Source organism: Phaenicophaeus curvirostris, chromosome 10, assembly GCF_032191515.1.
Source record: "Phaenicophaeus curvirostris isolate KB17595 chromosome 10, BPBGC_Pcur_1.0, whole genome shotgun sequence".
Lineage (NCBI taxonomy): Eukaryota > Metazoa > Chordata > Aves > Cuculiformes > Cuculidae > Phaenicophaeus > Phaenicophaeus curvirostris.
This window is the reverse complement of record NC_091401.1, coordinates 12,582,245-12,654,333: the sequence shown is the minus strand read 5'-3', so window position 1 is coordinate 12,654,333 and position 72,089 is coordinate 12,582,245. Positions and strand designations below refer to the sequence as shown.

At 41.7% G+C, this 72,089-nt stretch overlaps 1 protein-coding gene across 2 annotated transcripts; it reads right to left on the bottom strand.

Annotated features, from left to right (window-relative positions):
• Positions 1–49,369: 49,369 nt before the first annotated feature.
• On the bottom strand, positions 49,370–54,687 carry SCG2 (secretogranin II). 2 transcript variants are annotated; one of them, XM_069864707.1, is made up of 2 exons: positions 54,588–54,647; positions 49,370–51,721 (listed from the first exon to the last, which is right to left on the bottom strand). In XM_069864707.1, exon 2 carries the CDS (start codon positions 51,706–51,708, stop codon positions 49,825–49,827), a length of 1,884 nt encoding a protein of 627 aa, XP_069720808.1. In that variant the 5' UTR covers positions 51,709–51,721; positions 54,588–54,647; the 3' UTR covers positions 49,370–49,824. The 2 variants fall into 2 exon arrangements, with proteins under 2 accessions (XP_069720808.1, XP_069720807.1); XM_069864706.1 differs by having other exon boundaries at positions 49,371–51,721; positions 54,581–54,687.
• Positions 54,688–72,089: the final 17,402 nt, after the last annotated feature.

The window sequence follows — 72,089 nt, the reverse complement described above, 5'->3', positions numbered from 1 at the left end:
TCACTTCCCTGGGCAGCCTTTTCCAATGTTTGACAACCTTTACAGTGAGGAAATGTTTCTTAATATCCAGTTTAAACCCCTCTTGGCACACTTTAGGCCATTTTCTCTTCTTCCATCACTTGTTACTTGGGAGAAGAGACCAGAACCTGCCCTGCGACCACCTCCTTTCAGGTAGTTGTAGAGACAGATGAAGTCTCCCCTCAGCTTCTTTTTCTCCAGACTGAACAACTCCAGTTCCCTCAGCTGCTTCTGGTAAGGCTTGTTCTCCAGACCCTTAATCTTTCAAAATAGTACAGCTTTAGCACTTAATGTTTGGGATCTTCCTTGTCCTCCTCCCCTGACTTATATTTTGTTTAAAATTCTTTATTAAATTAGATGAGATGGAAGCTTTCAGCTCCAATATTCTAGATGCAAATCTTATTAAATTCAAAATATCAAACCAAGCAACACCGAATACTGGGAGTAAAACTGAAAAGATGATGATCAATAACTCTCAAGTCAGTTTAGCAGCCCATACAGACACATTCTCTGTTGTATCATCACATTCATATTGATTTGCCTCTTGTGTTATATTCCATACATTACAGTGTCTAACTAGAAGCCAATTAGAAGCAGTAGGCAGCAGCATGCCAATATTTGTGGCGTTCAGAAATCATTCAGGGCTTCAGTATTTGAGGAAAAATCTGTTTATTTCAGAGAGGTACTTCCAACTGCATCTGCAAAATACATGCTTTGGAGCCTCCTTCTGCCAGACATCTAGGTTCTGGGAAGCTGAACTACTTGCAGGTCCGATCCTTTAGGTTTACATTTGTAATTAAATTAAAAGAAATTCCTAAGGGTCATAAATCTAACCACAAAGGTGATTGTTAGGCCTGCCACCTGCCACAGGCTAATCTCAACATTAAGCAATGGCAAATGTGTACGCCTGCGGGCTTCTCCAAGCCAAAGCCGTGTGCAGATACAGGGTGCATGCCCAGATCACAGCTTGCATTAAAGTCTTAAAAGTTTGTCTGGGGAAGCTGCATATGGCATTTTCAAAAAGTAAGAAGTTAATTCCTTCATCACAGGAGTAAGCATTCACAAGCACAGCCGATGGAGAATGTTTGCCCTGCATTTAAACCCACAGGAAGCCATTCCCAGCTAGCTGTGCCCTCAGTTATGTTCACTACTTTGTAGGCTTTTGAGTAGCAAGGATTCCCTGTGTAAAGAAAAACCTCATCCTAAAACAGAAATCTATTCTCTCCAGGCGTGGCCTGTTTTATTTTCTTGGCTGCAATAGTGAGACAGAGACACTGTCTACAGAGCTTGGAGCACTTTGGTGGGATTTTGTGGGGTAGAGCATTTGGAAATTCAGTCACTTGTCTGTAAATACCTGCTGGTGCAGAGCTGCTCAGTCCAGGACCAGGTAAAGCTCACTCAGACACTATAACTTTTTAGCTCATTCTCAACTTGGCACGCTTTTCATGGTCTTATCCCCTTGTTCTCTGGATATATCTGTACATATTGTTGCCAAAGGCTTTATGGCTGCGTGTTCTTGCTTCGACTGACTGCTAATCACCTGTGGTGGTCCCTCACTTCTTATTTGCTCTTTTATTGTTTTCAATTCTCATAGGAGTCACTAAAGCACTGTATAGAGGAGAATAAATTATGAAGTCTTCTAGCTGCATATTTTTTCCTGAATGGTTTCTCGTGTTAAAAGGTATGCTTTTGTTTTAATTTATTGAAGTTTTTGTAAAAATAAGCTGTCTGAATATTTGTGACTGGCAATTGTTACCATGCCAGCAATAGGCCTGCCAAATTCAACCTTCTTGTCTGAATAAGAGTTTCTTTCCATCAGCCAGGTTCCAAACAGCCAGGTTCATGACAATGGAGAAAGATCTAGAGAAAACTACACATTCTAGCCCATAAACAAACCTACCTCTATTAAATCTAAACCCTGGAGAAATAGAAGAAGGAAAAAGGAGATACTCACTTAGAACTCTTCCAAACATAGTCAGACTTGTCCTTTTTACTTTTTAGCCATTGGGTTATATTCATTGGCTTAATAAACTTTAAACATTGGAGACAACGGAAGCCTAGACTTTTTGTCATGAGGTCAGTAATTCAAATAGACTGATTTCTCTCCTGTCATCTGAGTCTTAATTTTCTCCCTGCTTATGGCCAACTAAGAAAAACTGCCAAAGTTATTGGCCAGATTGTCTTATTTAACCATAAGTGAATATCTCACCCATGCACTATAGCACTGGGGATTTCCTCTAATGCAGTAGATGTCAGCTATAACAAGTCCCTATTAATAATTAACTGTGTACCTGTTGGGACTGCCTGAATAATTTCCTTTTCTTCTTGTCAAGCATCATAACTGTGCAGTAGCCTCATTTAGTCTAATTGGCTGTGTCATGGGCAACTGCATCTATCCTTTAGGACTTCGCCACCCTCTCACCCTTTTCTCTATGGCATGACTTGAAGCCTTTAAAGAAATGTCTGTCAGTGCAGACTTGTCATCTTGAGCTGACATAATGACGGCTTAACAACTGGGGTGGCATGGCAAGCATAGTCTGTTGTATGTTCTGGTTAATGCAAGGTGTTTTAATATTTCTGATCACTGTGCTCTGACAGCACGCCTTTTTTCAGCCGAGTGCGTTACAGCCCTTGTATTTTCTCTAGGGCTCAAGGTGATGGATTGTACTGGGGAGTAAATCAGGGAGCGTAGGCTGCATGGTGTCTCTTCTATCTCTGCTCCATGAATGCTCAGGCCAAGATTAGTGGTATTTCATTGCTGTGTTGTATACCCAGTGCACCATGCTCATCTCTCAGCACTGCTCGGGGCTAACAATTACAGCAATTACGCAAGTGCCTTTGTCACGGGCTCTGTCTAGCAAGGGTGCACTTTCTGGGCTTGTTTGTGGTGAAAGACAGCAAGAGGAGGCACCTGTTGCAGCCTTGACTCTGGAAACTGAAGCCCTCTGTGGCTTCCTGTGTATATTGATGTGAACTTGACATGGCATATTTAGAGCAAATGGACCCCTGCTCTCTGACTGACTTCTGACTCTCCAGATTGCTCCAGGATACCGTTTACGGCTGTTGTCTAAGCTGGTGACCAGGCATGCTTAGGCTGACAGCACTACTGGCAAGAACCAAGAAATTCCAAGTCTTAGCTGGAGGAGTTTTATCAATATGAGCATGGCAAATCCTCATAGAGTCCAGCACTTGTTCCTGTCAGCCCTGTTAAAAATAACAATGTGCTAGACTGGTTGAGTCAGTGGGCTACTCACAGTCAATCAGTAAGAAAATATTAATATGACTCATTTCGTACACTTGCTCTTAGTCACAGCTGTTCACAAGTGAATCTCAGAGCTGTTCAAAAAAGATCTAAGTTGTTTTTTAAAGGAGCAGAGGAGGAAAGCATTTCATTCTCAGATCGACCCTCTGTTTGCCCATCACTATTTTCTTTTGTACAGAGATATGCTGGAAATAATATTCTGTAAAAAATAAAAATTAGAGAGTCATTATTATTATTTATTTGTTATATGTCACTAATGTGAAACAGGATTTATTTTTCTGTTTGGGTTCCAAAGGACAAAGGTCATTTGTTTTGCCTGAAAGATGAAGCTTTAGTCATCAGTGAAGTTATTTTCCTGGTTCCAGCACTGTCCTTTCCAGGATGTGTTTCCTGCTACTTGAATTATCCCGTGAGTTGAATAGTCTTAGTTAAGCTGAGTTCATGTCCTGACCTGCACTCGAAGTCACATGAGATTGTGTTTTACAAAACAAAACCTTGAGGATGGTCTAAAAATGCTGGTCAGGGCAGCAGGCTGGGGCCTACAAGGCTCACACAGAACTACTTTGCTGAGAAAAACTGCTATTTTTTCTGAGGTGCCTTTGAGGTATCTTAAGGTAACCTCCCTGCAGGTGAGATGGAACACCAAACTTAACTACTTTTGCCTCTATTGGACCATAAACCTCTCATGTATATAGTACAAAAGTGGGAGCACAAAAGACTCTGCAGTGTATCCTTTTTTTTTTTTTTGCCATCTCATGTATCTTTGTATTTAGAAATCACTTGTTTCAAATCTTAAAACTTTGTTGTGTAGCTGCATCATGCCAAGGCTTTCCCACAGAGTTTGCGTTCCCTGGGTGAACGAGTTGAATACTTCAATACAACATGCAAGTTCAGAGCTCTGCTTGTATTAGTGTAATGTCTTTGTAGTTTCAGGCTCAATTGGAAATCGCTTTTCAACTTCTGTAATCCTTACTCACATTTTGTGAGGAAGAGAGTCTTGAATGGAGATAAAGGTTTTGAACGTGGGGTTGGATTCCAGTTCTCACCCTGACTTCCAAGGTGAACAGAGACCTATGTTTTAACAACTTTGTATTTTGATGCTTAAACAGCATCACAAATTCTCATATTGAGGTGGGTCAGCAAACAGTGCAACATTTTTAAGAGTGATCACCTGAAGATGATTCCTGTAGTCACGTACCTCATGGTTTGGTTTGAAAAAGAACTGAGCACTTGTAACTTGCCATAATCTGAAGAAAGAAGCTATTCCTGAGTCACAATCAAAAAAATAGCTGCTGCCTTTTAAAGGAACATATGTATAGGTGAGGGATGAAGACTGGCAGTCCCTGCCCATGTCTCTTACTGTGTTCTGAGGATAAAACTTGGGCTTATATTGCTTGCCTGAATGTGTGATAGCTGATGATCATGGGGATGAATAGGACACAGCCCTATAAGGTGTATCAGGGTGCTGTTCTTTTCTCCTTTTGTTATAGCTACTACCGTGGGGATGTTCTTCTCCTTTCACCAGGGTTATTGATGTCCTGAAGTGAGAGTACTACACAGTGAACAGAGTTGAGAGCTCTTCTTCCCAACAGACCTTCTGACAGACCTTGAGCTTCTTTCTGTCCATATCTAGGTAGCCAAGTAGAGCACTGTTTTGTTACTGCTGCTGCATGTGAGGCTGAGTAACCCCCATCAAAAGGCAGTACAAATGTTAACTCTCACATCTAGTGGAAAGGTCTACTGCAGGGCCAGCATAGGTGATTTTCCTTTCCTGGGTAAGAATCACCTGCTTCAGGCATTAATTATTCAAAGCTGATATTTCTGCACCATTTAGGAAGAATCTGGTGGTCCAAAATGGCTCCAAGAATAGCTTCCCTTTGTTATTTTTTAATGTGAACCTCTTAGTTTGCTTCATCATACAAAGATGTGCTTATTAAAACTGTATACATCGCCCTGCTGAAAGCAGATGAACTATTAAATAACTTAGCCCACAGTTTTTACCTCTATTCTGTTTTCAAGGTCGTATTATCTACAGTTGTCTCATGAGAGATAAGTAAAAGATTGTGAGATTCTAATACCATTATCATAAACAAATGGCCCATAAGCTGCCCAATGCACTGCGTTGTTTGCACGCTTGCTGAGTATTAAGCCTTCCTGCTAGACCTGAGATGCTGCAGCTGCTCTCTGCGTATTCCAGAGAGCTACGAACAGCAGCATTATTTGATTCTGTGAACATTGCCTTGAGGTCATTGCAATGACGCTCCTATCAACCAAGTAAGCAAAGCTCTGCAGTGGCATCGCTTGTCTGTGTAACTTTTTGAGGCTGCTGGTATAAGAAAAAAAGCATCAAACTCCTGATTGTTACATCCTCACTATCCCAGGAAGCCTACATGCACAAAGAAATCCTTTTTCAGTGTGTTTGTTTTTTCACAATGGGCTGCAGTCTGAGAAAAATCAGCGACACTTTTCCCTCTGGATAGTTGTTCTACTTATTCATTATTAGTAATATTTTTTATTATGTTGATGGCCCAGCTGGAGCCCAGCCTTAGGCATGCAAACAAACATATAGTAGACGAGTACCACTGCTCCACATGCAGTCTCAGTATGATATAGAAAACAGCAGGTGGCTATGATGAGCTGAGCACAAGGTAAGAGAGAGCTGTGATTAGTGTAAAAAGCAGCAGTCAGAGCAGAGCACCTCCCAAGGCATTTGTCAGAAGAAAGGCTGTGAGAAGTTTTAGTTTTACTTTAAGTCTGTTAGCCTTTCACACAACAAAATCAGTAAATGGACTCACAGGTAGATATATGCTAACTGAAATAACATCAAGACATGCTATCATCCTGCCCCTGAATGCCCAAAATTTGGGCCTAAACCTAAACTAATAGATGAAGTATTTCAGATTGTTATAATAAGGCCATGTATTCCTTTCAAATGCATCAGCTTCCAGTCCCATACCCTCTGTGGCCCACCCACCCATAGGAGGGTTTCCACTGAAGATGGTGTTTCCCATGAGGCTAATAGGGGAGTACTGTTACTGCCAGGTGGCTTAGCAGGGAAGATCACAACAGGAGAACCTGGGAGACAGAAGATGTGGCTCTACAGGTCATTGGAGATCCTATGGCAAAGGTGTTGCTCCCTCTCACCCTCTCTCCCATCTATACTTGTCCCACCCCAGCCATATATACCCGCCTCCGTCTCCTTTGGTGCTTACTGGACCTATGTAGGAAATGATAAAATTAACTGAGCGAAAGGCCTCACTAGTTCTATGCTGAGCTAAATTCATTCAGCTGTGGGTGCCTGAATCTGCCTAGCAGATGTCAAGAAGAGGCTGGACTTCATAGCTAAGATCAGGAACAGGAGGAAGGAGTGATGCACAGAAGAGGGAGGGTCTGCTGTCTCAGCTGTGACCAGACGCTCTGCTGCCAGTGAAACCACTGGCAGTCTGAGCAGGTAGGGTGATCCAGTACAGAGCCTCGTATCCTGCAGGGTCTGGTGCTGGTGGAATGCTAGACATCCAAATCCTAGGCTTCACAAAGATAGCATATGCTACGCACTATCACAAATCAACCTCAAATATCTAGGACTGCTCATTTCTCTAGAGACAAATTAAAAATGGAAGGTAGCCTCCTCAAGATGTTTTTAGGATTTGCTTATGAGCTATCAAGTGTTGCTTGGTTACAATTCCACACAGCTGTAGAGCACAAGTTGTATTTACATTTTAAAAGAGTGGAAAACATTTTCCTGTGTAATATTTGATACATTATGGTACACATGATGCTCATTTCATTTGCTTTCCCAGGCAAATAGTTGGCCTGGCTGATTTTGTCTGCCTATAAATAGAGGCCTGGGTGAGTTACATTTAAATGATGCATATTGATTTACTTTATTTTATGTGAACAAAGATGTATTGGAAAATATTTATTGATTTAGGAAAGCGCCTGCCCTACTCCCAGGCTAGACGTGTACTTCTGGTTAGATGGAAAAACTTCTGCTTCAGGTCTTTTGATTTGTGTGAAGCTGTGAAATGTTGAGTTTTGTTAAAATTGTAAGCAAACAGAACTTACGTGTCTAAGTCATATTTTTAAGTGTCATGACTAGGGTTGTATTTCCAATGTGGCTTGCTTTTGAACTGTCTCCAATGGAATGAAATTTGCTCATCAGTGTGCTTTTGTTCCCGATGATCTGAGACTTCAGCCATTCTCTAAGCAGCAGCATTGGTGGCTTCAGTGGGAATTTTGCCTGGTTTAGAGGATCTTTGCATTAGCATCCTGGTACATCTTGTCATTCATACATGGACTGCTGTCTTTCAGAGGCACCACTTTCTGAGATGTCTTTCTCTAAGTCTTCAGTATCTGTAGAGAGAAATGAACAGATCAGAGGGAGGGAGAAGAGGCAGAAAAAAGAAGGAGAACAACAAAAACTTAACCATTGTGGATTTTTCCTCCTTTTTATGCAAATATAGTATAATTGGTGATTCTGATTTATTCCGCCTGCAGTACCCAATGGCTGAAAACCTAGAGCAGGGAGAGACCTGGAGAGGTTTATAAGGCCATCGTTTTCTTTTTATAAAGTACTAAAATCTTAATGGTAAAAGAATGAATTTAATCTTACAGGAACTCAGCAGTCCTTTTGGCGCTGTCTTCCCTGAGGACTTCCAGTTACCAAATAAATCAGTGAAGGCAACAGTAAAAGAGCAAAGTGAAACTTAATCTTTACCTGCTCGTTCGGACTGCTGATTAGTTTCAGCCACGCAGTCACGTCTGCCAGGGCTAAGTGCAGATAACACATGTTTATTTGATAGCTGAACCACATTTTACTCATTAGTTGAGAATGATTCATGAGGTCTGAGAAGTCTTTTGCAACTCTTTTTTTTAAACTTTAGAGTAACTAAACCCATGCCTTAAATATGTGTGAACCCTGGGCTCATCTTAAAAACAATCTTCTTTGTTCTGCCCCCTGTACCTCTTCTTGCTGGATTTGTATCCTTTATTTTTGCTGTCTTTCCCAGCACTGGAAATGGGAACTGTCTCAGCAGGGAGAAGCCATAGGAAAGCATTCAGGGGCTATGGATGACACAGTGCTTCACACTGGGAAGCCACTGGTGTGCCCAGCACAGGACTGGTGGGTCTACTGGTAAGGGAACAGCAGGAGGAGACTTGGCGGACAGGAACATGCCACCAGGGAATAGGCACATCCCCGCCAGGATTCACAGCTCTGGATCCCTTTCTATATCCTGCTTTCTAGACAGTGCTAAGGAAGGACAGTCACAATGGACTAGGGAGTTCAAAACTCCTTCTGTCCCATTCTGATGCCCATCACCTTGGTGTCCCATGAGCTCTGCCTTTCTTTGCACGCAGCAGGCAAGCTTCAGCAGGCAGTGTGGACAACAGTCACTTGTCAAAAGCACATTGTGGGGACGTCTGCTGGGTCAGCTTTTAGTATTCAGGAAGAGCCCAAAAAAAGGCTTTCTAAGCAAATACCCAGTTCCAAAGCATACCTTCAGCTGTACGTTATTTTCTAGAAAACAGCTTGTATTTCTGCTCTGGTCTCTTAAGATTCATATTCCTTTTTTTTTTCTCTAACAAGAATTAACCACAGAATAGTGAATCATAGAACCATAGAATGGCTTGGGTTGGAAGGGACTTTAAAGATCATCCAGTTCCAACCCACTTCCATGGGCAGGGACACCTCCCACTGGATCAGGCTGCTCAAAGCCGCATCCACCCTGGCTTTGAACACCTCCAGGGATGGGACAGCCACAACTTCCCTGGGCAACCTGGGCCGTTATGTCACCACCCTCATCATGAAGAATTTCTTTCTAACATCTAATCTAAATCTTACTCCTTTCAATTTAAAGCCATTCCCCCTCATTCTTTCACTCCATGCCCTTGTAAAATGTCCCTCCCTAGCTTTCCTGAAGCCCTTTTCAGTACTGAAAGCTGCTCTAAGGTCTCCCTGGAGCTTTCTTTTCTCCAGGCTGAACAGCCCCAACTCTCTCAGCCTGTCCTCATAGCAAAGGTGCTCCAGCCCTCCTATCATCTTTGTGGCCTCCTCTGGACTTGTTCCAACAGTTCCATATCCTTCTTATGTTGGGGATTCCAGAACTGGAATAAAGTCGAAAGATAAGCATGTTTTACCAATTGATAGAATAATTTAAAATTTGTAATCACTTTTTAAATAGGTACAGAATATCAAGGCCCTTTATGAAATTGCTAATAATTAACTGTCCTACATTTCCAGGCTCGAAAATTGAATTTCTGAAAAGCAGTGAGAGTTTGCAAGTTATTAAAGCTATAAAGCAGTTTGCAGTGTTTAATACATGCATGTAATTATTCCAGGAAAAAGGGATTACTGTTATAAATAGAACTTGAAATGCTATTAGTATCGTCATAGATCCCAGTTTGCATTCTACAATAAGTCACAACTCTGACAGCAGTTCATCTATAATGCTGACATGCCAATAAGGAGAAAATAGAGCAAGGCTTATAGTAATATTTTCCTTTAGTTTAGAGGTTTTCAGAAGGCATCGATAACTTGAATCTGCTGTTACCTGAACTTTCAATTCATCTTTATCGAGCAAAATCTTTGGAAGGATTTTTCTTTTCTGGAAGTGGCTGGAATATAAAGGTGCAGGCAAAGTTTGTAATGTGTTGTCTTTTGTTAAAACACATGAAATGTTTGATTCCCCACAGTACAGTAATAGACCAAGGACATTCCTTTCCCAGAGGCAGTGAGTGGAGGAAGTGTAAATGAGGCTGAACATTGTTCAAGGCAATACAAGGAGGTAACAAAATTAACTGAGGTGTCAGGGAAATCAGTGTTGATGTAAATGGTGTTGGTCAGAAAGTTAGGAGGATGTTACAATGCATTTCTGAGTTGGAAAAACAGACTGGCCAATTAGGAAGATAATCAACATGCTATGAAAAGCAAACATTCAGTTAGGGGGCAGAAATTATCAAGTTATAGCAGTAAAACTGGGGATATGAAAGATAAATAACTTCATAACGATGTGCAGTTGTGTTAGGCTTTCTAGAAGATGTCTGTTTTGTGGAGGCTGTTGAATGGTTGGAGAGCTGTTTTCCGTTGAATGCATGTGTCTTTTCTACACACTGATTTCCCAGAATCCGAGGTGCTGGATAATCATACAAGGTCCTACAGCAGATAAAAAATGTTACAGGCCTGAACTGGAACAAGTACTGATTGTTGCTTCTGGAAATTGTGGAGAACCTGAAAAATGCAAGAATTGTATTTGGCACTTTTCTATATAAAAGAAGATATGGGAATTCTGGGTTTGTATTTCAGCTTTTAAACAGATCATCAGCCACAACTTAGAAGAGTTGCGGTTCACCTGCCAATGAGCACCATGCACTGCTTTCCTCTTGCTCTCAGCATGGCTGCACCTCCTCAGTTACTGAAGGTTGATCCAGGATAGTTGTAGTCTGGACGACTGCAGCTGTGCGGTCACATAGAATCATAGTATAGTTTGGGTTGGAGGGGACCTTAAAGATCATCTACTTCCAACCCCCCTGCCATGAGCAGGGGCATGTCTCACTAGAACAGGCTGCCCAAAGCCCCATCTACCCTGGCCCTGAACAGCTCCAGGGATGGGGCAGCCACAGCTTCCCTGGGCAACATGTGCCAGAGCCTCACCACTCTCGTCGTGAAGAAATTCCTCCTTATGTCTAGTCTAAATGCCACATGGTTGTACTTGCAGTTTTCCATTGGGAGCTTCACAGCTCTCAGAGGTCAGCAGTGACCTTAGCCCACCTCAGAAACTTATGACCACAAATGCCAGGACTAGGAGCTGCCACAGCCGGGTCCTCCTCCAGAGCTGGAGCTGGGGTGGCTGTGAAGTGTGTGATTGTGTTGACCTCTAGTGGCTGTAGGGAAGCGAGGGCCAGACTTCAAGGTGGGTGAAGCAATAGTGGCTCTGCTGAAGCTGGTAGAGCTTTGCCAGTCAACGTGCCCTGTACATACTAACCTGCTGATGGCACAGCACAGCAACTGGCTCAGTAGGTAACTCGTTACTTTCTGTGGGATAATCAGTGAACGTTTCACTTTTAATCTATTTCTGGGGGCATTTTTACCAGAAAGTATTTGTTCTCCATAGGAATAGTTGCAGCTGTCTGCTCTAGGGCAGCATACTATAAAGCCAGTAACCCATGTTTTGATGTTCTGCTTGCCCTCCACAAGCTTGCTTTCGTGATCTCTCATGATACGTTTTGGTCATTTCATGTCCATGATTAACAGTCTTCTACTTTCAGGAGCACCCTGAGAAAGACGGCTCAGGAAGCTGTCTTCACAGAGGGGAATGAGAGCAGGATGTGCCTGAGCTAAGCTCTAATGATTTGGCAATTGCATGCTTTGCGTGTGCACTTCTCTTCTGGTCAAGGCGTTATTGAAGCAGGAAAGATTTCTGAAGATCTGAAATGCTTCTGTGAAACAGCTCTTTGTGGGGCATTTTCCCTTTTCATGAGAAGCAGGTAGAAATTACTGGTGTGGCTGATAGTATAGGCGAACCGAAAGGATCATTCGTGATACTTTGTAGAAGTGACAATTCCTCTACACATTTAAACAATGTCCTCATCATGGTATTGCTAAACTGAAGGTGGAGGTTGGCCCTGTCTTTATGTCATACAAGCAGATATTCAGCCTCTGTGAAGCCCGTCAGAAGGCGACAATATTTATCCCAACTTTATCTCATAACTTATCTGTAATTGAATCTGGTCCTGAAAGCCTTGGTTTAAAAACTGTGAAAAACGGGCTGTCTCTCGCATCTCTAACCAAAAGTGGGCAGAAATAATTGATAATAGATCAAATTTGCTGAAATATGTAAAGGTTGCCATCTATCTTCTTGCCAGTTACTATGTTCAATAACCAAAAAGTTTTAGTGGAGAGAGATGACTACATTTAACATCAGTTTCTTCATGCGCATTGTTATTATCATTGTCTGTAATTTGAAAATTGTGCTGGGGGCTAAAAGAGATTAGCAATAGTGAAATAAATAGCAGGAAAACCATACAGCTGTCTGAAATGGAAGAAAATGGAATAATGTGTCTTGCACATGTCACCCCAAGGAAGCTTCACAGCTTGTCCTCCAGATGGAAGCCTGCCAGTGCTTGTGCAGGGTCTAGCCCTGGTGTGTGCCTTGGCTGTGTTCTCTTGTGGAGAAACTGTGGTGCTGGCATCATGGCTCTTTTGAAGAGAAGGTATCTCTTTGCTGGCCTCCAGTTGCCTAAGGCTACAAAATAGTTGAACTAGAGATGAAATGTCTGGTAACTTGTATTTTTTCAGTTGTATTTCTTGGCTTTAAAAGATAACTGCTTCTCACACAACTGTTGTCTTATGAAGAAGAGAGTGAGGTGTGGCAGATAATGGCTGTATCTTAAATATGGGTATGAATGTGATGCCAGTTAATGTCAATGAAGCAATTTCCTTTTTCTTTGTCAGCCTTTTCCTCTAATTAGAAGCTATTTTGTAATTTGCTTTCCATGGTTAGTTCAGGTGCTTATGATCTTTAGATGATAGGAATCAGACATTGCACACAAGTGTTACTTGGCTATGTTGAGTCTCAGTTGCAAATTAATAACATACAGTTAGTTTTCCTGATCTTAATCTTACTTAACACATTTTTGAGTAAAAAGCTGCTAGTTTGGGACTTTTGTTTCTGGTGGTTAGCATCACAGCAGGATCTTCTACTTTCATCTTATGATTTAATATATCAGCTCAGTGGGTGAACTCCTTTCTGTTTCGAAAACAATGGCAAGATGCCCTTTTGTGTTAGCTGGTTGGATTTCAGTCTGTGGCTTTAACAGCTGCTGTAACATGTTTCATGATGCATTTAAGCTTCCACGCTACTCCTGTTAGACCTCTGAATTGGAAGAGTTGAGTATGTCTGGCAATTGATAAGCAGATTGCTAAAAGTGCTTGAAAGCCTCTGAGTTTAAAAACAAATACAAGAGGGTGATTGAGAATTCATCCAGCTGAAAAGCGCATCTTAGGGACAGGGCTGGTTTTGTTTAAGCAGAGGCCTGCAACTCTATTTTTCTATCATCAGTGGTTTAACGCTCTTTTTGCCTTCTGCTGTAAACAGTTTTGCTTTAATAAATATCAGAGTTTGTGTTTACACTTAAGAAGAAAAAAAGGGTGATTTTTATTGCTCTTTCTGTGGCCCGCCTTTGGCAGACTGCCTTCCTGGTATGTAATCTGGGTTGAAACTAGAAATCTTGAACAATATAAAGCAGTTATTGACTTCTGCTTCAAGTGCTCTTATTGCTTCTTTAAAAGGTGTGCAGTCAAATGAAAACAATAAAGTTAATTCAAAGCCACAGCTGCTGTTTTCAAGAGGAAGCTTAAAGGTAGTTGTATTTTCTGCTTATTATTAGCAAAGTCACAGCTCTGGAAAGCTTTGTGAAACTTGGGAGAATTTAATCTTGCTCCTGAAGCTATCTTCCTAGACTATGTAAACATTTAAATCCAAGAACTGAAAAGAGGAGGAGGGAATGGAGCAATGCGAAGTAATTTGTGTTTATAGTTGGAGTTACAGTTTTTGAGATGCTCCGATCAGAGAAACAGGGTACAGAAATGTCAAGTCATTTGTAATTCAGAGATGTACAAGTACTGCTGCAACCTCTTATCTCTCCACTGCTGTGTTTCATGACTAAATCTGTGAAGCACAGATTTAACAAGAAGGAAGCAATATTCATCCCTCTGTAAATAGTAATATGATTATCAACCACCTGTATGATGCTATTATGTATTTTAAACTGTCTTTATTAATACATTTTATGCTGAAAATAATTATTTCCTAAGTTAGATTGAAACATGCTTGGTCTTTCCAGTTGTGCCATGTTTTATGGGTGACCTGAAATCTCCTGATATTATGGAAATAATCACTGGGAAAGGTTGATGTCACCATTTCTATTCACCATTCTAATGTCACCATTTCGGGTATGCAAGGAGCTTAAAGTATTATGCAAAAGTTTGTATTTTTTTTACTCTTTATTTTGAAGTAACAATCTTAGCACTCCTACTACTATGTTTTGTGTATAGTAGCAGTCCTTTATGCATTATTACATTCAAATGGAGCTGAGCTTCACTTGTCTGTATAAATTGTTCATATTTATTCAGAGCACCACAAACCGTCTAATACTCTTGAACATCACTGAACTCAGCTCCATATGACTCAGCTTGACTTAGTTTTTCTTCCTTCTTTTTTTTTTTTTTAATTATTCTATAGCCTTTTTCTATCCCAGGCTGCTAAATAATGGTCTAGTAAGGAAAAAGTTGTGCTAAATGATTACTTGATTTGTCAAAAAAACCCAAACCCCTTCTGCCAATTTCTTGCCTGGCCTGTTAGGTTACATTACACTGAAGCATTAGTTTCTACTCTTCATTCTCATTTCTGAATTTGTAGGCAAAGGCTGGAAGGATTCATCTCTCTGAGCATGGTGCAATATGCATCCATAGCAATGTTGCCACTCACTTAAGTGGAAACAGCCAGATGCTTAGATGTCTGCTTGACTGGGGTGGCAACGCTGAGGCTGACTTGTTTTCTTGGAGGGGAAACATTTGGGGAGGGAATCCAAACCTAGATGAGTTAAAGAGTAAATCTCCCATGGAGACGCTGTTGGTGTTTAAATATGGAATCCTGTTGACAGTAACAAAAAATCCTATTTTTTTGTTTGCCTTTTTTTTTTAAACCAAGAAGTTTCAAGTTTAATTGGTTCTTTTTCCAGGTACAGTTCAATTCCAATGAGACATTTTGTTCATGCAGATGTTGCATGTGTTTTGTATATCCATGTCCTTGAAATGTGGTTGTTATAGCAACAGGCTTAACTATTAAATGGGTTTTAGCCTTATATCTGTTTCGCAGCATATAATGTAATTAGGTTTTGCAGTATCTTTAAATATCATGCTAGAAAGTAAAGGGTATGAGTATCACTTACCTCCCTCAGTAAATTAGCTATAGGGTATTATTATTTCCCCAAAGGCATTATCTCTATAATGTGTGCATTATTAGTCTGCCTAATTTCTTTCTGCTTGAGAAGGCATGTGGAAAAAAATATTTAATCTATTGATGCAGTGTTAAAATATGCAAAACCTGCTAGATTTCAAAGGGCTTCCAACACTGATCATCAGAAAAAACAGATTGCAACTGTAGCCTTTTAGCATTACAAAGTCTTGGCCAAACTGCATCTGCAGTTCATAACTGACTGCTCAGTGTTAGCTAGTTTTGTGATCGCATTGCTGCAAGACTGTTCTGTAGCCTGCGCTCCCAGCACAGAATGGAGTGAGGAAAATAGTCTGGTGGAACGAGTGCTTCTGAGATGTCATTTTTTATCTGATTTACCCTTAAAATTTTCTTGAAATGAAACTCTTCTCTGCTGTGTGAATTTCAGCTCAAAATTCAACTTGTAACAGGATTACCTATGTTAGGAGGTGGTGGTGGGAATGATCTCTAAAAAAACTGTTTTCCCTCTTAACCGCTAAGGGAGAGGATAAGGAAGGTGAGGGAGTGAAGGGAGAAAACTTTAGCTTCTGTTTGCCTCAACAGATGTTCCCCAGGGTAGGAATACTTCAGTGGAAAACTTCTTTTTACAAGAGGTACCTTTGTACCCGTGGTGATGTTGAGCTGTGCAGGAGCTCTGATAGTGCTGGGTGCACCTATGGTGATGGGGCACAGGTACCGTTGTGAAAAGGCAAATCCTACCCCTCTGGTTACAGCTACAGGGAGAGCAGCCTAAGGAAAGCTTTCCCAGCACTGAATCCTATGTCCCCAAGTCAGTCCCACACGTGGGTAATGGGGTGCTGGGTCACACAGGTGGGGAGCTGAGCTGTGGTGAATTGCAATGTTCAACCATTAGAAAATGAGGGCTATGAGGTGCTGAAGTCATTTCTGCGAGCAGCAGCTGCTGAGGTACTACAGCTCCTTGGGGTCATGGGGCTCTCTTTCCAACAGATGTCCACCTTTCAGAGCCCTGGGATTCTTGTAGGTTCTGGGGCTTTGGGGGAGGGTTGCTGTTTTTTTTCCTTCAACTTCCTTTGAGACCTTTGAAAAAGGAAAATGCTGTTCAAAGTGAAACAATTACTTGCAGGAGGAACTGAGCTTCTACTGCAGTTTGTACAACAGTTTAACATTTTGTGGGCAGCTTTGCTGTTATTCTTTCTTTGTAAGTGGAGCATTTAACTTCCCTAGCTGCGTGTTGTTGCAGCATCTCTACACCAGCTCTTGTGACTAGGGGTCGTCTCTTGGAGCTTGGACCCCAAGTCTGATGAGTGCAATGAGAGGAGCCCTTTACAGTCCTAGGGAGAGAAGGTGGGGAAGACAGGAAAAGGGACAGGGTCGGGGTGTACCATTTTTTAAATTAAGAAGCCTGAGGTCTAATCATCACAATTACTATTTGCATGATCAAATCAACAAACACAGAAAAAGCAATTGTGCATTATGATCAGATAACTGCCAGTGCAAAAAGAACAGCAAGAGTTTTAGCCATGTGTGCATTTTAGCATCTTATTTGCCTATGGCACTGTGGTAATTGAGCATATAAAAATGATCTGAAATTAAATTTGCATATTTTTCCACAAAGTAAATGTTTTTTTTACTGGAACATATGGTCCAGATCTTCATGAGATCTTGATAGTCTTGCTATGAGGTAGTATTGATGTGCAAGAAAAAGAAACGCACTTGATGAATTTTAATTTATTCTTTCTAAGTGAATTTTATTTCAGCAAACTTCCTGTGTTAAAAGGTATTCTAGCAATAGGGATACTATTAATTTAATGCCTGCAGGACTGTATGTATATTATGGTGCCTGCCTTTCAGTAATAAAATTCCGAAGTTAGCATTTGTGCAGCATTTGGGTGGCAATAACATATTTATTACCATGTGCACCACCCAAACTGTGTAGGGTTAAGTTACTAAACCTGCAGTCCAGCTTTTGATAGTAAGAACACAACCAGTCATTTGAGATAATGTGTTTGGTTTGACTCTGTGATGAAAGAAATAGGGCAGGTTTTGTCTTTCCTTTCACTTCTGTTAAAAATAGATCAGAAACGTCAGTCATGCCTTTAGTGACTGTGAATTGATACCATAAGCTTGTAAATAGTGTTCTGGCCATTCAGAAAGCAGCCATTGCCAGAACTTGTATGATACACTTGCACATTGTGACCTTCTATTTTTTAAAAAAGTAGGTTTCAACTCAGCCTCTGAACTCTGTAATGTCTGGCTTCAGAAATTTGTTTGATTTGTTTTGCAAATCTTTCTGCTGCTCTCTTGGCCCATTCCCTCCCTGTAGCCCAGAAAGGTGTGGTAGCTGAATATTTCTTTTTCTATTCATTAACTGGTCTGTAGAAATCAGGCTGGTGCTCTCCCTGCCAACCATCCCAAGCACACCTACCTGCTGGAGTCAGGAGCCTAGTGGTTGTCCCATGCCACCTCCACCCTTAGCTGGTGGTGGTCTTTTCTGGAGCAGCCTTGAAATCATGTGTGGTAAGCTCACATTTTCTGCTGTCTTGAGAAGCAGCACAGCCGTTAGCACCCAACGTAGAGCTTGCTGTACCCACCTTGAGATATAGGAGCCCACCAACTGGAGCATCTTCCTTGCCCTGCTGCCTGAAGGCACTGCAAAGAGTCCTACCAGTCTCCCATATGCCCTGAGGTAACAAAGAAAGTCTACCACTGTTTGTGACAGATGATTCAGCAGGAGCTTGGGTGACTCATTTAGCTACTGAGGAGATTAAAATCAATTTCTGCTTCAGAGAACAACAAACTGCCATTTTGTGTCACCCATTATTTTACATCAAGAACTGAGTTGGAAAGTAACAGCCCATAATTGATACCATGGCCACGAGAGGGAGCTCATAAATCCCATGAATGTCACAAAGGCATATGGAAATGGACAAATATAGATAATTTAAATCCAGTTATTGGAAAACAGCTGATTGTTTCTTAATTTGAATCAGCAGCTTTTGAACTTTCTTAATTTGGGGGTTTTTTTCCTTAAGTTTTCTGAAGGTGTTAGTAGATTTAACAGACAAACTGAGGCAATCGTATTCACACTTCATTTGTGATTATTCTTTTTATTGCATTTTGGTCAAAATTGAACCAAATTATGCTCTTAGACAAAATAAAATTATAAACTCCTGGAAAACACTGAAACCTCAAACCATGCCAATAATCTGCAAAGAGATCTGAACAGGCTGGACCACTGGGCTGAGACCAATGGCATGAGGTTTAACAAGACCAAATGCCGGGTCCTGCACTTGGGGCACAACAACCCTATGCAGTGCTACAGACTAGGAGAAGCCTGTCTAGAAAGCTGCCTGGAGGAGAAAGACCTGGGGGTGTTGGTTGACAGCCGACTGAATATGAGCCAGCAGTGGCCCAGGTGGCCAAGAAGGCCAATGGCATCTTGGCTTGTATCAGAAACGGCGTGACCAGCAGGTCCAGGGAGGTTATTCTCCCTCTGTACTCGGCACTGGTGAGACCGCTCCTTGAATCCTGTGTTCAGTTCCGGGCCCCTCACCACAAGAAGGATGTTGAGGCTCTGGAGTGAGTCCAGAGAAGAGCAACAAAGCTGGTGAGGGGCTAGACAACAAGTCTTACGAGGAGCAGCTGAGAGAGCTGGGGTTGTTTAGCCTGGAGAAGAGGAGGCTGAGGGGAGACCTCATTGCTCTCTACAGGTACCTGAAAGGAGGTTGTGGAGAGGAGGGTGCTGGCCTCTTCTCCCAAGTGACAGGGGACAGGACGAGAAGTAATGGCCTCAAGTTCCACCAGGGGGAGGTTTAGGCTGGACATTAGGAAAAAAGCTTTCACGGAAAGGGTCATTGGGCACTGGCAGGGGCTGCCCAGGGAGGTGGTTGAGTCACCTTCCCTGGAGGTGTTTAAGGGATGAGTGGATGAGGTGCTAAGGGGCATGGTTTAGTGATTGATAGGAATGGTTGGACTCAATGATCTGGTGGGTCTTTTCCAACCTGGTTATTCTATGATTCTATGAATCTAGTATTGACTCAGTGAGGATATGCATGCAACTTGCCTTTCCCTAGAATTTTACTCTATATCTATATACATGGATAGTGAGGTATATGAAATGCCACTTCCATTCCTTTTTAAATCCATATGGAGCTCCAGAGGAAGGACAAAACTCAAAGGGGCCCCAGTCTTTGTCTTTTGTAACTCATTGCAAAACAATTCTCTGGAGAGCACAGAAGGAGGCTTTTGCCAACAAACCCAGCCACTGATTACTGGACAATAGAGAGAGCTTTTCCCAAGCTAGCAGGTCTTACTGAGCTGCCCATGGGGAGACAATAGACTGTCCTCAGGTCTCTGTGATATTGGAAGTAGAATACAGCCACAGTACAGCATGTATCGCATGTTTCATCACTCTTGGGATCTCTAGGCTAACATATTTTCCATTAATTATAGCCAAAAATTTAATCACACCTTAAGAAATTGAAAACAAACGGTCACAAAACTTTCCAAACAGCAGAGAGAGACTGTGCAGTTCGTATACTGAAAGCAGTAATTTCTGGTAATTTATCAGTGGTTTAAAACTGCTGGCATGAGGGGGTGTTGAGGTTTTTTTGTAGGGATTTTTTTCCTTCCTCTTTTTCACATTCTGGTGGTGTAGGTTAACTGAATGCTTTATCAGCACTGTATACATCTCTTTAGTTAACTTGGAAAGGAAAAATGTTTTTGAGGCAAAAGAGTGCAGTAATCCTCAACTTTTCATGTAGACGTGAAACTGGAGTGATTTCAAAGGCTTTCTTTTTTTTGACTTAACTCACTAAAAGGACTAATTCGCTTCACCCTGAGATTATTCTCATCTACATTTCTGATCTATTTTTGTTCCTGGCATTCCCTGTTTGCTCCTTGTTTGCTCCTTGTTTGCAGTACAACTGAAGAGCTGGCTGGCTTATGTGTGATTCCCAGTGCGATGATGTTACTCAAACATTCTTCTGTAAAGAAACAACCATCATGGTGTTATATGTCTATTTATTGCACATCAGGAAGATACTGTAAAAGCCTTTATTTCTCTGGCTGCAGCCTCCACACAAGTCAGTAGACTCATTGGACAATCACTTGATTGGCCCACACTTCAGGCTGTATTTCCCCATCTCCTGCAATTCCAAAAAGATTCTGTATGTTTTAATTTGATGTTGCTGAAGGTTCCAAAGCAAGAGGAACAAAAAAACAGGGCTCACATCCACCAGCAGTGAAGGAAGAGAGGGTGGATATTCTGAGAGCTCAGCAAAGCTTGAAAAAGCTGCAGCTGAAGTGTGCTGAAGTTCAGGCAGCCTTTGTGTCCCCCAATGCCTAGACTGAAGTGTCTGCTCTTCTGACAACAGGCAGAAACTTTGTTTAGTCTTACAGCATGCAGCCTTTTATAGATGGTTATACTCATTAGACATGTGGTGTCCCAGTGTCCAGGTACCAGAATAGTCCTTCCTTTGCTGAGGTCTGCACAGGTGAACATGCTGGATTTGTCTTCTGATGTATTTATTACCTGCAACTCCCATTTGCATGAATACTCCAGCGAAATTGGGTGACATTCCATAGAGAAGCCAAGTTGTTGTCATTCAGAACTGACATCTGCTGATTTATGCTTGAGAAATTACATGAACTTTTTCGAAGAAAAATGCACCGTGTTGATGAAATTTTCAATCTCGTTCAAATGTCAGGCAATCTGCTTGCAGAAATTAGCATTCTCGTCTCCTGACTGGTCAGCATTAATAACATTTTAAAGTGGAGATTAGTCATTTAAATCCAATTGGAAATGATGGTGATGGTAAGGACACAAATGTCAAGGAATTGAAGTATATTTGTCACACACTTCAGGTTTTTAAATCTGGCCATTCCCTGTCAATTACAAACTTGGAGCTGCTTGGAGAGATTGGTTGTGTCGGCCTGGATGTTACCAGTTGATGGAAGCTTTTGTATTTCCTTGCAAAATGCACCATTAGGATTGGACATCTTGTGCTCCTCTGTTTCTGGTTGCTAAGTACCCGTTCTTCACAGCTGAACCTTGAGGCAGAAATTTAATAATCCTGTGATGTTTACTGTCTTTTCCTACAGAGCCTCAGGATTTCTAGTAATAGTAAGGAATATATATCTTTAAGGTCAAGCTGTGCTTTAATCGGTTAAAGTTGGATAGAGGCATATTATTGAACTGTTTTCCCAGCTGGTCTAGAGTGATACGCGTGCATTGAAATTAATTGATGTTGGCTAGTTTAGGTGTTGGCCTAATATGAATTCGACCATTTTGGAAATACACTTTGGCAGACAAATGCTGTATTAGAAGGAAGGAAATGACAGAGAGAGAAAAAAATGTGATTTCAAATTCTAAAATGTGATTTCAAATTCCATCCTTCCTAGATTAATAGCTTATATCTCTGAAGATACCTTGCCTTGAAGCTTAAAACCTGGGTAAATATCAAAATGTCAAAACACTGAAAAAAAACCCCTTGTCTTCTGAAAGACTTGCCATTTGTATTGCAATGAATCTGAGAGATCCCTGCTTTTGGATCTGTGGAAAGCCTAAAAGCCAGCTACAATTTATGTTCTGTTTCCTCATATTAAGAGCTCTAACTCTGTTGACCACATCAGTGCTGTAGTGGAATTTAGCACTCTTACACTGATTTGGCACATCAGAGTAGACGTTATCTGTTGGTTTGATTTCTCAGTTACTTAGGGAGATATGGAGAACATCTATGGGGTAGACAAAACACGTGTGTGTCATATAGGGTTTCTTGTTTGTTGGATAAAATTTTTACCTTGCTTATTGTGTTAAGATAACTTTCTAGACAGGAAAGATATTAAAAGTTTGCCTCTCTCCTAGACCTTCAAGTGCCTCACTGCCAGACCTTCATGCCCTTGTGTTTCAAATGAGCTTAGCTAAGAATGTCATTTATAAAACTGTTTGAAATCTGAGCATATTCACACCTGGACCTAGTCAAAGACATTCTGGTTTGAACTCGCCTTTCCTTACACTCTTGGGTATCTAAAATGTGCAGTCTATTTCTAACCTGCCTATTTGCAGAAAGGTTTCCAAATTAAATTAGAGCAAGTCTGTGTGACAAACTAGATTCCTAAAGGAAACAGGAGATATTTTGGGTTGTTTCTTAAGATGAAACAAGGGAACAAAGGGCCATCTTGCAATGCAAGGTTCTGCAATGGAAGAACCACGCATCGCCAGAAGGTGGAAAATGCAGTGCTTGAAACAGAATGAGACAACTGTCCTGGAAGAGCTGTGCATTTCAACATGACCATCTTCAAGCAGAGTCAAAAACCATATGAGATATTTGAATTTCAACAGGGTACTCTTCTGTTGTATTCCTGTGTGTTTCATTTTTCCTCTCAGACTCTTTTTGCTCTCAGCTAAAGAGTTTGGGATCTTTTAAGAAAGGCAATAATGAGTTCCTGATCCAGTTTGTTATGGAGCACCTCAGAATCAATGGAGCATTGTGTTCCTTCACTTTGTGTGGATAATTAGCTGCCTCAACTGCGTCTAGGCATCTTTCAAACTGCAGAATTATTTAAGATAACAATAGATGGTCAGATATTTTCAGAGAAAGGTTAATAATAGTGTAAATCTACCAGTAGCAGTTAAATTCTTAATTTCCTGGCTGGGTTTGTTCCAGTGTAGGACTGTATTTTTGCTGTCCGAAGTAGGTTATTGTGGTAAGCATTCAGTGTGTGCCCCACAAAGGCACTGTGTTCAGTGGTCTATATCATTTCTAAGAACCCCATCCTACAGAGCACACTCAAAGTCTTTTGCAGGGCTGTCCTGTGTCCCAGAAGAAGGAAAATTTGTGGTGTCTTTCCTCTCGTCAAAAAAGTTCTTCGTCCTTTGCAAGAATTTGTGATAGCTTGAAATGGTCCCAGTTTGGGAGATTTGGTGAGATGTTATGTTTCAGAATAGGTTGAACACTTCCTTTCCTCTCAATGTCTAAGCTTTACTCAGAGATGAAATAATAATTATGATGATCTTTTCCACTCCAGCAATCAAAAATCTTTCCAAGCTCTTTTTAAAACTAGTGTCTATAAAGCATTTTAACTCTTTTCTGTGTTATGAGCTTTTAAGTAACCACTGTTGTTTTCTTACTGCTTTTTTACATGGGCTTTGAATTGTATGTTCTAATCTTCTGAGTCTCTTCTCATAAGTCTTTCCCACAAATGCATGCTGTTAAAAACACAATCTACTATTTTACCACCATATCCTCATATCCTTCCATACATTGGCTCATCTTCATTACACCATCTTTAACAGTAACATGCAGCTGATCTTTTAGGTTTTCTAGTGGGATCAAACACTATTTTCTAACCATCAAAATAAAATGTTTCCCAAAATCTTCCTTCCCTTGCTGTGAATTCAATGTCACCATAGTGAAACTGATCTGCTAATTCATGACTTTGTCATTCTGGGTTTGGGTTTTTTTTTAAATTATCTATGTTGCTTAACTTATAGATGCAAATGACAAGCAATGCGGACCTATGCTTTGCTTATTGTGTGGGTGTGTAGCTCTATAGCTGGGTGAATGAGCAGATGTACGAGTCCTAAGAAGCTCATGTTCACTAATGTCATACCCTATTTTCAGCATAGGCTTGGACCAAAGCTTGACCTATAGTTCAGAAACACAGTATTCTAAGGGAAATATGTGTCATGAGGGGAAGAAGGGAGAAGGAAGCCATTGCAGCTGAATAGCTCTTTTATATTCTCTATGTTTACCTAACTGTTGTGCAAAAGTCAGGGGAATCTACCATCTAATCCTCTTTTGAGAGAGATGCAAAGAATAAAGATGTGTGTTCGCTGTGAAGGAAAAGAACAATGGCTTGCATCAGTACAAAAGCATTTACCCACCTCCAACTGCAGAGATAAGAACAAAAGTCATAAAGAAACCTAAATCACACATCAGCAGCACAGTATTAGAAGGGTAATTAAGATTATAGACCTAAGGGAATGTGTACATTGCAAAACCGAATGTGGTGTACATAACTCTTATGCTACCTAGAAAAATTGATAGGCTTCACGGACACATGCAGGCTCTGTGCAGGCTCTGTGTAATGTATTGATGGAGCAGAGGAGCACAGGCTGATATCTATTGATGTTGAAACACTGTGCAGGTAACTGTCTGTAGAGCCCTACCTTGCACTGGAGCAAGGACTGTGTGGCGGGACTGTCTGGCAAGCTGCTCTTTGCTAGTCTGGACAATAATCAATTTGCCTGATGGATAACAGGACAGTCCTGTGGCATGGAACCAAGCAGTGGCAGCAAAAGGACATGGCTATGGAGTGAACTAGTTGTGGATTTAAGTCATGATTCTTGGTGGCAAAATGTGCTCTTTCTTGCTAACAGCACTCACATTAATACAAGTCTAGATGGTTGGGTTTTTTCCCCAAAATTCTACCCAATATCTGCACAAAATTTTGCTTTTAATGAACCTGCACAAATTCTAATGCCAGTTACTACTCATCAGCTTCCTAAATTCTTTGTGCAAATGTGCGTATGCTGTACCCTGGTTGGCTTGATTTATAACTGAATGCCCTTTGCCATTTCTTTGCCAGCTATGGTCAGATATGGCAGCCAAATGCAATTAGTTAATTAATTAATTAGCTAACTAATTTTTACTTCTGGTGTCTCACACTGCAGCTTTGCTGTTCAAAAAGAAAGCAAAGAAAATTGTTGAGATTTCTCAGGAGGCTGGAGTAAAATTTTTCTCAGTAATCTGCTTTCCAGCATTTGCTGTACCTGTGAATGACAAATTGAGGTCAGCTGGAAGGTTTGTCTCCAAAGATATGACAAAACCGATACAATTTTATAAGCTCCCACTCCATATTTCTGTCTCATGTGACTATTCTTAGAATGAAAGTTTTTGATAGGTGCTAATTATACCATTAAAATGTCGACTATTTGTGTCTCATCTATGAAAAATGCTGTAATTCACACAAACTAACATCTCTTTGGATCCCAACAATGTGTTGGTGGGAAGGTGTGACCCACAGGGACTGCACACTTGCAAGTCTATCTGAATTAAAGAGAGCACACTAAAGAAAAGAGGATGCAAGAAGGATGTCATGCTCTCTCTTCTCTCTCTTGAGTGACTAGGCTTCAGTGTCAGCACAGGGACTGAGAGGACATTTCTTGAATGCCCACATGTGTGCTGTGATGGAAAGATTAGAGGTGTCTTGTGCTATAGAACATGAGCACCTGATAAGGCCACAGCTTGAATGGGCAGTCAGGTTTTGAGCTTTTCTCTGTTCTGGATGATGTTATGCAGGCAAATCTATTGTTCCTTGCACCACTTCTAAAATCTGGTGCAAAATAACATCACAATATAATGAGAATGGCAGGATGTGCTTCCAGTTCTTGGGATTATCTCTAATAAGCCATGATATTTGGTGTCTCTAAACTAAATATGGTTAGGCCCTGAATTAAAGTCAACTTTCTTGTAGTCACCTACTCTTCTGTCTCTGACTTAAGCTTGGTTGTTGAGAATCAAAGAATTGTGCTGCAGACCTTTTCACTGAAATGGGTCATGAAACAATGCCAGATAGATGGCTTAGTGTGGGCCTGTGAAGTGGTTCAGCTATTTTGGTATGCTTAGGACTGGAGCTATGATTTACAGCCCTGTTTGTGGCATAGATATGCTCTTCAGTTCCTGTTTTTTCTGTTTCTTATGTAGTTCTTTACTGTATTTGCAGGTGGGATCCCTTATTTGTGTAGATGGAAACACATGTGAATAAAAACTGTGTATTGAGGTAATGGGACTATTAGAAAAGAAGTTATCGCTGTCACAAGCCTGGAAGATGATTTAAATTGAGAGAATGGACCCAGATGAATGTGAGATCTTTTACAATACAGGGAAGTATGTGTAAGGTCCCAGGAGCAAAAACCTTGATAGGTAAGCTCAACATTTACTGACTGAGAGGCTACAAAGCTCAGCAAGGGGACAGAGAATGGTCGGTTAATGACAGTATCTGTGTCTCTTAAGAGTGTTTTTGCTTTCTTCTATTGCAGTGATACACAAGCCTGATTTCTTGAAATAACAAGTTGTTCTGTTAGACATGTTCACGCAGTGGTTGCATGCACTTGATGACTTGCTCTCTCTTGCCAGCTCAGACCTTGAGCAAACTGCAAGTCACTGAGTGGTTTGGAGAGGCATGGGAGGGGGGACAAGTGCATGGCCAATTGCTGTGGGAGTCAGACTTTTCTGTTGGCTGTCTGCCATTCCAGCTGGCAGCCTACCCTCCCAAACCTGGTTTGGTTTACATCTAGCATTCTTTGTGGCTTCTGCAGTATCTCCTGCTGCTGCAATGCCACGCAACATCTTGTGTCACAGGCACACAGAACAAAGCATCTGCTATGAGACAAATATCGAGAAAGGACAGCATTTTTATACTCTGCATTGTTAAAACTTGTTCAGCTGCTATCTGGAAAGGTGCAAAGGGTCCCTGCTCTTAAGGATGAAAAGCAGGCACAAAGGCAGGCTGGAAAGAATAAATATTGTCTTTCATTGACATTTCTGGATGAATCATCCTCCCTTGGTCTGACTCAGCACTGAGCACTGCTGCACTACCCAGAACATCTCCCAGCTGACACAAGTCACTGCCAACAAAGTGGGCTCAGTCTGCAGGGCACCCTGATGGCTCAGTGGCTGAGCTGGGGAGAGCAGAGGCTGTTGGGTCTGACCCCAGTATCCTGAACCTGAGCACGCAGCAAAGTCTCACTGACATCTGGCTGAAACAAATGCTTAAGTACCCTGGTGTATCATGACCTGATTTTCTAGGAAAGAGTGGAAACATGTTTCTGAAGTCTTCTGATACAAAATCAAAGCCTAAATCAAACCTTTACCTGGGTTTTCTAGAATTTGCTCGAAAAGCTTAACAGCAAAATGCCTCATTGAGACAGGAAGATCTTTTCCTGATGCGTAAACACGTTCCTGCTCATTGCAAGTAGCAATCTAGATCTTTGCCATTTACTGAGAGAAGCTGTCTGCATCACACAGCAAACCGCTGCCCAGGGAGGATGTGCCAGCTGCCCAGCTCCCATACAGCAGAAGCTGCTCGCGCGCTTCAGCAGTGCTGTTGCTATGGCTTTGCCCCAGTGTAAATGAGATCACAAACTGGCTCCCTGCCAGTGTGTGTGGTTTTTGTGAGAAATGAACCGAATTATGCTTGTCACTCTTTGCCTTGTTTGGTTTTTTTCCTAAAACAAATAACAGCAGCACTGATCACAAAATCCTCACCTTGCGAAAGATGTAATGTTGATGTTGCCTATAAAAGGGAAAACTAAAGGAACCAAAATAAATCAGAGAAGTAAACAGTTCTTAAATGTGGACACTGTGGCTCAGTGTGTGTTTTCAGTGCTCTCACCTTGAGTGGCATGTTTAATGACTTCTGCTATTACTTAGCTAAGCAGACAGCTGGGAGGCAGGAGGTCCAAGATCAGCTCTTCAGAAATGCCACAGACGTTCCGGGTAGATCAGGGTAAATGGATGAACCTCTTGATATTACTGATCCCCTTCCAAAAAACAGACGTAACTGTATATGGCTTCTGCGTTTTGACTCTTTAGATGGCACTGATGGGGCCCTGGATTTGGCTCTCCAATAGCCCTCTATCTGAAGTATCTGGAGCAAAAATCTGTCATATTTTTAAACTGGTAAGTGTGTGAGTGGAGGTAGATGACATAGGTGTAGGTATAGTAGCAAGAAGACAGACTTGATGCACAAACAAGTTTTTCCTATCCTAATTCTCTTTCTCTTTTGTGGCTGGGAATATTTTTTGGACCAGGAATTTTTCTTTCTATTATGTTATGTATGACACATGTATCCTGAATGTGGCTATATCACATGTGCACAACATTCGAAACTGAAGTGCTATGATATAAATAATGGGGCTGTCTGACCAAAATCTACTTCTTTTCAAAAGTTGCAGTGTTTTCTGAAGAAGTTAAAATTAAAATACATTCAGAAATGTTGTGCCTCTAGCTTTCTTTGTGAGGTGTCTTCCTGTAATAGAGTTATTTTTTTATTTTCACTATCCTTTAATGGAAGCTTAAATTATCTCAAGTTATTCAATAAAACCCACAAAGTTGCTCTTTATGCAATTAGTCAGAGAGAGTGTTCCATTATGTGACAGTCACACAACCAAATAATGTCCCTTTCATCTGTAACTTTCTGTTACTTTTGCCCACTAAGTGTTCATGAAGGTAAGGCGAGATTAAAATATCCCAATGGATTTATGCTGGCCTGTGTGCTACTGATGCCAAGGAAAAAAAGCAGAATTCCACATGGTCTAAAGAGGTTTGTTTGTTAGTATTAATAAGATAAATATGCCCTGTTGCTCTAAAGGAGATTTTATTTGTTTGACTTGAATTCAGAGCATCTGATTTGTTTTCTGTCCTGAGTACTGGCTTTCTGATGGGTGATTTTTCTATCACTCTGGTAAACAGAAGGTGTGATGATGGCACCTAGCATTTGAGACAAACATTTAGCTAAGGACTCAGTTGATTTTCAGGAACACTTAGAGGTATGAAGTTTGAGGTCTCAGTTTCAGAGCTCAGTCCTTGTGCATCCCATGTTCTTTGATGGGTCAGACTTTTTATTCTCCCTGTGCCTCAGTTTCCAGCCTATAAAAGGAAATAACCAGCATTTCTCCACCCCAGTGGGCTACTGTGAGCATAAATATGTTAAAAATCACTCCAATACTATGGTAATGGAGGCTATATAACAAGGATGGGAAATAGCCTAGAAAGATTTTGAAACCTAATGAGATTGAGCCAAATCCTTGATGGTATAAATCAGCAGTTTCACTGATTCATTAAGAATCAGGCTGCTTGAAAATTCTGTAGACATTTCTATGATTAGAGCTTCCTATATTTACAGATGCATGAGGAGAAGACCTTCCCATGCAATCCTGTGCATTATGCTCCAGCAGCAGATTTTCAGAGATGGGCTTCTCATCCCAGAATCCAGCAAGATGCTCCAATATATGCACCTGCTGTGTTTGGTCAATAGGAGCTCATAGATTTATTAAGTCTTGAAAAGCCCACAGGAAGGGGGAAAAGGGTGAATATGTAACTACCTCGGAAAATGTGGTATTTCAAGGTATATCAAAGCTTTCTTTAAAAAGACAGATTACATTTTTACTTTTTATGTCTGCAGGCTGAACTCTTTTCAGGCTAAGATCCATTAAAGGGCTTATTGTGCAGAGCTGGCTGAATGAATAGTTTAATGATAAACAGTCAAACATTGCACAAAAACATGAAAAGCTGCAGGTGCAGGTCTCCCAGCAGGGCTCTTTGAAGTCTAACTCAACTTTGAAGTACTCTTTAGGTTTTACTTTCACCTTCCAGCAAGCCTCCTGGCTAGCAAGGGAGATTTTCTATCTTAAAGCTATCTGTAGCCTGGTTAAGGGCTACAAATCTACTCTTAGTGCTCTGGGAAGGCTGCAGAAGAACTATGCTGGCATTTCAGCTCTTTAGAGAAGTTCCAGAGCAGTTTGGAGTAACATGGCTGTTGAAGTTTTGCCTGTCTTCAATACAGCTTTAGAAAAATAATTAAGATATAAAGATAGGTTCTCCTCAGTGCAGTTAATAGATCAACTTCATTTGGGTATGCTGGGGGTGGGGGGAAGGCGAGTTTTTTGTTTCGTTTGAAGTTTCCAAAGCAAACTCCTCAGTTTACCTGCCTAATAGAGTACAGAGGCTCATGGCTACTTCTGCCACCGCTCTACCTGCAAACCTGTGCCTTTTCAGCATAACAAAATGTAATGAAGCCTAATTTGGTGTCAGAAAGTAATAGGTTAAGAGGGTCAAGGTCATCTTACTTTGCAATTTAGTAGAGTGTGAGATCTGAAGAGGTGGAGGGTATCTCTCCTGTCTTGTGTAGAGACTGTTAGCAAGACCTTGTCCTCTGCAGAGCTCAAACAGAGCACCTGCAAGACGAATGGGAAAGGAGCAAAATGCACCTTGTTTCCATTCCCCCATGAAGATATAGCTCTTTCCAGCTGGCATACCAACAGAGAAAATTCCATTGCTGATACTTTAGATGCCTGTAACCTGAACGCTCAGAGAAATTAGTAGTGATGGAGAAGGAAAAAATAAAAAGATAAAAGGAAAACCTAGGACTCGGAGCAGGAGAGGATTTTGTCCTGCCAGTTTACATGCAAACCAGGCATTATTCCTTCCTTGAACCAAAAAGTATAAGGAATAAAGTAGTAATGAGTTTTCTTTTATCAGAATTAAAATGGTAGAAATTATTTCCAAATACAGTCATGGAGAGTAACACTTTTTAAACGTTACTTGCAAAACTAAAAGAAAGCAAAATATTTTTAAACAGCTGTGATCAGAATAAAGCACTGAAGACAGGCATTATATTGGATCACATTTCCAGTTTTTTTTCATTTCTAACATAAAACAGGTCTTTGGAGTTTTGCTGCCTGCAGAAAACAAAGCTCTCAGCTGTCACCACCTTGTGCCGCCTTTGCCTGGCATCAGCTGGCTCTGAAACGTGTGGCTCTGCAGAGCTCCCTTCCTCCACAGAAGCAAGGGTCTGGTAGGGTTACCTGCCATGCACTTGGAGACCCAGGGGATAAACTAGCTTTGAAGACAGGGATGTGTTCTTGAATTACTTGCACCTGAATGGAGCAACCTGAGCACGTGCCATAACAGATTCCTAGGAATTAGACACTCTCTAGTCTTGTGCTTATCCTTATTTTTTAGGTGATGGTCTGTTTCTTAGAATGTTCTTACCAATGTCAAAAGCGACTTTTTGTTCCTAAGTCTTGAAACTTTCTCACTTTGATGGTGAAAGATGCATTAAAGTTAACCTATACCATGTTTGATTTTTTCCATGAACTTTTAACGTGTAACTACTCAGAGTTCTCTGAGAACATTTGCATGTGTAACAAGAGCCATTAGATTCCTTTATTTAATTCAGTAAGCATTTATGCAAAAATCTAGAATCATGGGTTTATATTAGAAGGAAATGGACTTGACAAACAGCAGCCTTTGATATAATCAAGTTTCCAAATGTCTTCAGAATCAAACACACCCAATAAATCAGTTAGTCAAGCCTGTGGTTTCTTCAGCTGGGTGCTGAATGAATGTTCTTTAAACCCTCTTGAGGCTAGAGTTGGTCAGAGGCAAAAACATTTGCTCATCTTAGAGCAGGAATGTTTGTCACTGGATAAAAGCTAGAAAACATTCAAATGGAAAACCAAACTAGAAAACAAACAACCAAACAAGCAAAAAAACCCTCAGAAAAGTGTTTTCTTGCCTAACTGTGATTCTGTGACACAAGATGAGAGTTCTTGTCCACTGAATAGGACAAACTGGCTAAGTTGGTTGTTCCTTATTCCTTACAAGCCAGGTTTGTGAATTCAGGTCGGCTGACTGCAGTTAGTTATGTCCTAGTGCTGACAGGTACGCAGAGGAGAGGTGTTTTGAGATGAAGGCCACTGGGGCTCTTCCTCTAGATGTTTATCCCATGGGCAGCAGAGCAGATAATGAAAAACCTGGCAGGGAGGACTGGAAGTGAGAGCAGTGCAGGTTTACCAGTGAGTCATAGCGTAGTGCTGGTAGCAGCATGGTTCTTGCGTGGTGTGTTTGTGACTGGATGAGTCAGAAAGATAAAGTTACAAGTTCCTCAGGCTGGCAGCGGTGGTTAGCGCCCATCTCAATCTCATATGTGCACGTTGTTGTGCTGCCTCTTCAGAGAGGATGGAGCTGGGGAGTTTTTCTTGTTAGGCCACTTGGCCTTCAAGGTAGCTGGACACAAGTAGGCTCTGCAAGGGAAGTGGGGTATTTCTGGCTTTAGCTTGGCTCTGGACCCAGGCTGAACATGCTTCGTGAGATGATTTCACCTCAGACCTGCTTTGCGGCATGGTTAGAGCCAACTTGCCCCTATCTGCACAGCAGCAGTTAGCGATTTACCTTAAAGAATTGGAAAATTCAGAGCAGATTTATCCATCTGTCAAAATAAAGCTATTGGGAACAGAAAAGCTCAGACCTGGAGGAGGGATGATACAGATACAATAACAATGCTGTGCCTGATCCTTCACCACTTCTTTTACAGCCTGGACATGGCACTTGATTAGGAATTTGAAGTGCCAGCTTTTCTTGCCTGCATTTGTGTATACCATATACCAACAGTGGTAGTGGGATGAGGTATTACCCCCTTACTCACACAGCATGTCATAGATGCTACTGATTTTCTCTTTAAAGCCTCCCTCTCATCGGTGAGAAAAAAATTATTTTATGACCAGTAAAAGAAATGGGAGTTAAGTGGAGATACAGCAGAAATGGGTAGTAGGATTAAAGCTGGAACATTTGAGTATCACTGACAGTAGCATTACCCAGACACCTGGATACACAAGAGACTATTGCCCACTAAGCAGTAAGCATTATGAATGATGGCACGAGATAGGGGTGTAGTCAGGATTTTCTTTCCCCATGAAGTTCACAGGGCTGGTTTTGGTGTCCTAAGGCATTCTGCTTGTTTCTCTGTTGCTTAGGCAGAGCACCTCCATGTCCCCACTCCTGTCCCCACTTTCCTCTTGGCTTCTCCTGTCTTGCCCCTTGTGCCTGTGGCCACAAACACGAGGTATTATCCTTGGCACACCAGGGCTGTATAGCTGCAAGAAATTCCTCAGGTGAGCTGGGTCAAACCACCTCATATACATTAATCAAAGGTCAGTTTGGAAGCAGTCTCAAGCAGTTTTCCAATGCAGCTGTTTCCCTCCTGTCACCCAATTCTGCTGGAAATGCTCACCCACTGGTTATGCCTTGTTGGAAAAGATAAGCTGGGCAGGCAGGGCATGAGGTGACGTGCCAAACGGAGGGACTGGAACTGCCTTATTAATGCCGCTGGCTGGAGCCGCTGCTGCTCTGCCTCCTGGTTGCTAAGGAAGGTTTCTATGGCAAAGGCCCACCAAGAAAGTAAGAAAGTGAGAGTTAATGTTCAAAACAGATGAGCTTGACATTGTCAGCAGCTGGCTTCTTCAGGGGAAATAAGCTGCTGGAAAGGAAGACTGGCCATCTCGGATGCTGGGCAGCGTGGGAGGTATAGCTGGCATGTTTGCAGGTTTGTCTCATTTCAGTTTTGGTATTTTGTGGTAAATGCAACCTATTAAATGTTGATTGGGAGAGCTTCCCATTACAGGTATGTTTTGTAGGAGGATGAGCTGCATACTTTAGTCACACAGGTAGGGATTCATTCACTCCCAAAAAACTCTTACTGTCCTATAGGCATCTCCCCATCATTTGGAGCAGAGAGTGGGTAAAAAAACATGACTTGAATTCCCTGAGCAAAAATACACTGGTGAAACTGGAACTCTGACTACTCACAGGAGGCATCCAAAAATCCTAGTATCCCTGAGCCCTACCTACCAATACCTAAGACCTGTGGAGCACCTGCCTCATCAGGCTGGAATGGTCACACAGTGGTGCTGGTCTGTTTTCTGTGTGTGCCGCAGAAACCCAGAGGTAATTGTTTCTCATCCCCACTGTTCTGAAGTACCAGTGGTACCATCAGCGATGCCTTTTGGCACACCAGTCTGGTGTTTGGAGCACTCCACAAAAGATTGACTCTCCTGCATCTGCACAGGGTTGAACACTCAGTACCTCACCTCAAGAAAGCATTTCACCCTTGTCCCAAGTTGATGTGATCTGGGAGGCGTAGAACTCCTGCACATGGGACTATGTCCTGTTCTAGCAGTTACCTGGGAAGAGGTGACAGGGAATGAAAGGACACTTGGCCCTTTAGATATTGGGCATGACATTCACCTGGGGTTTAGTCTTCTTTTGGACCAGTGTTGTGGTCCGAGTGAGGATAGACCTGTCTATTGCATTTGCAGTTCTGTGCAAGGACACGGTGGTTGATTGTTAGAGGGATGGTGTTATACGAAAGTGGTTGCCTGGGACAGGAGGGGACCAGGCTCAGTGCAGGAAGGATCTTCCAGTGCTACAGCCAGCATTGTATGAGACCAGAGGCCTCAGCGAGCATGGTGTGTCTGACCAGCATCAGTATGCTGGATTGAGGTCTGTTAATTGTCTGTTAATCAGACATTCTGTTGCATATGGAAAATGGGCAGATCTGGGTACAGCTTCAGAAACAGGCTTTCATGCAGCCAGACAGCCCTTGCAGGTAGAAGCAAACTCTGTATAAATGAGACTATCACCGACAGCTTCTCACTGGATTGGGATTTCCAGGACTGAGGAGAGTTTCTTCACAGAGTGTATGTGAAATCCAGTGCTGGTGCTGCCAGTTTCCCTTCTTCATTTCTTGGTGCTGTTGGTCTCCCACCTTTAACAAACTTTATATTTACTAAGGGAGAAAAAACGCATTAGAAAATGAAATCTGCCACTTTCTCTGACTGCTCTGCTTGCTTGCAGCTTGCCTGCTCTTTTAGAAAGCTCGAGCCAAGCTGCTAGAGATTCCTCATCTCATAAATGATTTGCTGCTCTGATGATTTTCTTTGCTTCTGCAAGCCTGTGCACGGTGCTGCTAAATCACTTACAGAGTTAACCTGGCTGGAGGCTGTCCTACTCCTCCCTCATGGAGCCAAAGCCAAAATATTAAACTCTTGATGTTAAATAACTGACCTTGCCATTCTGTTCAGCATTTCTATCTTGCTCTGTGGTGCATGGATGGTAGTTGGCCTTTATGCAGCTGATTAGGAGAAAAGTGGTTAGAGAAAAGGCTTACATTAAGGCCAACTGCTATTTTCAGACTGTGTGATTGAGGAAATACTTGCACTGCTACTGTGCCTGCCCTCCAGTCCCCAGTGGTCAAGGGATGGAAGGAGGCAGGGATGAGCAGAGCCACCGCTCTTTTCCCACCCACCACCACAGCCTCCAAGTCCCAGATACTCTCTATGGGAGGAAATATCCCCACAGTTGAGCCCTTGGTCCTGCCTCACCATGCCAATGTCCTTGTCTCATGGTGCTAGATTGCATTTTTGGGTTTAGACGCCTCCAGTGTCCCACCCAGTGGTCTCACCACCATCCTGTGGGCCCGACTGAGACTTCACGCACTCATGCACATCCTGCTCATTTCTTACACTCTCAGATGCTCCGCTATAGACTTGGAAGGGGTTTTACTCACTTCCTAAGTGGAGAGATCATTGGTGGGAAGCACTTTAAGCATGTTGGTTTTAAGAGGTGCAATAAACTATTATAATGTGTGTGCTGATCCTACAAACTGTTCTGTGGGATGAGGACAGATACTGCCTTCATGATCTAGGTTGTAATTATTCTGACAGTGTCTTTGCCCAGAGATGCTTACCGCCACTAAGAGTTATGATTTTTTAATAGACGTTATTCATAATTTAAAGATATAGCTTAAAGACATTACAGACTGCTGCCAGAGTTGTGATGTACGGTTTGCAGAGGTTTACTCCCTCAGATAATCCTGTAGAAGTGACTTAAATCTCCTCCCTCAGTTAAACAATATTCTAAATGTCATCACTGTTTGCGCTATTAGCAGAGCACTGAGTAGCGATGATCTGTGCTCTGACAGTCTGGGAGCCTCTATGAGCAGCCAGCAGATTTACTCTTTGGTGAAAACTGGCTTGTTATCTCCAACAGCAAATTCCTCTCATAAATAGTCTTGTGTACTCAAGCTGCAAATGTAGTTTGCATATACTGCAATTAAATCTGATTCCTAAATCATCAGCTCCTGGGTCAACTCTCTATTCAGGAGCCATTCCTGGGACTATCTGTGTCATCAGAGAAACTCCCACTTGGTAGGTGTAAGCATCCTGCTACAGCTATGTTGTTTTACCAGAATCTTGAGCAATTTTTCTGTTTTAAATGTAGGAACAGAATGAAACCTTTTCTAGATCTGTGGAAAGGGTTTGGAACTTAATGCCCAGTTAAGGCAGGTTTTAACACAAGATTTAAAACCTTAGAAACAGGAGGGAGTTTTAGAGCTTTGCCTTAGGAACAGGACCTATTTCACAGATGTAGTCTCTGAAGACCAGGACAAAGCATGGGGGATACTGGCAGCGGTGGACTCCCGCTGAGCTCAGTGCAATCAGATCTTTACTCTAAAGCTCTCTGTAGGTATTTATTAGCAGGACACAGCTAGGCAAGTAATAATGAACTCTGCTACAGCTCTGCAAAGGATTAAACCAGTAGGTAATAAAATCAAAATACTTTCCCAGTAGCGGTAAATATCCTGAATCCCATCTAGAAAGGACTAACGGGTTGTCTTACAGACTTATAAAGTTGCTTTAGATGTCAGAGAAAAATTTGGTAACTAAATGGCCAGAGTACTTCCAAGTACTTTCAGTTTCTAGGAGTGGAAATACTAAACTGAAAAAGCCAGGTTTGATACAAGTGTAATCTCATTTTTGTATTTATTGTATTATGTGATCTCAGCCAATAGCTGGTCAGCCTATTTATACGTGTGTGTGTGTGTGGCGTAGCATTAGCTCTTTCTCAGCCTGTGGTCTCTTAACCTTTTTTGAGGACAGTATGGCCTGCAGTATGGTGCGTTCAAGCTGTCCAGCAATAAATCTGTTTCCCTCCTGGAAGATGTGGATCCTTTGCATCAACCCTCAGACTCCCAAATGTTGTTTCCTAGTCGTTAGCACAGCCAGGCAGGGCTGGTGTTGCAGCTGGTGGGATGTGTAGAGAGCCCATGCAGAAAGCAGGGCAGACAGCACTTGGGGTGCCTAGTTGTGGGTCAGAAGAGCTAGTGTTCCCAGAGGACATGGGGGAGCATGGCCAGGAAAGCTCATGTGGTGCTGTAGGAAGCTGACCCTGTGATTTTAGCTTCAGCTTAGGTGTCACAAAGAAAACAACAGAGAGCAAAAACCTCCGTTTTTTTTTCTGGAAAGCCTCCAGCCTTCTCTCTTTAAAGACAACATAGCCTGTTTTCTCCTCAGTGGCTCATTTGCTAAATTACAGGCTTGGCTTTCTAAAGGTAGGTCAGGAATGCAGGGACCAGTAACTGGAGCAGTCTGACAGAATGGTAGGGGATGGAAAAGCATCATGGATCAGGGTCCCTCTGGTAATGTTGGTACCCTTGGGATTTGCCCCACCAACCTGCCTGTCCTGGTGAGATGGGATTCACCTCTGGGCACAGAGAAGCCACTAAGGTGTCTGGGAAGGAAAGAACTCACCAAAAGGGCCTTACAGCACTCACCAGCAAGAGCAGAGAAGGGGAGGGATGCAGCATACCCCTTTCATGGACCGAAAGCCGAGATGCTTGCATGAGCAGGGGCTGCACAGGATGCACAACTCCTTGGCCCTCAAAGCACATGGGAATTGCCTCACCAAAATGTCCCTTGGCAATTGCTTCATCTGACAGATGTGTGCATGCATGCATAGACCTCTCACAAGTGCTGTAACATCAGGTTAGACTCAAGAACATAACATTCTCTGCAGACACAGTAATCGTCTGTGATTCATTTATCTCATGACTTCATGCTAGCACCAGAGATACAGCAATTTAGAGTCTAAGGAAGAACCATCCTATAAATAAAATAATAATTTGCATTAAAGTAGCTAATTGGAAACTCGATTCTTTAATATATCAATTTGCAAGCACATTTTGGGTTAGGGTGGGTTATGTGGGGTTGCTAACGCACATGTCTGCCTTCCTCATCTCTCTGTGCTTTCTGCAATGGGGAGAAAAACTTACTGCAATCAGAGGGATGGTATCTGCAAATTACCTGCTAAATTGAACCCTATTCTTGAAATGAACTTTAAAAGTTAGCTGAACTGCTCTCCCAGCACTGCAAAATTGAAAATAATATCAAATCTCACATCACGTGAAGAAAGCAACCTGGCTTGTTCTGGGGAACAGAACTATGGCTACTGTATCTGGTAATCACTAATGATCTCTGTCAGACTTTTCTGGAATCACAATACTTTCCTGGAGGGGAGGATACTTCATTTTTTTATGTAGAACATTTTGCACTGGGCTGTCTCAGCCCATTTGTATGACATTTGATTCTTCAATAATTCTCTTAGAAGAAGAAATGCAGAAAACCTGCTAATGACTCTGTCAGCCAGAGAAACACCTGGAAAGGAGATCCTATTCTCTGCTTCCCAGGCTAAAAGAGATGGATTATCTTTTCTTAAAACAAAGTATTATTTTTCCTGAAAAATGAAAGTCCCCTTTTAGTAAAGCACCCTGCAGATTCCTGGAAAAGAAAAAAGAAAATTTAAAAAAAAAAACAGAAGCTAAACAAAGGGAATTTTCAGAACAGAACATAGTTTGTTTTATTTTGAGATTGTTTTTACCTTCAGCTTGTACTTTCATTTTCATAGAAGAGTTTTAAGAACAACTTCAAGAGCGATATAAAAATTTGTGTTGTGTGAAATGAAAGGTTTAGGTTATTTCAATTGGAGAGACTTCATTTATGTTTTGATTCATATAAGCATTGGGGAAAACATAACATGGATCGGTCATAAACAAGTCTGTCCTTAAGTGGCCCCAGGCACTGACTTCTGTTTTCCCCAGATTTGTGTAATCAAGAAGCTAGTCAGGTTGATGAAAAAATAAAACTTCCAGAGGCAGCTCAAAGGCAGGGAAGGGTGCAGAAAGCTTTTCCACTGCAGCTGGTAGCAAAGTTTGTGCCCTAGAGCGCTCCCCACCTGCACTGCACCAAAGGGCAAGGTTTGCAAACCAAGACCTCAGGCTTGTCCCAGGGAAGCCCAGATCCCAGGAGCTTCGGCAGGAATGGCATAGAGCCTGTGGGAGACATGGGAGTTGAGTTCTACATGTTTACACAAGCTATAGAAACTCCTAATCTATGATAGAATCATAGAATGGTTTGGGTTGGAAGGGATCTTGAAGCCCATCCAGTTTCAACCCCCTTGCCAAGGGCAGGGACACCTCTTGCTGCATCAGGTTGCTCAAAGCCTCACCCAGCCTGTCCCTGAACACTTCCAGGGATGGGGCAACCATAATTTCTCTGGGCAACCTGTGCCAGTGCCTCACCACCCTCACAGGAAAACATTTCTTTCTAATATTTAATCTAGATCTCCCTTGTTTCATCTTAAAACCATTACCCCTGTACTCCCTGATAAAGACCCGCTTTCAGTACTGGAAGCTGCTTTAATGTCTCCCCAGAACCTTCTCTTCTCCAGGCTGAACAACTTCAACTCTCTCAGCCTGTCCTCTAATGGGAGGTGCTCCAGCCCTCAGATCATCTCCGTGGTCTCCTCTGGACTCGCTCTAACAGATACATGTCCTTCCTGCACTGAGTACTCCACAACTGATTGTGGGACTCCAGGTGAGGTCTTACGAGAGTGGAGTAGATGGGGAGAATCCCCTCCCTCAACTCGTTGGTCACACTTCTTTATGAAGCACATTAGTGGGTTCCAAGGAAGCATATGAGCGTGTTCCTGAGGCACTTCCTGCAAAACCATGCTGTATCTGATCTTTTCACAGAGACTTCAGACATTTTCCCCTTTGTCTTTCTTACTTCTGTCAGGGAATGCAAGCCTGTCACAGCCTTGTCCCTGTGCCATGCCAGTCATCTACTGCCTGCTACTCGCTGGGGCATGGGGAGGGTGTGAGATGTCCTGGGCAGAGACTGATGCTTGCCGGAGGTGCTGGATGCACTGAAACACAAAGAAACTTGTGGGATTATTTGGTTCTGTGTAAATATTTGTCAAGATGGCTCAATGTGCTCTGTACTCAATGAAGTCAGCAGCGCTGTGGTAAATCACCCCAGTACATACTGTGTCTGTTTATAAGGAAAAGACAGTACAAAGCACAATGATTTCAACATTTTCTCAGATTTTCTGAGACATATTGACTTTGGAAGATGAGCTGTTTTAACGTAGATACCCAAAATTGGTTTGCATTTCCAAAGATCATATGGTTTCCCTGGCTATGGTTTCGTTTGCCAGATATGAGCATAATTAGTGGAAGCACTGATTAGCCAGGGTGGGTGCCTTCCTCATGAGAAAGTCAAGCTGAAGAATCATCTCCTTCTGCTCAACTGAGATTTGGTGGCGGAAGAGGTCCCTCTGTACCTCGTTGCTGCCTCATGAATGTTAAGCAGGGGCTTGCTCACTCACGTTCCATCTTCTATTTTCCTCTCTGTAGCAACGGCTGATCTAAAGCACCTTCTCTGTTGCATATCCCAACACCCTTTTTATAAGCTGTGTGTGTACACACACAGAGTACAACTCCTGTTCTCACGCTTCAAGAACTGATAAAGTAGTGCATTTCCTGTGCCTTGCCTTTGAAAGATGTAAAATGAAAGAGCAAGCTATAAATCCAACTTCGTACCCATAGGATATGTAGGAGGACAAATATTCATATCTTGTCAGGCAAATTACTTTTAAAATTATTTTTCCATCTCAACACATAGGAAGCCACAGCCTCTGAGATGGATGACTCGATAGGTAAAATACGCAACCAGCCTAGAAATACAGTCCATTTATTTTCAGGTGCCACAAACCACGTTCATCAAGAAGGCTATTAAAAAAATTCATTTCCTGAAGACATCAGCATTAGACTATTGAGGAGATCGAGTACTGGATAATGAATTGCAGAGGCAGAAGAGTGTGCGATATAGAAGGTGAGCTACAAGGCAAAGTAATTTCCTTAGGAAAAAGGCAAAGGTCCCAACATCCTTGGTATAGGATAACTAAATACTACTCATTCTATCTTCAAAGTTTAGTATGTATTTTTAAAAGGCTGCATCTTTTATATATTTATAAACTAGTGTGCTGCTGCTTTTAGCTCCTTATTTGGAAAGATGGTATAACACAGGAGTTGTTTTTTAAAAATATCCACAATCCAAAGGTAAAGTCCCAGTTTTTTTTTTTTCATTACGATTGTTTAGCTGTAGGAGCTGGTCAGAAAGAACTTTAGCAGCAATGAAATAGACTCAGAATTTATGATGAAGATGATTAGAGAGGAGGCTAGAGGGGAGACCTCATTGCTCTCTACAACTACCTGAAAGGAGGTTGTAGAGAGGAAGGTGCTGGCCTCTTCTCCCAAGTGACAGGGGACAGGACAAGAGGAAATGGCCTCAAGCTCCGCCAGGGGAGATTTAGGCTGGACATTAGGAAAAAATTTTTCACAGAAAGGGTCATTGGGCACTGGAACAGGCTGCCCAGGGAGGTGGTTGAGTCACCTTCCCTGGAGGTGTTTAAGGCACGGGTGGACGAGGTGCTAAGGGGCATGGTTTAGTGTTTGATAGGAATGGTTGGACTCGATGATCCGGTGGGTCTCTTCCAACCTGGTTGTTCTGTGATTCTGTGATTCTGTGATTAAGCCAAGGTTACCGAGTCATGCACTGAGCTGAGTCAGGAGGACGGTAAATGGAAGAAAAGGAAATTGCACAACCTGACCAACAAATGAATTATCCAAGACAGTAACCACTGAGGTGTCAGCTCAAAGATAGAAGTATCTCCAACACCTAAGGCAGCCCAGGTGACCTGGGCACTCCTTGGCCCTCGTGCTGACCTGCAGGCAGTCACCAGTCCAGTTTCTCCCACACCACCCCACCAGTCTATGACATGGCATTGCCATTCATCGTAACCGTGGCAGAAAGAGCACACAAGTGATAGGGAGGGGAGACCTCCCCAGCCTCATCCATCACCTGGCTTTGCAGAGCACATCAGTGAGCATCCAGTATTAAATCAAAAATGTAAATGTTGCCTTTAGTAGGGTTAATGAAATAAAGCAAATATGATTTTCTGGAGTCTACTGTAGATCAGATGAATGGGAAAAGGTGTTTGAGCAGAGTATTGATTAAATTGATTGCACTTCAGAAATCTCTTGAAGGCTGTTGTCAAAATATTGTTCCTCAGGGAGTCCATCTGCCTGCCACAATCTATCTTAGCGTGTTTTTAATGTCCAAACTACTTCATATCCCCTTTGTTCTCATCTCTGTGCTTGAACAGAGTTTTGTATTTTCCAGGTTGGTACTTCAGCCTGTTTGGAAGGGAGGGAGGGAGGGCTAAGACGAATCTATAAATAGCATCTTAGTTTGGAGCCAAGAGATTTGGAGTCTGATGCGGCCATCTATGCGTGAAGCAGCAATCAGCTCCACAGAGAGCATTTTAAGCTAACCTTAAAGGAACTTCAGGGCCAAAGCAATGCTGAAGAAAATCAGACTTGCTCTGTGACTCCCCATATGAAGTGATTTTTTTAAACTATGTGTTGAACTATATGTTTCATTTATGTTTGTTGTCATGTCTTGAAGTATTTACACTAGTGACCCTGATTTTTCTTACAGTAGCGGGGGAAGATGGGACTGCAAAGATGGCATTGAACATTGGTCTGTCTGTGGTGGGGGCTGGGTTTGCGATTCTGGCTTCTGCATCTTTTCTAGGATGGGTGATGAGGATGAAGAGTTTTAAGCTGAAAGAGGGAAGATTAGGATTAGATATTAGGATGAAATACTTTCTTGTGAGGGTGGTGAGGCAGAGGTTGCCCAGAGAAGTCACAGCTGCCCCACCCCTGGAGGTCTTTGAGGCCAGGTTGGATGGGGCTTTGAGCAGCCTGATCCAGTAGAGGTGTCCTTGCACATTGCAGGGGGTTTGGAACTGGATGGGCTTTAAGAACCTTTCCAACCCAAACCATTTTATGATTTTGTTTTTCTTAGTCTCCTTCAATGTGCTGGTCACTAATGCAAAATTTCTGCCTTGTTGCACTTGTGTTTGTAAGAAAATAAATTGATTTTATGTTGGATGTGATAAAATATAACGTTATGGAAAGCGGTTTTCCTGTCAGATTACATTTGCATCCCAACACTTACTTGAAGGGATTTAACACGTCTCCCATTGTTATGCCACCTAGATGACAAGTAAGGAATGTTTGGTTTATCCCCCTTAATAATTTATCTTTATTTTTATCTTTTCTCTGTCTGTACTTAGTGTTCCTGGCCTGGCTCTTACACACTTAATATGGGAGTAGAAGCCTTGTAGTGTCTAAGAGGTTCATTGCTCTGCTGTGACAATTATTAGCAGATGACAAAACACTTAGCCATGGTAGAAAATGTGTTCCTTGCAGAAATTACATGTTGCATCATATCCATTCTGATACCCTCTCTTAGGTCAAAGAGGAGGGATACAAGTGGGAATGTGACCTTTCTTTTTACATTTAGGGGCAACAGATTTACAATTGGAATCTACATGGAATCTAAAATTTGAGCTGGAAAAACGATCCATTTAAAGGAAGTATGGTTTTGGAAATGGTTTTAATAGATGGAACAACTGTGTGCTTCACCTGGAAATGTCAACAGAGAGGCACAGTGTGCCTCCTCTTCTCTGTGTTGGCATGGGCTTAGGCTGAGAGTAAAATAACCTAAAAAGGTTTACCAAGGTGACCCTGAGCAAAGTTCTGTCAGGGGTGTATCTTACTATCACCAGTAGCAGAGACACACCAGTGGTGGTGACGGCACAGTAGGAGGAGAACTGCTCTGATGTGGGTCACTTGCTTGAAAAATACATGCTCGAGTTTGCATAAAAGCTTAGTTCTCATTTAAGCCTTTGAATGGAGTGGTACTAAATGCACCCCACAGCTTACTCTAACTTAAGCATGAAGCCAAACCAATTCAGTGGTCTCAAATCTGGTGGCATAATCTAGGAGAGACAAAGGTGACATAAAGCTCATTATTTCTTTCAAATTTTGCCCTGGATCCTGCTCAGCCAAACCAGAGGACTTGGCTGCTTTGTGGAATTCCCACCAAGTTGCCCTACAAGAGGCTGGCAGGTCTGCCAGGAAAAGGCAGGGGCGTTATTTTTAGGCAGACACCAAGAAGGTTTTGGGAAGTGTATCACTGAGCTACAATTGTGGGAGCTGGGGAGGTGCCAAACGACTGTTTTCTAGCTCTCCTCCCCCAAGAATGTAGGACTGTGTGGCTCATTGTCTGCAGGTTTTTGTCTTAGCAGAGGAAGGCAGAACTCTCTGTGTTGCACTGCCAGTCATTACACAGCAGATCTGCTGAATGGCTGTCGTGAACTTAAAATATTTGTACTGTAGCTATTCATCAGTGTATATTACATTTGGAATCAGAGGTCGCTTTTCTTTCTTTACATGGGGAAAACTGTGTAAGTAAACCCTTAATTTTGAGTACGCTAATTCCAAGACATTTGCAGATACTGAATGGTTTCCTGAAATAACAGCCTCTCTCAAGAGAAACGTCAAATGCATTTAATCAGCCACATTTAGACCTCTGCAATGTCTGCAAATGAATTATTAACAATCTCAAATGTTTTTGAATTATCCAAAAGTCAGGAATAACATGGCTCTTCAGATAATCAGCTCTGATTCAGAGCTTCTCCTTTCCACAGTATGCACTAGAGGCTCTGCACCTGCCTGCTGCTGCTAACTGGTGGAATTTCTTGCAGCTTGGATAACCTCTCTGGAGATGCCTGTCTAGCTGAACAAATGTAAAATGCAGCTGGTGTCCAGCTGCATCTGTATAGATTGATGCATCATGTAGTAAATAGCCACTGGCCAGTGTTGTGCTTCTCTGGGATGCCCCAGCAAATGCAGTGCCCGCATGGCTCTCATCGCAGCATGTGACTGTTGTCCATCAAAGTGCTCCACTCACTCGATGTTACTTTTGACCTGAAGTAATGGAAGATTGGTTTTGGTAGGGTTTGCCTGGAGAAGCAGATTTGAGTGATGAGTCTTCTCATTAGCTAACAACAGCAAGAATGGCAGAATAAAGCTGTGAAGCAAAGCATGGCTCTGGTTTCCCTGGGTTTCAGCCTTGGCTTCCCCTTTGCCATGTATTCTTAAGAAAATCATGAAGTGCTTATGTTGCCTTGCCTGCAAAACAAGGTATCTTGTGAAGTGCTTTGAGAAATGCTATCATCTATCGTATTATATGTGACTTAAACTTCTTCCACTGCAATGTGGAAATGCCCTTTTCTAAAAAAAAATAATTGCAACAATCTAATTTCTTCAGATAAGATAATGCGGTTACATTACTTTTTTAACCAAAAAATGTTCTTGTTTAAAAGCCCCAGCTGACAAAATAATGGAGCCATCAAGATGCAGATGTAAACAAAACACTTGCAGTAACACGTGAATTAATGAAAAAGCAAAAAGGTATTATATGAGTAACAGTACAATGAATTCTGTTATATGTACAAAGAAAAACTCCCTTGGGTCTTGAGGAAGGTGTTCAGCAACTTGTTATATTCAGATCAAACGCAGAATTTCTCTTTAATCTGCTCGTTGGGGAGGACCTTAAATGTGAGAACACGATGAAGCTTATTGCAGGCTTTCAGGGGAAGATGTGAACAGGAATATTTTTCTCTGTTGGACAAAAGCCACTGATAAACAGAGTGCACAAACCAGCTGCATCTGGGATGCTGACAAATCATAGCACAAAAGAGGAATTAAGAATCTACTCCTTACTTTGCCTGGGTAAAAAATGCAGGATGGGCACTTTATTTTGTATATTATTATAATAATAAGCTTGATAGTGTATCTGTTACATTACATATTCTGTGTGCATTATTAACAACATGACTGTTTGTCCCACTACACTCATAAGCAAAACATAAAACACAGACAAATGAAAGCAGGGGCGACTGTGGCTATTAAGAGCAATTAAGCACTACACAGCCTCTCTGCAGGCAGCCACTCTGGAGTGGTTTAATGGAGCAGATCTCATGTTATGATGTACATTTTGATAATGTTGTCTTGCATATTCAGGTATAACTATCTGCTCTTCTGCAGGAGTTTTTGTTGGAGAGCAAGAAATAACTATAGCTACCAAGAGGATGCAGCCTATTTAATATTTGGTTGTTTCATTTCAAAATGGAGTTGGAGATTTGTTTGTTAGAAATTAAGCGCTTCATGGGGAGATTAGCTATTTGTTTTCTGTGTCTAGAAGAGGAAGCGTTATCAATGTCACTTTTTAGCCTGAAATCAGCTTGAGACTTCCATGCAGTTCTGTTATACAGTGAGCAATTCCGCAATTTCAAGCTCAAAATCTCTTTTCTTGTGTATGAAGATGAATCACAAATGGTAAATTCCCTTATGACTTCACACCCTGTAAGAGAGCTGGTCTTCTAAAAAGTAATGTATCTACTCATGCCAAGGTTTGGATTTCCCAAAGCTTATTTTCTTCTACGCAGTCTCTGAAAGATGCTGTCCTCCTACGTATGGATTTGTATCTCTGGTTCCTTAGACCCAAAATCATTTTTGTATTCAAAATTTTCTCTGAGCTCTCCTTGGATACGATCCTGGAGGCAGCATTTATGTCAAACAACTCAGGGCTAGGGTCAGCTGTGGAGCCCGAGTAAGCCAGGGGAAAGGAGTGCTACAGGCTGTGGTAGGAGTGGAATAAAACTAAGGAATTTAAAACTACCACCAGACATGCTTGAATGATGTTTTTTTGTGTGACATCTTTTCTAGGTCTTCCACACATCTTGTGAATTAGGTATATTATTGGCTGGTAGTCTATTCCAGGAATAATAGCTGAAACAGTGATCTGTGAACCTCTATCCCTTTGCTAGAAACATTGTTTAAGGAGAAAATGAGATCAACTAAAGACGTAATAATAATAGCATGCTAAATTAATGTGTATGTTGTAAAATTTCATTGTTTTGATGCCATCAGCCTCTTACGTTGACTTTAAAAAAAATCAAAACCTTCTTTGAACCATAAGCTTTACAGCTTGATTGTTTTGTTTTCCACTTGAAGAAACTATCAAGTAGCCTCTGAGCCAGGTCCTTTAGGATGGCACTCGGGTCTGGAGGCTTTCAGTGGTGGAAGGAGAACTGCAGTGCTGCAAGTGTTGGCACAAAAGAATGAAGAGCATTGTGATCAGAGCACTGTGCTCAGAGCACAAAGACTCATGGCAGGGCTGGTTGGGTTGTGGCAGAGGCCATGTGAGTGCAGTTTTAGGACAAAGCAGAAGCAAAGGCTGGAACTTCAAAGCATTTTCATCCTCATTTCCTCGTTGTGGTGATGCACTGCAAGGAGGTGGTAAGGCTGCCTCCCACCTGCCATAGAAATGTGTTGCTCAGCCCTGCTTCACAGGGGGGACAGGGATGCTCCTCCAAGCCTGAAGCTTGGCAGCCTCTGGGGAGAAATCGAAAACTCCTTTTAAAAGCACCGTTGTATGTCTCCATCTCTCTTCTCGGAGAGATATTTTGAAATGATAAACAAATCATTCTTTACCTGATGCGTGTGGGGAAGGCCTGACATGGTGGGAAGATGCTCTGGCTACACCCAGAAGAGCCAGAGATGTACGCAGACAATGGATGCTGGATCACTTCCCAGCAGCTGTCCCTGGCAGCACAATGCCTGTATTCAGTGGGCATCTCAAGCCTTCACACAGCTTTGGGCTTCTCTGACTGCCCATTATCTCTTTTTATGAAAATATTTATATGAGTTAATTATTTTCTCCTGTAAGAAAAAATTGAGAATGGGCGTTTAACTGCAGCCCTGTTAAAACAATTGCCTAGTAAGCTGGCTACGGAGTTAGACTTTGGTATTCTCTGGGGGTGGGAAGGGAATAAGGGCAGTAAATAAAGTGTCTTGTTAGAATATCGCTTTAGAATGAAAAATTCTGAAATTTGCTCACTGCAAACAGCAGTCATTCATTTGGTTCTTAGTACTCTTGTTTTTATTAATTTTCCCCAGTTGTATGTATTATGCATTTAAGTATTAAGAGTTACAGATTTGACTGAAAGGAAACATCTGAACTATTAGGATTGCAGGAACTGTATTAGTATCAAGGAGAAATAAAGTGTTAGGAATCAAAGTTGTGAAAATAGGAATTTTTAAAAAGCACCGCTTAATTTTAAATAATATAGAGTGATTCTAATCTACCCGTGTCACAAGCAAGTGCATCATGAATGGCAACAGATTTGTTCTTCTTTGGAGTACAGAAGGGAATTTAACTCTGGTATTTTTTTCCATTCCATGTTTAATATTTTGAGTCATCCAAGTAACAGGAAACTGCTGCAGCCCAAAGCAAGAACTGTGACTGAACTGCTATCATCTTCAATTGCTCAGGGTAACGCTGGCACTGAAGAGGAAGTCTTACTTCTGCCACCATTGCAGTTCACTTCATTAGACATTGCCTCGCCAAAGACCATCCCCACCCCATTTAGCAGAGGTGAGCTGCTGAAGAATCCTACAGGGAAACCCACTTTTAAACTGTAATCCTGGAAATGCTTACTCCTGAGCTATTCTAGTGACAACCATGTCTGACTCAGAGTTACACAAGTGCTTTTCCTTCTGCAAAAGAGCAGTGTTTCCAGAACATCCACTGCAGGTCTTAACAGGAGCTCAAGAGATACCTCAAGTGTCCAGGTAATGTAGTGAATAATAAAGACTCTGTGGATTTTACAAGGGCCTGTAGTGACAGAATGAGTGGGAACAGCTTTAAACTGGAAGGGGTAAGGTTTAGATTAGTCGTGCCTGCCACATCCCTGGAGGTGTTCAAAGCCAGGTCGGATGGGGCTTTGAGGAGCCTGATCTGGTGGGAGGTGTTCCTGTCCATGGCAGGGGGGTTGGAACTGGATGGGCTTTAAGGTCCCTTCCAACTCAAAACATTCTATGACTCTATTTAACAGTCATTTCATTAAATGGGAAATAGTATTGTTATTAGGGAAGAAAAGTGACGTTACCTACAGGGTGAGTTCTCTGCTTGCCTTGGAGCATCTCTCTTTCTTTGTGGTAGCCATCATGAAAGTTGGTGAGAAACTCGTCTGCAGAGCTTCTCATCTACTTCATCAGAGCTCCCCAGAACTGCTATTACTCATGTGCAAAGGTTTAACTTTGTATTTTTTTTAGAGCTTCAATACAGTGCCTGTCTTAGCTGAGCAGGTCGTGTATCTTCCTCCTGCTGCCGAGATACGTAATCATTAATTACGTGGGAGCCAGTTTTCAGAAAAAATAATGCAGTTACTACCCTAGTTGACTTCAGCAAGCTCTTCAGATACACACTGTCCTTAAAGATAATTCCAGTTGGTACTCTTACAGGCTGTAAAACTAGCAGTATATGCTACCAACTTACTCTGTGATAAATAAATAGACTCCAGAAGAATTGTCAGTAAAAGTAACAATATGTTTCTGTTTCAAATTAGTATGACTTTATCAACTGCCACAAAGAAACACAGTCTATTGTCCAGAAATAATTTATTCATCAACAATAAAACACTGAATAGAAAAAGCCTTGTAAATAAAACTATATATATAATGCTTTTTTTTATTTGATACTTCACAAAAAACACTACAGACAGTAACAAAATAATCCAATTAATATTAAAAATTACAAATTATAACTGTCACTCTTCATTTATCATGTTTTATTAACAATGCAAAGGTCATTTGTTTACATATTATAGTTTTACTTGATTTCATTAAATTGTTTCTTAAAACGTTTGAAGCAATTTGTTGTTTGCCCCATCATTTATAACATCTATAAGTATATCAATAAACAATATAACAGCTCTGAGAAAGATATGCAGACTGTTCAATGGTAAGTAGTCTACCAGAGGTTGTTTAGTGGGAAAGCAGGAAGAAATCACAACTGAATTGGGACAGAGGTCAACACATTGAAGAGAAATAATATTTGGGAAACAATTACATATTTTCCATTGCCCGTTTAGTAATATGATCTCTTTCAAGCTCCGATTTCTCCTGTTTTAGATACTCTAGCACCTTTGCTAGCATATCCTCATCCAGGTACTGCCTGTTTTGTGTGTCATCGGTGTCCCCAGCCATGGAAAGCCTTTTGCTGAGTGAAGCCAACTTTACTGCCTCCTGTGTTCCCAGATGACTTAGGTGATCTCTGATGGCCTGCTCCAGCTGGTCATCTTCCTGCAGGTCACTTTCAGAAGCTGGAACTGGGACTCGTTTCATCTGGTTCATATTGATGACTTCAGGATATTTTGCCAACACCTTTGCTAAGTAATCAGCCAGCTCTTCATCCTTCTCATTCAGTTTCTCATACTCCATTTGTCGCCTTTCCAAACCATTCATCCAGGCAGCTTTAGGAAACGGGTGTCCTTTCAATCTTCTGGGAATGTAAGACAGTCTTGGCAAATCATTTTCTTGATTAAGACGATTTAGTAAGAAGGAGGGATTCTGATTAGCTAAATTGTCAGTTCCCAGAAGACTGACAATATCTTCGATATTGAGGTCTTCAGGTAGATTTTCTGGAATAACATTAAGAGGCTGCTTCATGTACCCATTTTTAGAGTTTATATTGTTTTTAAATATATCGCTCTGTCCTAGATTAGTTTCAGTGATCTCGTCAAGGTCTTCTGGGAATTCTACTTCCTTCTCAGCTTCCAGCCTTTCGCTCTGAAGCTGCTTTTTTTCTCCAGCTTTAAGCATGTCTATTAAGTCCTCAGGAGGAATTTGTAAATTCCTTGAGATTTCTATCAGCTGAGCTATAGATTGAGGGTCGAGTTGCTTATCCAAAAACGCAAGAGCTCTTTTTTCCTCAAGGTCTCCTCCAGTCCTTAATTTCCTATTTCCAGCACCATCCATCAACCTCTTCAGGTAATAATTCATTAACTTTGAAACATCCTCTGACATTTGGTCTTTATTGTCTCTTCTTATCTCATCCTCAAGAAAGCTGAGTTTCCCTGATCTTTTAATTTCATCATCAATCTCCTCTTCATGTTTATCAATTTCCTCCTTGCTATCTTTTATCTCTTCCTGTGTTTGGCTTTCCAATTTTTCCTCTATGGGATTCCAATCTTCTCCTCCAACCACATCTTCATAGGCAATGTTGTTCACTTTATATACATCATCTTCATCATCTGTATACAATTTTTGGTCCTCATCTAGCCTTTCTTTCTTATGGTTGCTAGGTCCTGCCATCTTCCCCAACTCCTGAAACACAGATTCCAGTGTAGCAAGGCTTTGGGGTGTGTATTGCTCTTCCACTATTTCATTAGTACGTTTGAAAGGGCTGTCTCTTGAACTGTCTTCATAGTGTCCAAGTGGCATTCTGAGATATTTCTGCCACCTCTCAGGCCACTTGTAAGCCTCATAATCATCAGTTACTCCAGCTGGAAAGTTGGTATCTGAAGTCAGACCATAAGGTTTATTCTCCTTTGGGCCAACGTTTGACTCTTTCTCAGCTTGCCGCAAGGCTTCCAACATTACCTTAACCCATTGGGACTCATCTTCAGTCAAAGAATCCCTTAAGTTATCCTGTAGGTGAACCTGATCTTTGCTTTCTTTCTGTTGCAGGAGATATGGGACACTCTGATAAGAGTTGTAATCAGGGCTGCTTTCTCCCTTGTTAGTTTGCTTGCGAAGATCTTCTATGTATTCCAGAGCTTTGATCATATCGGGATTTGGGAACCGTTGTAAGTTTTTCATTACATAGTCTGGATCTTTCTGAAGAAGCTGATGCTGCTGGAAGGAAGCTGCATCAACCCAACAGATTTGGACAAAGAAAAAGACGAGAGCGCAGGCTGCTCCAAGCTGCAAGGTTTTAGTTTCTGCCATATTAAAATATTTCCTTGAAATAAAGAAGAAAAAAGAATCAGTTGATATATGGAGACAGACTTACAAAATTGAGAAGGAAAACAGAGATTGTTGTTTTAAACTGGAACTCATTGTGAAGAATACTACCAGTTACTACACATTTTTTTTATTTATTATGGAACCCTAATGTAACTCGTGCATGGAAGCCATATAATTTGGTGGAAATAGGAGTTTTTCTGAATCTTTCCTGAATCTTCCCTATGATTCCTCATTTTACTGGAAACTATTGGTTTCCTATGCTAGAAATTTCTTATCTCTGTGCTCAATGTACTCTATGAACATCAGCTTTCCAAAGGCAGCACCAAAGTATAAAACACAAATCCTATATAGTTCATGAAATGCCCATAGAGGAATCTAAATGTCATTTTGATTACGAAAATGAAGGCTTCAAATGGTGAAATCAGTATATCCTTATATTAAAATGTCACTCAAAATATTAATATTAAAACCACATACAGTACTATTTTGTGAGATTGCTCCACAGGGTATCTAATTTCATGCCAGGGTAATACCCCTGAATGGTGGTAGACTGCAAGGAAATTAATATAATGAAGTGGAGAATGTGGCATATTAAATGACTTGCATGTTGATTTCTGAAAATATGCATCTGACCAAATTGATGAGATTAGGCACTGCTGCAAATGAGGGTACAGCTGCACAAACCCAGTCCTGTGGGAAGCTGAGCACACTCCACCCAGAGAAGAAAAAAATTGCTTTCGCCTATTTCCCAAGAGATGCTCAGGCACTGATGCACTGGGGCCATGAGACAGGTTAGAGACTTTTCTGATACAGTTAAATTAGCTGGTAAAGTACAGCAATGAGAAAGAAATTATAAAAATAGAAACCACTTTGATTAAATGACCTATTTTGGTTCCGTTGATTTTTGGCTTGGTGAAAGTATCCTGATGAGACGGTGTTTCATGACAGACTGAAAAAACTACATATGCCACTATTTACCCACTGCTGTAAGTAGAAAGAGAGCATGAATATGCTCATTTCAGCTCACTTGTAGCATTTTTCCACTCAGGTTTGTTGGGTTTTGTTTTGGTTTTTTTTCCTAACATAATGTGTCTTAAATAAATAATTAAAGCAATATCCATTCAGATAACTGCTTTTTTTTTTTCCTTTCGGTATGCTTGGGCAGACAATTTCCTCAAACATTTCTATCTACTCAAGCCTGGACACATCTGAGCATTGATTTCACAAAGGATTAGTTTAGAACAGCTGGTTAGAGGGTCCCACTCCACAGATCTGAGTTTGCCCTGAGACAAAGCCAACACACCACATCATTTTTTGTCACAAGAAAAAGGCACTAGTCCTGTCCATAAACGTGTATCTCCATGGAAAAAAAAGCACTTTGGTACTTATTGTAGCAAATAAATTAAATCAAGACTTTCTTTTCCAGCAGAGAAACTGGTTATGAATAGAGTTAGTTTGATTAATGCATGAGAAACTGTCCTTTCCGTGGAATGGGGGAAGGGAGAGTTGTTCTGTAATTATCTGCCAGGCACCTCCCACTCACAGAGACCTGGAACTCAACCTCCTTCATGGTGCACAATTATGTAGTGTTAGAGCCTTTGTAAGGCTTGTCATCATTCCATTAAAATAAAAATGTACATAGACAGGCAAAGCTTAGTTTAGTGTTCCACAAGGATGTTGCTCAACTGGATATTTCCTTTGCAGGAATACCAGGTCATTGGCTCCTCTCTAGATATTTGGGGTGTATTTGTCTCAAGATGAATTTTCATTTCTAATTTACTGGGACATGATACCTGAAAGTCTTATCAAAGCAAATGATTTCTTTTTAAAGCTTTGAGTTCAGGTCATAAAGTCTTGTCACGGAATCTACTGCATCACCTAGGGAAAGAGGACTCCTCCCCAGTATTTCAGACCTTAATTCCATATTTTTTTGAGAAAACAGGTGACATTTTATACTGTCAATTAAGACCTATATTAACATTCTCTCCTGTGCTTCTCAAGGGACAATATGCTCCAATGGCTGTTTTCTCTATGGATGGATAATTGTGAAGCTAGCCTGAATGGGGAGTGTATTTTCTCCTCTATTAGCATCTTACAAACAGGAAAACCATCTTTTGGCCAACAAGTGTAGAAGTTTCTATTAACAAAATTAAGCAATTAAGTTCACAATTTAACACATACAAAAGCAATGCAGACTGATAGAAGTTCCCCACAAAACAATAAATCTCCTTTCTGGGATGTTTCCATGGCAGCAGTAATTTTCTCTCTCGATCTCTCTCAGCAGTCATCTCTGATGTGAACCTAATGTTTCCAGTGAAAATTTGCAACGAAAACTTATAAGCTTTCTATACATGAGTCCCTGCTCTGAGAGTCTGAGGGGAAATCCAACAGCAGCTTTCCATAAGGAACAAAAAAGAAGAAGAAATATATCACATTGTCTTCCTCCCATTTACTTTTGCAATAAATAACGCAATTGCAGTAATAGCTAATGCTTCACCGACTACAAGAGACCCAAAACAAGAACAAAATAAGAATGAGGCGAGGGGAAAAGAAAAACCCCAAACGACGAGCAGTTCCGAACGAATATAAGGACTGTTCGTATACATATATATTAGTTAGATTGTGTTTGCATCCAAGGTAACCTCTCGTCCTATATTTTGACACTGCTGAAGTGCTGCGTTGGTGAGCCAGAAACAGAAAATGCTCTGTGAACGACGCTGATATTACAAATATATAGACAAATATATTCTGATAATAGCAACATATTCTATATGGCTCTGCGGTTTATAGCGCTGTTCCACCGCCTGCCGTAGGTCGCTGTCTGACCGGCACCCCCTCCCGCCCCGGCTCCGACCCGGTACCTGCCCGGCCGCTCTCGCCGCCGCCGCCGCCGCCGATTTCAGCACCCGGACAGCGCCCGCTTATAGCGCCCTCCCCGCATGACGTCACCGCGCCCGCAGCCCCGCCCACGGCCGCGGGGGGAGGGGGGGAGGGGGAAGGGAAAGGGAAAGGGAAAGGGAAAGGGAAAGGGAAAGGGAAAGGGAAAGGGAAAGGGAAAGGGAAAGGGAAAGGGAAAGGGAAAGGGAAAGGGAAAGGGAAAGGGAAGAGAAGGGAAGGGGAAGGGGAAGGGAAGGGAAGGGAAAGGAAGGGAAGGGAAGGGAAGGGAAGGGAAGGGAAGGGGAAGGGAAGGGAAGGGAAAGGAAGGGAAGGGAAGGGAAGGGAAGGGAAGGGAAGGGAAGGGAAGGGAAGGGAAGGGAAGGGAAGGGAAGGGAAGGGAAGGGAAGGGAAGGGAAGGGAAGGGAAGGGAAGGGAAGGGAAGGGAAGGGAAGGGAAGGGAAGGGAAGGGAAGGGAAAGACAAAAAGAAAAGGTAAAAAGACCAAAAGTAGAAGGACAAAAAGGAAAATAAAGGCCAAAAGAAAGGGGAAAAAAGACAAAATAAAAAAGAAGAAAAGGACAAAAAGAAAAGGGAAAAAGAAAAAAGGAGGAAATAAAAAAGGGGAAAGGGAAAAGAGAAAAAACAAAACAGTAAAAGAGAGGATAGAAAGAGGAGGAAAGGAAAAAAAAGAGGGAAAGGGAATAAGATGTAAAGGGGAGGTAAAAGAAATAAGAGAAAAAAATAAGGCAAAAAGAAAAGGATAAAAGAGAAATGAAAATGGTGGAAAAGACTAATGAAAAGGAAAAAGGAGATGAAAGGAAAAAAGGGGAAAAGGAAAGAAAAAGTATAAAAAGAAAAGAAAAAAAGGAGAAAATAGAAAAAAGGGGGAAAATAGGGAAAATTAAAAAGAATACCAAAAAAATAAAAGAGAGGGAAGAAAGAAAGACTGTAAAAGGGGAAAAAAGAGGTGGGAAAGAAAAAAACTGAAAATGGCAGGTAAAAAAGAAATAAGGCAAAAAAGAAAAGGGGGAAAAAGATAGAAAAGGAAAAAAGATGAAAAGGAGAAAGACCAACAGACAAAAAAAAGAGAAAAGACAAAAAGAAAAGGAAGAAAGACTAAAGAAAAGGAGAAAAGACATAACGAAAAAGTTGAAAAAGGATGAAAAGAAAAGGGGAAAAGGGAAAAAAAGGAGGAAATAAAAAAATGGAAAAAGGGAAAAATGGGGAAAAGAGAAAAAAACCCAAAACAATAAATGAGACCGTAGAAAGAGGAGGAAAGTGGAAAAAAGAGGGGGAAAGGGAACAAGATGAAAAGGGAAGGTAGAAAAGAAATAAGGCAAAAAAAGAAAGGAGGGAAAAAATAGATTTTAAAAAAATCTTTCTTTCTTCCTTCTCCCTCCCTTTTATTTTTTTTTTTTGGTCTTTTTTCTTTTCTCTATTTTCCTCTTTTTTTCTTTTCTCTGTTTTTCCTCTTTTTTATTTTTTTATTTCTTTTTTACCTGCCCTTTTCATCTTTTTTCCTTCTCCCTCTTTTTTCTCCTTTCCTCCTTTCTATCCCCTCTTTTATTGTTTTGGGTTTTTTTCTCTTTTCCCCATTTTTCCTTTTTTCCTTTTTTTTTATTTTCCTCTTTTTTTTCTTTTTCCCTTTTCTTTTTCTCATTTTTACTTTCTCTTTTTTTTAATCTTTTTTTGTTGTCTTTTTTCCCCTTTCTTTTGGTCTTTTTTTTCTATTTTGTCTTTCTTCTTTTAGTCTTTTTTTTCTTTCTATTTTTGTCTTTTGTTTTTGTCTTTCTTGCATTTCTTTTTGTCCTTCCATTTCTTTTTGTCCTTTTCCTTTTTATCTTTCTTTTTTTTATTTTTGTCTTTTTTCCTTTCTTTAGTCATTCTTCCTTTTGTTTTTGTCTTTTCTCTTTTTCTTTTAGTCTTCTCTCTTTTGTCCTTTCTTTGTCTTTCTTCCTTTTCTTTTTGTCTTTTTTCCTTTTCCTCTCTCTTCTTTCTTTTTATTTTTATCTTTTCCCTCTTAATTTTTGTCTTTTTTCTCCTCTTTTCCCCTTTTATCTCTTTTTTTCCCCCTTTTCTTTTTTGCCTTATTTCTTTTTACCTGCCCTTTTCAGCTTTTTCCCTCTTTTTCCCCCTTTTCCATTCTTTCTTTCTTCCCTCTCTTTTATTTTTTTTGGGGGGGTGGGTGTTCTTTTTCCTATTTTTCCTCTTTTTTATTTTCTCCTTTTTTTTCTTTTCTTTTTATCTTTTTTCTTTTCTTTCCCCCTTTTTTCCTTTCCTTTTGTCTCTTTTTCCCTTTTCTTTTGTCTTTTTCCCCCTTGTCATTTGTGCCTTTTTTCCTTTTCATTTTGTTTTTTACCTCCAATAAATGTTACAAAATTAAATTGATGTAAGAACAGCAAGGTAGAAATAAGTGAAGCTGTGAACACAGATAAAAGGACTATCCTTGCTGCATTTGTTGTAGTTGGAATGGAGATTTGGAAGCCTCTTGTTTCACCTCATACACAGTTGTCTGTAAAACAGGACCAGTTTTGGTGTTGCAACTCTTCAGCAGCAACTTTATTCAGACCCCAGACACCATCCCAAATGCTCACTTTCATCACTGGACCCAGAACGAAAAGAGGCGAAAGCTAAGTTACATTAGGAGCCACAATAGTATGCTTTAAGATAGGAAATGAAAAGGCATGTGCTGCACTAAGGAGAAAGCAAGGTCCAAATGGACCATGGTCTACCCTGAGCAGCTGGGAGCTGTATCGCTAAACATCACACCTTCCTTGAGCCCAGCTCGGAACGCCCACAAAACAGACAGATGCAGATATCACTATCAGTAATACACTTGAGTCCCTTGAGAAAATATTCACCATGATCAAAACAAAACAAACAAAATTTTTTTAAAAAGGAAAATATTAGTTCAGATTTTCAGGAATTTTCTTGTGCCTCTGTATGTGTTTTCAACAGACTTGTGTGCATTCTGCCACCAAACATTTATCTAGCAAATTCTGTCCCACAAAATCATCCTGCTGTCCCCAGCCATTGATCCCTGATCTTCAGCACCAGTGCGTGGTTCAGGCAACTCACTAATCAGCACATGAGCACTCCTTTGCTCCTTAACCCCTTGAGGTTTACAGCAGGTGAAGTGGGCCAGATAATTAGCATAGGCCTCTACTATGGCTATTTTGGGTTCAGTGGATAAAATTTACCAAAGGGTATCTGCAATTCAGCTGTCAATTTTATTCCACATCAAAAAGTGTTGCATGGCCTTTGTGCTTATGATTGATTGCATCCACACAGTCCTGCAAGGAGGGTCTTAGTGAACATACTTTACTTTTCCCCCCACCTTGTGTATGGCATCTTTTCCTCAGCATGAGTCATGCAACAGAAAATTTGATCTGTGCTGTCATTAGAAGTTCCATGGCATTTTGTACAACAGCAACATCACATCATCGCTGAATTTTAGGAAATCGCATTAGAACTAGCTCAACATCAACAGTTTAACCAGAGGATCTTAGTAATCTGGTTTTTCTGAGTGCATTTTGACCATGCTGCATCCTTTTGTGGATCCTGAAACAGACCGGTAATAAGCGCAAGGTTTCCCTGGATGGCTTACCCTGTCACATCCTCTACCTTATGTAGTTATGCATCATGAGGAGCGAAAAGTTAATCAGCCAGCCCTGCATCTTGCATGCTAGTTTAAGGGTAAATAAAGCTTCAGAGAGATTTTATTTCACTTCATGTAAGAAACAAGACAATGGCTGGGTTGCTTAACTTGACTGCAGCAGAGGCGAGAGGACTCCAGCCCCCTCCTACCCAGCTAGAAGATTACTGTCCATGAAGTTAATGGAGAAAGAAAAGTCAGACAACTTGACTTCAGGTAGTAGCAAGGTCTGTCATGAGGTTTGGTGTCATTGTCCTTACGCTCAGCCCCCAGGATGGACCCAGCACTGGCAGGGTGATGGTGGTGACAACTACCCCTGTTCACAGACTGTGGTCTCCCAGTGAGACCTGCCTCCCAGCACGTGCCCAGCTCACCTGAGAAGATGAAGCAGTGATCCTGATGGTATGACCATCCTAGCAGCAATGCACAGCAGCAGGCAGCACACTTGTCTGACTGTTGTGGTTCATTTCTAAACACCAAAATAGTTTGCACTTTGTGCAGTTCACTGCAGCTCTAGCTCTCTCCTCCTCTAATTGATGTCACCAAAGATCAGTACAGCTTAAAAATAAAGCAGGGTTGTGTCAATATTGATTATTCCCCCTCCCCCTTTCTCCGTTTCCAGTGGCAACTAAAAATAATTTACAATTCATTACAGGCATGGCCTTTCTTGCAGAATAAGTGCCATTGTCGCATTTAAAATTCAGTCTGTATCTAACTTGAATATCTGCATCTATTCTGTATCTAATGAGAAGGGGGAGGTTTTGTTTCCTCCAAAAAAAAGTTCATCTGCCACCACAGAGCTAGATTCTTTTAAATCATTTTAATTTTAAAATACTTGAACTCTGCTTGTGTCCAATGTTAGAGCTGTTATCTTGTGCTTATTTTGCATGCTTGAAAGATCAAACATATTTGTATGCAAATATTTATGGTCTCTCTAAGTTCAGTACACAATAAACAGCTCAAATTTCATTACCAAAGCTGTAAGGGGAGGGAAGACTGTAACATTGTAAGGAAACATAAGGGCTTTGTAGTTTGTAACCACAGTCCTTTAAGAGCAGGAGTGTCAAGGCAAGTGACTGGCGGCCGTAGATCACTGGGTTTTATTCCACGCTGCAAAGAGATTAAGTGGGTTCAATGCCAGCCTGACTGACACACCTCCCTGAAGGTTTGCTGTGTGCTTCGGAAGGCCATTTCAAGAATAGATTTTGCTAAGAACAACAAAAAAACCCCCTCAAATCATAACTTTCACCCAACATTCCAACATTTACATGTTCAGAATTTCATGCTGCCTGCATTTAAAAACTTTAAATAGAAAGAGGAGTCTTAGGGCAAGCTTTGACTGCTAGCTCTGAGTGGATGTCCACCTTTGGGCATACCAACACTGCAAGTGTTTTTGTGAGTGTCACTATTCCAGCACAAGCCTCTTGTGCTCTTCATGGGTTCCCTTGTCTGCTTTGTGCTGTCTGAGATCCAGGCACGAGGCTTCCTTGATGCCAGGGGGTGAGTGCCCCTCGGCAAGGACCTGTGTGGGTGCCCAGCCCAAGGAGCTGACCAAGACAGCGTGGCAGCCTCACTGAGGGCACCTCACAGGCTCTCCCTCCACACATGCACACCAGTCTGCCTTCAGCAGCCAGCCTGGCCCAGCTGCCTAGCCGGCAGCACAATCTCTTACCCCAAACTAAAATTGGTGGTGGTTTATAACAGAAAACACTGCTCTGTGCCTACAGTGGCTCAGCCTTCCTGCACCAGAGCTGGGGTCACCTCAGGTTCAGCTATGCCACCTGCCTCTGAATCCTGCCCCTGAGTCCTGCCCCTGGCTTTGTCACCTCTGGAAGTGCCTTTCATTTTCTCACTGTTCCTGCCTCCCTGCCCAATGACCTACACTTACTATAGAATGCCTCAAGCGTGGGATTCTTGGGGTCCATCGCACAGCACAGACCTTCTGATCATGGCAGGTGGATGGGACCTATCAGCTCAGCTAGGACTGGAGGCAGAGAGAAGTCTCCGCTGCAAGGGCTGTCTAGAAGCAATGAAGAAGTTTACTGTTACACTTATTCCAGTGCAGCCTCCAGTTTGAGTACCATGAACAGGAATAGCAAAACACCAACACATTATGGAGTATATGTCTTCTCGTGTAACCAGGGAATTATTTTTATCTCCAGGCCTCCTCCACATACATACTCACATATTTTCTTGCGTGGAGTTTCAAGGCTGTTCTTAAGCCTGTGACATCTGCTTACCAACATTCAGTGTAAAAATATCAGTATCTGCTCTGCATAGCTGTTCTGAGAGCTACGTTTACCAGCCAGTAAAGATCAAAAGCCTCCTGGGAGCTGGCTGGATCAAATTGTCATGATTTCAGCACTGCTTTGCGTCAGACAGCAGAATTTAAAGTCAAAACACAAATAGTTTAGCGAGGAAGACAATGCAAAGCCCTGAGTCATACCCTGCTGAGAGTGAGGAGAACAGATTAATAGACAGCAAACATGAATGAAAGCCAGCGGCTCATTTCAGTCATGCGGCCGCTTCTGAAACTGAAAATAGGATTTATTTTTAGTCGCTGAGCATGAAAAGAGGATTTCTTTGCACCTTACCAAGGAGAAGTTGAGAGAAGAGTTTTAATTAGCATGGGGCAGACACCCCTTTCCTTGACACCCAGAGGGCTCAGTGTGCTCAGGGAAGTTTTGATGCCCACAAGCTGCTTTAAAGATGCATCACCCACGAGACTCATGGCCCACCAACTTTTAGCATCATCCGAATCCAGAAGATGCAGCCTGTATTCCAGCCCCAGCCAACTTTCCTTTGCCAAAGTTGAGTCAAATAAAATGATGACTGCTTATAACCAGGCTGTATCTTTGCTAGGAGCTGCACTGCTCCCCACTGCTGACTCATGGGGGAAGGAGACAAAATAGACATGGCTTGGTAGCTGCAGAAAATGCCCCAAAGCATTAGAGATTACTTAGCCAAAACCCCGCAGACCTTCAAAGCAGCTGTGGTAGCAGCAGCAACCAGCAAAACCACTTTGCTTCCACTATTCCAAGTGCCTGCCTGTGCAAAGCTCCTTGGCTGATGCGAGGGTCCAACCTAGGGTGAGGGTACAACAGGGTGTCTGGGTCAGCCAAGATTGTCCTTCAGTAATGTTTTTTCATGAGAGAACACAAGGGTTATACATGGGAGTGAAAAAAAAGTCAGAATTTTCTGTGTGCACATTTATGTGATTTTTCATTTTAAATAAACAGAAGTGATTTCACAGCTGTACATAAGGTTAGTTACATTATGTAGTCCTCTGCTAAATCATTTCAGTAATTCTGCTCTGCAGAATCTTCATGATCTTGGGTCTAAGCTTTTTCTATCCCTGACTTATATTAAAGCCTCATTAATTTTCACACTAATCATTCATAAACATGAAAAAGCTCAGTGATTTTGGATCTCCCTGTCTCTGGCAGAAAACATCCATTTTGTTACCTTCTGCCTTGCCTGGAGACACATGATAGGACTCAGAACAGCAAAACTGCCACTCCAAAATTAAGACTCCCGTTCTTACTCTTTCTTGAGAAACCAGTCATTCTCAAAGCATGAAGCCATACGCTTGTGTTACTTCAAATGGGCAAATTTCTTCCATCCCCAAGCCATTACGGCAACGGGTCCTTTAGCAACAAAGCATGCTAATGCTAGGAGGGGAAAAATCCACGCTCCATTTCCTTGCCATAACACATTATCACAATTTTCTCTTTCATTGCCTTTGCTTGTGTCATTAGTTTCACTGGTGCCATTATGGCCTTTTTTGTGGCCATAGGTTTGTCCTTTACTGCTTAACAAGTATGTGCCTACATATATTCCAACCCTTCTGCTATAGTAAGCTATATAGATCTGGGTCAAAACCAAATTTAGCATTTGATCACGAAGGAGACAGAAATAGAAAGAGCCTCAATGCAAGGCACAGCACAGAGCCAATATTGTAGAACTTCTTCCTGGAAACAACTTCAGCCAAGAGGAAGGCAAACGGTTTGATTTGGTAGCTTGTGTGGACAAGGCAGAACCACTTCATGTCATGCCCCTATTTTAATACATGTACTAAATTAAAAATTAATTTAATACAAACATGAGTGTTGACATCAAAACAAGAGCAAAAATTCATATCATCCCATGCAGTTATAGCTATTAACATTTGCCACATCAGCATTAAAGCAAAGAGCTTATGTTTTCAGGGTTGAACTATACTGACTTTCAATTTCAGGATATACAGCCTGGGAGAGCTGGCTGGCTTCAATTGCATCTTTGGTAATTTAGTGATTGTAGGATCGAGGCAAGGCCAGAACTTCAGCTAAAAGAGCAGAAGAGATGTAGGGTTAATCATTTACATCCCAGCCTTGCACCAGCCTCCTGCCTGGCCAGTCTGTCTGCTTCAAGCAGCTCTGGATGGGGCTGGGGTGGGAGCCAGAGGGTGGGTACAGCCGGGGACATGGCACATGTCCATCCACTGAAAAGATTAAAAGCCCTGTTAACATCTATAATTTGTTTTTTCTTATTGCTCAATCCTGAAAAGGTTCCAGGCTAGGAAAAAGAGTGCTAGGCCGGCTGCTCCCTTTTCTAGCAAAAGTCAAAATGTGAATGATGGTATCGTTTCTCAAATAAGCTACAATCCATGTGACAACTAGTAACACCCCTACAAGCTGGGAAGAACATTTGCTTGGACCTCCAAACTATTTTAGATAGCAGTCTTGTATCTCTCGCTCAGCTATCAGAGCCTTGACTGGCAAGTAAAATCCATATGATCAGGTGAAAGTGCTGTGATTTTCCCCTAAGGCACATACTTTCTGCCTGGTACACCTTGCTGGTAAGTGCCTGAGAAGGGCTGAGTCTCCCAATGCTCCTGCTTTGCTTTTCTTCCAAACCCTGGGCCAATCCACCCAGCCACCCACCAGCTGGGTTGTATGGAGACCGGCTCTAGGCTGAGATACCACCGCTGAGTAAAGGCAGATGTGCACCAACACACTGACTGGCTTTTTTCCTCAGGCAGGAAAATGGTAATGTAACAAATAACCTGGGGAAGAGACAAATACCCAGTGAGAAAGGACCCCTCACACTGTCTTGTCTGAACATTAGCCCAAACAGCTTATGGCTACAGGCATCTTGCTGAGCAGTCCCAGCTGAAGCACAAGATAGCACTGTGTGATATAAGATCATTTTTCTTCTGCCTGAGAATTAAAAAATTGAGCCAAAAAAAGTGGATACAGGCTGATGAGTAGATGGAGAGCATACATTCTGACCCAGCAAAGACAAAAACACAGCCTCTTTTATAATATATTAAACATAAGCTTTATTTCCAATTGAATGAAATGTACTCAAAACAAACCATTTGTATCCAGGGATCCCTGCAGGCTACAGAAGACTTGTCATGAAAAGAGCTGCTTCAGTGCTGGGCTAATAATTCAGATTCAATGGGATTCGAATCTGAAAGTAAACAGACATGTTATTGTATTTCTCCCCAAATCTGCAGCATCTTTACTCCAGAAATTTTCTCCCAGATACATTTGAGAATCAAACATGAACTCTATAGACCCTGTTTACTCCTGTCTTGTCAGCCAGAATGTGCAACAGGGCCATGGCTGCAGGAAATGCACTTCTCCAGCAGGATGCGACTGAGTTATTGGCTTCCATATGCAAGTGCTCACACTGAAAAAGCCCTTTTACTTTCATATAGGGCTTTTAAATTGAGTGAGGAAAAAACAACTTCTGTTGCCACACACATCACATGAGCATTGGGACAACCGAGATAGTATTGTTTTGTCTTTGCCTGATGGCAGCAACATGGATTTATGTGATGCTGGCAGTGCTTCCCCAGTTCCATACTCATTCCACAGGCTGAGCAGACTTCCCAGGAACAAGGACACCACACAGGACCAGAGCCAGGGCTCCTCATGAGACTCAGATCCATCCATTTTTACTCTTACCACTGTGATTTTTCTACCTCTTCAATTTTATCACCTCAGCAAACTGTTCGCCTGTCCCTAAAACCAAACCAATTTTCAGTGATGACCTCCTCATTACAAGGCAATGTGGTGGGGAAAGGTCTGGATCAGCATGATACATTTTCCACCAGACTTGTAGCTCTTACCTTTGTTTTGAAGCAACCCAGGAGCTGCTCACGAATGCAAACTGCATCCCCCAAGGACTCAGTAGCCATCTTCTGAACAATGACAGATATCCTGTCATCTGTATCTACTGCATTCAGCAGGATGCTGGATCCAAAAGAAGTGTTCTGTTTCCCCCAAAAGAAACTGTTTGAAATTCAAGGCCAAAACCAATGCATTGCATTGCAGCTGTATAAAACCAGGTCGCAAAGCACTGCAGTGAATTACTGTCAGCCTTACCTAGAGCATGGCTTTCATATGCACCTGCATAGACATGGACTCAACAGGGGGCTTTTTGACTGTGGCTTTCCACCAGTTTAGCTCACAGCTGAACCAAAAGGCCAGATACTACATCTTGCTCTGGAGATGTTGCCTGAAGAACTAAATGGCTTGTTTGTCCATGCAGGGGGTTGTCACCGTCTGTTGCAGATGTAATATTGATGAGGTTCTCAATTTTGCATAACTATATCATGATATTATTATATGAAAACCAAAACCAAACACAACCCCCTTCTGGGCTGATGTTGCTTGAATGTTTGTTGAAGTGGTATCTTCTCAGCTTCTCCTGATGTGCTTCTGCCTGTTGCAGTGTCTGTACATCACATTCCACATGGCATCATACTGCTGTTTGGCTTCTCTCTCAGACTACAGCTGCAGAAACTGTCCTGGCTTAGTGGCTGTTTGTACAAGCCTGTGCTGGCTGTTTTTCACCCTGGTGCATGAAGGGCCTTTTCTCATTCCTCATCCTGTCTGCTGCAAGGACCCAGCAGTGGCTGGTGGGTACAGACCTGCCTCTGTGTAGAAGCAGTCCTCTCTGAGCTCCTGGGAAAGGCTTTCCTTTCTCACTGCTAGGCATTGTGAAGGACATCAATTCCCATCTTATATTTTTTGTAGAATAGAGGTGTTCTGTACAGAACAGGAAGGAACAAGAAGGAAGAACAGCAAGATGTGAAGAGACGCAACAGAAACTGGGAAGAGAAAGGAACAGTGCAGTTGTCAGTGATGCAGCTGCAATACGTGAGCCAGAACAGCTGAGAAGACGCATGCTCCTCAGGAGACCACAGCCAAAGGCTCTGAACTGGAAAGACCAGATGGTGCAGGAGCTGAGGCAGGGATATTGAGTCTCTCTTTCAGGTTCTGTGCCAAAGAGGTGGAACTGCAGGGTAATTAGGCTGATGAACAGTGATATTAAATGTATGAAACGAGGCTTACAATGTAAGAGAAATCTTAGGAAAAGTAAGTTGAAGCGAGAAGCATAACAGAGCAAATCCCAGTACAATTAACCTGTAGGAAGGCAGAAATATTGAACCAGCTTCCAAAAGTAAATCCATGCATACAACTGCAGTTATGTCCCCTGATTTTTACCCACCAAGAACATATACGAATGAGAGCCATTTATTTGCTCACAAAAAGCAGTAAAACAATGGCATTGAAAGTATATGCTTTGGCTGTAATAAGACCAAATACATTTGGAATATGCAAAGAATTAAAAATATGCCTCAGTGCTTTGAGCAACAGTCAGTATTTGTTGAATGAGAGCCTTTAGATGGGATTTTTAATTACTACTGACAATTCTTAATTCTAAGTTTATGTTGTTACTTCTCACAGCTGCTTAGACAGCCAGGGCTCAGGAGCAATCTATCGACAGTCAGCAGCACTGAGACAGCCTTAACTTGGAAACCAAGAACTGCAGAGGCTTTTCTGTGCCAGTGGCACCAGACAGAACTAAACCTCCTTTTTGTAATCATTATAACTAAGCCCAACTGCTTTTACCAAACAATGATGCTTTAAGAGAAAAGAGCAAAACAAACAATGATTTTCAGATAAATAGATCATAAAACAAGCCTGCAAATTTATGCAACATTGATCATGGAAAGCAACATCTAAAAATGTACCTGCTATCCACTGATAAAGGTGGTATCTTCTCCTGGCTACACTGCCTATGATCTGAAGTCTATGCTGACCTATGAAGTAGCTGTTGATTTCATACTTTGCATTGTGCCGATATAAGTCCTAAATTCATAAAGCAACATGAATTTTAATAATGCTGAGCAAGTTGTCCCTGACATATCAGCTGCATTACCTTAAAAAAGATGGATCATCAAACACCACAGTAAATCACCACATGAGCAGAAAATTATACATACCCCAAAGGGGTTGGTTTATCAGGTTTTTTTAGACAGAGAAGCAAAAGAATTCAGCTATGTAATTTTTTTAAGTCCCTGAATCCTTGGATACTGCAGACAAAAATTCTGAGACAACCCTGTCTCTCAATGAATTCTCAAAGTACTTCTAGTGTTGTAAATCATTCCTCTCCAAAACTTATTTTCAAGTGTCTTGTGAATGTCGAGCTGTCTTAGAAAGGAGTTGCCATTCTGACACATTCCTTTCTGCCTTATTTAGAGTCAACCAACAGCCCTGAAAAAAACCTGGAACAGCTGTGATATAAAACCAAATCCAACTCTAAAATAGCATCCTAGAAAGAACCAGTTTGTCTTTTTTTTTTTTTTTCGGTAATAGCAAGTATATCCACTCCACTGCACAGTTAGAGTGGGCAGAAGTGACTGTAACTAAGAACAAGTGTTGCACTTGCATGGGGAGGGGCGATAAATTAACATTTCACACATGACCTTAATGCTGACACTTCCTAACATCTGTTTTCTATCTGCAATCTTAACTGCCTTTCATCATGATTCTGTAGCATTCTCTACTGTGTCTAACAGAATTAAACCTTGGTTGGGACCAGCAGAATCTGCTGTGAATTACTTACATTGCAGTATTACTGTGAATTACTTACATTGCACAAGGATTAAACTATTATACTAGTCTGTGGGAACATACACTGTCTTTTAATCTCATTTTCTTCTGATTTACTTAGTTCAGGTTAAATAACAGAACCTATATGCCTGTCCTGCTGTTTCCTTCATTCTGATTTGAAGCACTTAATAGCATCCTACTAAAATCTGGCATCAGCTGGTGACCAGCAGGTCGTGGGAGGTGATTCTGCCCCTCAGCTCTGCTCTTATGAGACTTCACCTGGAGTCCTGTGTTCAGCCTCGGAGCCCTCGACACAGGAAGGACACGGATCTGTTAGAGAGTCTAGAGCAGGTCATGAAGATTATCTGAGGGCTGGAGCACCTCCCATAGGAGGACAGGCTGAGAGAGTTGGGGTTGTTCTGCCTGGAGAAGAGATGGTTCTGGGGAGACTTTAGAGCAGCCTTCCAGTACTTAACAGGGCTACAGGAAAGCTGGGGAGGGGCTTTGTATCAGGGAGTGCAGGGATAGGATGAGGGGGAATGGTTTTAAGCTGAAAGGTGGGAGATTTAGATTAGATTTTAGGAGGAACTGTTTTCCTGTGAGGATGGTGAGGCACCAGCACAGGTTTCCCTGAGAAGTGGTGGCTGCCCCCTCCCTGGAGGTGTTCAGGGCCAGGCTGGATAAGGCTTTGAGCAACCACATCCAGTGAGAAGTGTCCCTGCCCATGGCAGTGGGCTTGGAACTGGATGGGCTTGAAGGTTCCTTCCAACCCAAACCATTCTATGATTCTATAAGTCTTCCTACAGTACAACTTGCAGAGAAGAAAGAAGAGCAACTTCCATTGCATTTTTCTTACCAATCTTTCCATGACAGCCCAGGGCATAAGGCAAAGTCTTTGTGGCCCAGCTGCTCATTAACTGTAACTCTGGGACTATCCTATTAATGTTATAAAACCAGAAGTTCTGTAAGTTATTTGCCAATATATTTTTCCTTGAGGCATTTTGAATAGCTATCTGCACAGAAAAGTTCCATTACAGATACAAGCACATTTCCTTGACCAATTGTTTGCTATTCTCTAGTGCAATACTGAAAAATCTTATGGTTTCCTTACAACTCAAAAAAGGGAAAAATAAATAAATAAGAAAAAATTAAAGACTGCTATCAGAATCAAAGTTTTTGCAATTGTTGCGATTGCTGGGCATTCATGACCTCTTGCACTATTTTAAAGCCTATATTAAAGGTGTACAAAGCAAAGTCAGAAAGTCAGCTGACTTGAAAGACTGACAAGTGAAACAGAAGTTTCTAACATTTAAGTGTTCACTTTGGTACTGACGCATCAGCAGCAGGGCATTAGTCAGCCAGCCAGAGAGTTTTCATTTAATATAGGTATGCATGCAGTGCATACCATGCAGTGCCTGGCTACAGTGTGATTTGAAGCTAAGCAAGGCAGGCTCATTCTCTCCAGCGAGCCAGACCGATGCCTTCTCCCAAGAATCATGCCTTACAGAAAAATAATCATGAAATATTAATCATTTCCTATTTAGAGCTACAACTGTCACAAATGATGTAGCGCTCTCATGTACAACCTCCTGCTGAAAAAAAGCGCATAAGGAACGCAGCAAAAGCCGACTGCTTCCTGGGCAGAGAGAAAGCCTGGGCTGTGTGAGTGTTGCAGCCCGGCCTCACTGGTGGCTGCCAGTGGAGCAGGGACAGCACCTGAATCCCTGGTGGCACAGGTCAGCTCAACCTCCCTGTGGCTGTACCGGCAAACCCATACCCAGTCATCCATTAACCACCACCACATTGCTCGTACATTCAACCCTGTCTTCCTGTACTAATGAGTCCCCTGTTTACAATCAAGGAAATGATGCCAAAAAGTACTCACAAAGCTTTGTCTGAAGACAAGCAGTTGATTGCCCTACAGACCAGGCAACACTCCCTTTCCTTGCTGGCAATAAACAAACATCGACAAGAACACATTATGGAAGACGAAAGCACGGTAAATGGGTTTTCATCAGGGTTTATGCTCAGTGCGTGCACATGGCCCTATTGAAAGATCATCTTGAAAGCTCCATGTGAGTTCGGAAACTATTAATTCAGGGATAAGACTCAACGCCCCATGACTTGCAAGGCCTGTCATTCAGCTGAAATAGCAAATAATGAGAAATAATTTCTCTGAATAGTTGATAGGCAATCCAGAGCATGACATCTATTTGCATGAAACAGTCATTGTCATTTCACACACGCACATCTCCGGCAGTCGAAACCTCACTGTAGATCATTCAGGGACTGAGGGAAAGAAATTAAATCAGTTGCTTGCTACAAATAACTCATCCAGTTGCATCTGACATGGCACTGCCTCATTACAGGATATTGTCAATACTCCAAGCTGTGACCTGTAGCCAAGATCCTAGGACATAAACCCCTGTGCAACATCTTAAGATACACGCTTTGCTATTATGTGCTGCCACTAATGGGCTAGGAAAATCAAATTGATGGCACAGTGGGGAAAAAGCACTCCCACACCAAAGGTAATGTTTATCAGATGGAATTAGGTGATCCAGACCACAAGAAGAGTACTGAATGTCTGTAAGTGGGATGCTCTTTGTTTCAATTACCATCTTTGCTTCCTGTCAAATACACTTGCAGTCATATATTTCTTGGGCGTCTTCTGATCTTGCTCAATAACAATTATATCTTTTATCTGCAGATAGAGCCGCCTTCTCACAATATAGTATTTGCATGTACTTTCCCAGGTCTGTGTGATTCTGTAGCATTTTCTCCCTCTTGATACTATGGAAATTAGTTTTTAGACTGAATCAAAACATTCCACTATTACCTACGTTTACCATCACCAGAAACTTCTTGTGGCCAAAGGGGAAAGCCTTTTTAATTGATCTGGCTTCAGTAGCTGTAAAAAAGTACCTAATTATAAGCATAAGTGATGGTTGCAAAACACTATCTTCAGCCACTGCATTGCAATAGCATCCAAGTTTATTGGGCTGGGAAACCTTGAAATACTTGCTAGGACAATTAGCAGTTGCCCGCTAATGCTTGAAGGTAAATCACAGTGTTGTTCTCCACCAACACTCACCCACGTCCCAGCCAAGGAATTCAGACTGGATGGACACTTTGACAAAACTGAGCAGTCATTGTAGCCCCTCTGTGTGGTGTCTGTGAGTGTAAGGCCCAACAACAGTCCTGAGTACCTACAACCACCCTTCCACAGTGATCTACATGCCAGTGGAAAGAAACACTGCTAAGGTTTGCTTTTACTAGGTCTCTGCTAACGCTTGGCAGCCTACAAGAGGAAGAGTCTAGATAGAAAGCATGTTCTCCTTTGTAACACAAAGTACAGCAATACATTCACCCAGTCACTGAAAATAAATCAGATTATGAAGATTTCCAAACAAAATGACTGCTAGCTGTTTCCAAAGTGAGATGATGATGGGGCTCTGGGTTCTGCTCCATTTTTTGCCGGCTAGGAGAGTGCAGCAGCTGTCTGACCAGTTACTGTGCTGGCTGCAGATGTTGTGTGGGTACCCAGACATATCTCTGCATGGAAAAGAGGGTATTCTGTCACTATTGCACAGTATCTGAAGGCATTTGCTCAAAGTTGTGGGGTTCCTTTTTTCCAGAATGTGCTGCCTTTTGTTTAGGAATGGGGTTTGTTCCTAGTAATGAAGAGCCTTCCTTTCAGCATAAGGGATATTTTAACACGAGTCCAAATAGCAAGTTTGAGAGCAAAGTTGGCCATGTGAGTCAGCCAAGAGCATGTCTTCCCCAATCTGCCATGCATTTCCTGCAGGGACTTCAGCAGCTCAGTTAGCCTCTCTGTTCCTAGTTTCTTTCTCTGCAGACAAGTTTCCTTGCCCATCACAGCATTAAAGCACTCAAGACTAGGAGGCCTCTTTAGTATAAAAAATGTCATAAATTTTTCATTAGGTTTTGAGGGGAATAGAAAGGGAAATAACTCACAGGATAGAAAAGTGCTCAAAAAATAACCCACAAAATAATGAGAAATGTGACAGAATAGCTCCCTGTACAGTGCCTCAAAACAGTTTTCTATGGTTTTGCGTGGAAGTTTTCTACACAATTTTCTGTGTTCTATAGCATTGTGGCATTAAGATTTGTTCTAGCTCTGAAGCACGATGAATTGAAAGCAATTTAAAATATGGAAGTTCACAGTCTAACTGAAGAACTTCTGATAATCTCATATCACAGGCTTTTACATTTTATGCTATACCATTAAACTCAAATGGTGAGAACAAAAAGGCCAGGTTCAGCTATTCAGAGCAGTGAATCGTTTCTCCTGATGTGCCATACACTTAAAGGCATCAACACTATAACAAATATTAAGAAATCTGTCATTAGCTGTCATCCAGCTGGAAAGAACAAAATCCCTAGGGATCACTGTTGACAGCACTGAAAGAAAAAGCCTCACCTGGAATCACATATTAATTCATCTCAGTGAATGCTTCAGTGTGCAGCTCTTCCACTTCAGCTACGGTCAACAGGCTACTTTCTGCACTAATTAAAGGAAGTTAAAATGAGATCAGCCACTCCTTATTGCCCGTCTCACATTTTGTGTTTGCAATTGTCTTCAAGTACAGCTCAGGATGGCTGAATATTAACCAAGAAAAGGTAAAAAAAACATATAAAAATCAATAATTTCTATATTAGTTACCTTTTATTTCCCCATTCTAGTGACCAGAATTCCATGTGCTATTTTTTAGTTCACAATTCACATGGCTGAAGCACCTCTGGACCTAATGAATATCTGCATGTCTAGATTTTTTCCCGTAAATTAAAGAATTTATGGAAATTTGATAATTCGATCCCTGTGGGTGGGCACATCGTGTATTTGCTAAGCAGCAGACCCAGCATGGTGTTAACACGGCTCTGTGGATGCTGGACCAGAGCTGACTCAGCTCCACTCAA

Excerpts from the sequence above, each read along its gene's own strand:
- SCG2 (XM_069864706.1), bottom strand. The coding sequence starts at position 51,708 with ATGGCAGAAACTAAAACCTTGCAGCTTGGAGCAGCCTGCGCTCTCGTC.